The sequence below is a fragment of the Lactuca serriola genome, chromosome 4 (assembly GCF_051521515.1).
Source record: "Lactuca serriola cultivar US96UC23 chromosome 4, Lser_US96UC23_V15, whole genome shotgun sequence".
NCBI classification, from domain to species: Eukaryota; Viridiplantae; Streptophyta; class Magnoliopsida; order Asterales; family Asteraceae; genus Lactuca; species Lactuca serriola.
This window is the reverse complement of record NC_136411.1, coordinates 50501770-50573858: the sequence shown is the minus strand read 5'-3', so window position 1 is coordinate 50573858 and position 72089 is coordinate 50501770. Positions and strand designations below refer to the sequence as shown.

Below are 72089 nucleotides of genomic sequence, written 5' to 3'. Positions count from 1 at the left end.
AATTATGTGAATTTATTTTCTATTAATCTATAAAAAAACGTCAAGTTTAAGTATGATGCCACATCAGCCTAAGAAAGAAAAAGAATAAAAAATCTTTGTGGGTCAGATCTCATGGGCTCCGTCAACTTAACTTTGGCTTTTTTTTTGAGATCTTTATTTCATCGTTCTAACTATTGCGTGCATAAGACGATTCTTTAATGCAAGTTTTACCGACTGGCGTAGGGGTTAAATTAGTACGGTACCAATTCATTTTTAATCTAAACCGTGTACCGTATCAAGTATAATTGGTATAAAAAAATTGCTACCGGTATCGTACCAAGTATACCTGGTACCAATTTATTTGGCTACCAACAAGTTTGGTTGGTACAAATTGGTAATGGTAAATACCAACTTCTTTTAATTTTCTATTGTAAGATTTAAAAATAAGCAAAGACATCGGGATTTAGATGTGTAGTATAGAAATTACTTACGTAGTTCTTTTAGTTTACAAAAGAATTCTACTGAAGTAACGCTAAAGTAACGTTTTAATATTGTACTTTAACGTGATAATAACTATTGACTAATACAACCAAATGACTAATATAATGTTATTAAAACTGTAAACACTAAATACAATTAACAGTTGATATATATATATATATATATATATATATATATATATATATATATATATATATATATATATATATATCAAATGAATTGGTTGGTACGGTATTCCTATGTTATTTCAATTTTTATACCATTATCGTGCCAACATTGATCAATTGGTATGGTATTACCAACCAAACATGTTGACTACCAAATATATTGGCTACCAACTTTCTTGGTTCGGTTGGTAACATGTTGGTTGGTTTTCCATGATATAATTTTGTCAGCGGCGTGCATTTTTCTACTAATGTCTCTTATATGCGCGACACATGTCTTATCCACCTTGATACCATTTCCACATGCTTTTCTTTCCCATATCCCAATACATTCGTCTACCCAGAGGCGAGGCTACGTTATTGTAATGGGTGTCCATGGACACCCCTAATTTTAAATTTCTTTTATAGGTTATATATTAGATTTGAGGAGGACACCTGTTGGAATCACAAAAAGGACACCCTTGGTAAAAAAAATAAACCAAAAAACAAACCGAAAAGTTCTAATACTATACCGCTTTGTTAAGAGGGAGTTAACAAAAATAAAACCCATTTATAGAAATTATAATCAACATTAATCATTCAATCTTATAATATATAGAAAATATGAAGAAGATAGCATATCACAGGAAAAACAAAATGAAACAAATTATCAAAACACAGAAGCCCTAAAAAACAATGTTTATATTTTTTTGTTCACCGGTGCCGCCGTCGTGTTCCACCACTCTCCGCCGGTCCATCCCTATTCTTTTGTTGATGCGACCGTCGTGCTCAACATCTCTCCTCCTCCTCCGTGCTCAACATCATCTATAGCTCTACGCCCATCTCCACCATAATCTGTCCATATCTGATTTTCCGACGAATAGTTGGAAGCTTGTTTCAGTGATGCTCGAGTCTCCGCTACCTTCCATTTCTTTTCTTTTAGAGGTTTTACCCTTTTCTCTCTCTCTCTCTATATGTTTATTATTCGTATAGTGTTTTCTCAATTTTGTATGTGTATGGGAAGAATATATACCAATTCCAGTAACCCATCAATTTACTATAGCTTATAGGTCAAATCCTATATACTAGAAAGTTGTGTAGCAGTAGCTTTTTGTGGTGTAACACAGTCTAGATTTTTTTTTCTAGTTTACCTATATTGCTTTCAACTAGAGAGCTTTGTATTCTTATATTTTTTTACTTTCAACTTTTTTCATTTACAAAATATTATGTGGTTAGGATATTATAATTTATTTAGTTATACTCATATTTTATAATAAGAATCATAAAGTTTAAAATAGTTTTACATATTGAAACATTATCACTAAAAATAAATTGGCAACTATTTTTCTACGGATTATTTTCATATACTTATAAATTTTTCATGAGCAATTGTAAGAAATTTAATAGAATTAAATTCATTATTATACATACATTAGATGATATTATTAACAACCCTACCCGATAACCATAAGATTTTAACTTGTTTAAATTGAACACCCTTGAGTTTAAATCCTAGATTCGCCACTACGTCTACCCTTTCAGTTTGTCTCTCCTTTTTTCTTCGTTCTCTCTCAAAAACCACCACCCCAAAATAACCTTCTTCCTCTCTCGCTTTGTTCTCTGTCACCGACGATACTCCCGTCTTCCGCCAATGCAATCTGCATCGGAGGTTTTCATTTTCTTTATCCCCTTGCGAACTCCCTGACGACCACTGTACCACAACATCCTAAATGCCACCACCACTCACCATGACCAACATTTCTCATGCTCTGCCACATACAATCACCATTTATGATGGTAAGAAAGTAGAGATTATTGCTATAAATATTCATTTAACTCAGATTGACATGCTCTTATATTGTCAAAATGGGTATTTTTATAAATGTCTTTTTTTTACTTTGATGATTACTAATGTTGTCGGATAAGCAGAAGTATTCCAAAAAATTCTTCATTTTGTTAACTAAACATGTGGAAATGCTGATTCTTACGTGGGTGTTTCTGTTTCGCACCTTGTGTTCGATCATTTGCCTATGTTAATTTGAATCTGATAGAAATCTCATATGAATGTGTATTATGTGTATTTGATTGTTTATTATTATTGGAAGATGTATTTAGATTAGGCTTTTTTGGTTTTGAAGAATTCCTCCGCCTCTCTCTTCCCTGAATTCACTCCAGGTCGATTCTTTGTTCTATCATTGTCGTTACTTTGTACCAACTCTTCCCAAGATGGGCTACTTAATCATGAACCGAATATATTGGAAGTTTATGTAAATACATTTTAAATGATATATTTAAAGCCATATATCTTTTATAAATTAAAAGTTGAATGTCTTGTATCTTCCCAAGATGTCTAATGCTTCACTTGGTCAACATCTTAGTTATGTTGTGGTAGGAAAATGGAACCCACTCTATGGCGGAGGTTGATCGGGACTTAGACAACAACTTTCCATTTTTTTTCATCAGTTTTGGGTTAATATCCAAGATGTTTGAAAGTACACTTGGCATATTGCTAGCAGTTGTTGAAATTTTGGCATTGGAACAATGCAAATGAAAAAAAAGTTCTAATTTCTTTCTCCAATGATTATTTTGTTGGTTACAAGGACTTCAATATATGGTCAGATTGAATTTATGAACTACTGTCATGTAGTAGATTTGTTTATATGGAGTCTCTAGAATAATGCATGGGCTTGGTGCCTACAATTGGATGCTTGTTCTTAAAGTTCATGTAAATTTATATCTATATTTTTTGGTTTATATTTAAAGTTAGTATTATCTCACTGTGCTGGTTTCTTATTTTCAAATAAAAATAAGTTATGCCCTTACAAGTTGTTGTTTATGGCAGTTGGAAAGCTTGTCCTGAAGTTGATGGACATGTTTAATTTTTGTTGTTTAATTGTAAGATTTTCGTTAAGAATAAATAAAGCATCATTGAAACTTTTACGCCTTCTCTTGTTTATTTACACACTTATAAAAAAAATTATCGATATTATCCAAATTAACGTTATTACATCAACTTCAACAACTCTTTAAGCATGTGGTACTTCAAAAAATATCAATATACTTCTTTATTTTTTTTAATTTTCCATATTGTTCTAATTATAATCTAATGAAACTTGCAGGGTTGAGATGGGTTACGATTGTAAATGAACAGGGCTCACAAAAGCATGTTTCTTCTTCCTTTGTCAAATTTTGCATTTTAGCCCCTGAACTTTATAAACAAGAAAAAAACTTTGGTCAATGTAGTCAATTTTTGTTAATAGAAACTTATAAAATCTTCATAATTTGATGGGGGGGCTGAAGTGAAACCGAATGGTATATATGATCAAGTGTACAAAAATAAAATTCCAGCATTCAAAACTGATTAATGATATATAAAAGAAAAACTTATCGTTGGTGCAATTCTTCAATGCTGACGAAAATGCCGATGCCGATATCGTATTCCATGTTTATAGTGTCTGCGTATACGAGGATCGTGAAGATGCCGACGAAACTCATTTGATGATGATACAATTTCTAGAAAAATATAAGAGCAAAAATAAGGGATAATCATTATTTGTTGCATATAATTAAGATGCTAATTATGCAACTGCTTTATAAGCCTTTTGATGATTTCTTGGACGGTCTGTTTTTTTCCTTGTTTTGGCTAATTTATTTGCACATAATTATAGTTTTTAATCTTAGAATTGTTGGTAAAGCCAAAATTCTATTTTATATGATTTTGTCAAAGATTATAAATGTACAAATTTGATATTCACTTTTTCCAGGGAGAGAAATGTGTGTAATTCATGCAAATGGTGGGATCCTATAAGTATGGCAGGTGCGGGTGGAAGGGTCACAACCGTCAAGAAGGCACAATGGAAGTAGAGTTATGCCATGGCTGTTGTCAACCTGGTCATCTCAGGGCGAGTTACCCATGCTTAGTGGTTGGGGCAACCCAAGTTTCATCGTAGGTACTTAAGCAAAAAGAGGCATTCGGGGTTTCTCCAGGCGACATTGCGGGTATGTATCTTTTGCTTTCTTTCAGTTTTATCTGCATTTTGTTGATTGGAATCTTGCATCAGTTTGGGTAAGTGTATCTCTGGTTTATTTCTCTACTTATGTTTGAGTTATATCTTCAAGAAATATTATATGCCATTTGCATACCATGAATCGTTAGTGGTTTTGTAAAGGGTTGTTTCTCCTATAGCAGGTTGGGACTATTCTATGTTATCTCGGTGGTAGTCGGAATCAGTTGGGGGCATTGTGTGGAAGGTTTATGGGCATGATTCAGCGGGATAGTTGTATACTATCGCCATGATCTAGTGGTTTTAGCAATTATGCTTGGATTGGTTTTTGGAGGTGCTAAGGGAGGTGGTTTGATGCTGAGATTTTGGTTGGAGCATCCGTCAATTGGACTTCAAGATTTGAGTGAGATATCAGGTTAAGCATCTAGGATCATTAACATTGCAGGGATTCAGGAAGTGTTTAGCTGGTCTTCAGGGGTTGTGCAGTCTTTTGAGTTGGCTAGTGAGGGATCATTAGAAAGAATAAGCGCTGGTTGTCAGCGGATCGATCGTTGGGAAGTAAGAAGGATTGGGAATTGTTCAAATCTCGTGTGTTGTGAGAATTTAGTTGAATCAAAGTGGGGGAGAATCATCTAGGGATAGAGCTGGCAAAAATCGACCCAACCCGCCAACCCAACCCGAACCCAACCCAAAATTAGCGGGTTAGGTTGAGATTTTCAACCCATTTAAGTTAAATGGGTCAACCCGTCTAACCCATTTAGTTAAATAGGTTGGGTTGGGTAAAAGTTATCAACCTGTTTTCAACCCACCAACGCATTTAACTTTAGTATATGCTTAATTTAATATTTATTTGAATATTATCATGTATTAATCGAAGTATTAATTTATAAATTAAAATGTTGTATTATTAGTTGTGTTTTTAAATCGAATGACTCCTCCCGGTAGTTCTCCATAAAAAATTATTTTTACTATAGTGAATTTTATAAATTTTTGTGCAGGTAATGTTAGGTTTTCAATGTTGGAATGAAGCAATCAAGCCTCTTGTTTCCATGTACTAATATTGGTTGTGATCTTGCATGCTATAGTCATTTCATTTTTTTCTATTTATGGTCGTAATGTTCAAGATAATGTTTAAAATATACTTGAAAAAATAGTGGCATGCTTGGAATTATACAGGTAGATAGGTTTGTTGATGTGTATTTTGATGATATGCAAGAGGGTATGGTTTGAAATATAAATGGCAGTAATAGAAAACAACATGGCTACTTCTTGATTTCAAGTTGAAATACATTGGCAAATTGGAAAACAATTCTTCCGCGACACAACTTCCATTTGGTCTTCATATAATGTTATTGAAATTTCTTTGTAGTAACAAAAAAAAAATTGTTTTAGGGATTCTAATATACTAATTCATGTTCATGGAGGAACTGGTTACAGGTAATAGTTAAATCTCATTCTAAACATGGGATATTTGTATTTAGTTCCAATGTAAAATTATTGCAATTTACTTTCAAGAAAATCATCTTCCGACAATGGTCAAGGAAATACCCTAATTACTCTTCGGCTATGATATATGACCAACACTGGGCCTTGCTTAGCACGTGCCTCCGACGTTCCTAGTATATATATACAATATGTATATAGTTTAACGTAATACAACTTTCCAATATGTAAATATATATATCAACGAATTTTAAATTGATATTATAACGGAAAGTGAAGTATTACCCAATATATAATATATTTATTTACAACCAGTCTAAATTTGATAATCGATAATAAAAAGTTTCCAATCGATTATTATAAAAAAACGGGTGTAACATAAAATTATTGGCTTACTACTTGTGTTCACCCTTAAATGTATTTAGATCAAATACATCTTTAACATACATAGTTATTTTATCGCTCTTCGTTAATTTTATAAATAAATTTATACAAATATTATATACTCGTAATATTTGTCCATATAACACTATATAATAAATAAGTATTTATATAATTTGTAACGCATACGAAGAACGTTTATCGTATTTGAGGATTTTAGTTGTTCGATACAAAAAATATTTATTATTATTATTACCCCTTAAAGTCTAACCCTAACTCAGGGGTGTTACATGGATTATTGGATTCGGTTTGGAACTCAATTGTTAATTGTGTGTTATTTGTTTAATAGCGCGGGGATTCTAGCGGATCAACAGTAAGAGATTTGTTATGGGTTCAACTGTCGAGGTGGGTCTCCTCACTATATTATGGGTCGATGGCACCAATGCCGGCCCATTTGGTTTATGTATATTAGGAAGACCAGGGGGTGACCCTTGGTATTTGTATGAAAGACCAAGAGATGGCTCTTGGAAATCTGTATGCAAGGCCCGAGTTTGGACTTTGGAAGTTAATTAGATAAGTAGTTGTAGATTGTATGTTAGTTGTCTTTGTGAAGCTTGCATGGAAGACCAAGAGGTGGCTCTTGTCACTTGTCTGTAAGACCCAAAGTTTTGGACCCCGAATTGGCAAGGAAAGGCCATGATACGGCTCGTAACATAATGACAAGACTATGGTTGGCACATAACACCTCTTATTGTATGCATGATATGTATAGTATGTGGTATTTTGAGGAACTAACCAATCTTTGTGCTTACTGTTTGTGGTTTATTGTTTCAAGTACTTCCGGTTCAAAAGTGAAGTATCCGGCTTGATCGCAACGTATTTTGAGGAACTCACCAATCTAAGATGCTCCTCATGCTGCTCCCTAGTCTTGGATCAGACCAAAATGTCATCAATGAAAACAATAACCGACCGTTCGAGCATCGGCATGCATACTCAGTTCATCAAATCCATGAACGTTGCAGGTGCGTTGGTGAGCCCAAACGGAATCACCACGAACTCGTAATGACCATAACGAGTTCAGAACGCTTTCTTCTCCACATCCTCCTTCTGGACTCTCATCTAGTGGTAACCCGACCTCAATTCAATCTTGGAGAACCAAGATGCACCTTGTAGCTAATCAAAGAGGTCATCAATCCTAGGGCGTGGGTAACGATTCTTTACTGTCAGCTTATTCAACTCTGAATAATCTATGCACATACGATGGGACCCATCATTCTTCTACACAAACAAAATCGGTACTTCCTAGGGTGAATTGCTCGGTCTGATAAACTGCTTGCCCAACAACTCCTGAAGCTGAGAGGATAACTCATGCATCTTTGGTGGTGCAAGGCGATATGGCGCCTGAGCAAAAGTTAAAGTACAATGCTAAAAATGGGATGATTTTAAAAAACTCAATGTAAAATGGAAAGTTTTTGAAAGTAGAATGCTTTAATTGTAAGATATTTCAAAGTAAAATACATAAATAAGAAAAAAAGAAGTTTGATGTTTCAATAATGATGTTACCGAAAGAAAAGTTAAAGATAAATGCTAAAAATGGGATAATTTATGAAAATTAAATGTAAAGGGAAGTTTTTTCAAAGTAAAATACATATATGAGATATGAGAAGTTTTGAGATAAAATCTCTAAAGATCGAAAGATTCAAACAGGTAATAGAAAACAAGAACACAAGAATGGATCAAAATATGCTTAATGATTCAAAGTCACGCCTCAGAAGAACTCGATGAAGAATTGCTATCATAGAGGCATGTAGGGTTACAAGGCTATTTCCAAGATTCCAAAAACACGGTGTATGCATGCACCTTAAATACTATAACCCTAATAATTAAAGACGGGTGGACAAACCCAAGTCCATTTACATAAATGGACTATTTAATAAAACACAATAACACAACACTAATTTCCCAACAATCTCCCCCTTTGCGTCAATTGAGGCGAGAGTCCATCAACGCTAAGTTCGCTTCTGTATATCAAAGACTTTCGGAATAATGTTCAGCAGAACCATGCGAACATGGATATACCATTGAATCATATCCGAGAAGCACTTCTTGTATCCCTTTATATTGCCCTTGTATCTGTTGACAAGGTCCAAAACGTATTCAAGAGACAAAGTGGTGTATAAGTGTTTGTCTTCCAAAAAGAAACAATTTTTTTGAAAGTATGCATCATTTCGTTCCTGCAGTTGAAAGGCCACGCACCATCCGTTCTTATGTATCTTCTCAAGCTTCACCTTGTCAAAACTATTAGGGTTATCATTGGGAAGAATACTCGGTTTCCTTCGCAACACAACATCTATTTTAGCATCCATCTGCCCAACCTCATAAATGTAAGAAATTATCATATGTTTGAGGTGAGCAATGATAGGTTCATACTTCTGACCATCCCTCAACAAATAATAGTAAAGCACGATCCAATCATATGGGTTAAGGCATGACAGATCAGCAAGAGTGAATTCGCAGACCTGACTGGATGAACCTCTCGCAACCTTAAACTTTGCATTTAGGAAGCTATCAGTTTCGATTAGACCAGTGACCTTCATTGCCGTAATCTTGCTCGCACTCTACGTCGCATATTGTTGCTTCATATGCTTGAGGTAGAAGGAGAAGAGTAAGTGATCAACATCACTATCTGTCATATGGGCATTCAACACTTTCACAAAGCTGCGAAACTTAAAAGCTTTTGGAGTAATTGGAAGGTCCAGTTGCGAGTGTTGAGAATTTTGAAGATCAAACGACATAACCAGTTCCAACCAATACTGACTTGGCATATCAACAACTTCATTCAACATTCGCTTCAGCATCCACGCTGGAAACAAGTTGGGGGCTCATATAGAGCCCAAGGCTTGTGGAATCCTAGGAACCTACAGGCAGGAGGATCCTATTGTTAGTTCTTGTCATTTGGGATCGGAGGTGAATAATGCACCATGTCTTCAGAAGGGTCAACCACAAGAATGGATTGTCGCGGAAGTTTCGCAAGCCCTATGCGAGGAGTTACCTGACATCATTGGGCGTGTCACTGATATAGTGGTCACTAGGTTCGAGGAGCGAGCCTAAGTTACTCAGGTGGTTGATGGGGTGGTTGAGGTAACCTAGGAGCAAAAGATTAGTTTAGATGGGCAATTGGGAAAGAGGAAGCGGACTTCCGGTCTGGCTCGGCAATCTGAGTAGTTGGTCGCTACCATTGCTGGTGTCAGAGGCCTGAGGGGTCACGGTGGTTACACAAAGGGTGAAGGGGTGCACAGGGATGAGTGCAACAGGTATAAGTATGGCAGGTGCGGGTGGAAGGGTCACAATCGTCAAGAAGGCACAGTGGAAGTAGAGTTATGTCATGGCTGTCATCAACCTAGTCATATCAGGGCGAGTTACCCATGCTTAGTGGTTGGGGCAACCTAAGTTTCATCGTAGGTACTTCAGCAAAAAGAGGCATTCGGGGTTTCTCCAGGCGACAGTGCGGGTATGTATGTTTTGCTTTCTTTCAGTTTTATCTACATTTTGTTGATTGGAATCTTGCATCAGTTTGGGTAAGTGTATCTATGGTTTATTTCTCTACTTATGTTTGAGTTATATCTTCAAGAAATGTTATATGCCATTTGCATACCATGAATCGTTAGTGGTTTTGTAAAGGGTTGTTTCTCTTATAGCAGGTTGAGACTATTCTATGTTATCTCGATGGTAGTCGGAATCAGTTGGGGGCATTGTCTGGAAGGTTTATGGGCATGATTCAGCGGGATAGTTGTATACTATCGCCATGATCTAGTGGTTTTAGCAATTATGCTTGGATTGGTTTTTGGAGGTGCTAAGGGAGGTGGTGTGTTGCTGAGATTTTGGTTGGAGCATCCGTCAATTGGACTTCAAGATTTGAGTGAGATATCAGGTTAAGCATCTAGGATCATTAGCGTTGCAGGGATTCAGGAAGTGTTTAGCTGGTCTTCAGGGGTTGTGCAGTCTTTTGAGTTGGCTAGTGAGGGATCATTAGAAAGAATAAGCGCTGGTTGTCAGCGGATCGATCGTTGGGAAGTGAGAAGGATTGGGAATTGTTCAAATCTCGTGTGTTGTGAGAATTTAGTTGAATCAAAGTGGGGGAGAATCATCTAGGGATAGAGCTGGCAAAAATCGACCCAACCCGCCAACCCAACCCGAACCCAACCCAAAATTAGCGGGTTAGGTTGAGATTTTCAACCCATTTAAGTTAAATGGGTCAACCCGTCTAACCCATTTAATTAAATAGGTTGGGTTGGGTAAAAGTTATCAACCGTTTTCAACCCACCAACCCATTTAACTTTAGAATATGCTTAATTTAATATTTATTTGAATATTATCATGTATTAATCAAAGTATTAATTTATAAATTAAAATGTTGTATTATTAGTTGTGTTTTTAAAAAAATGTAATCTTAATTCTCATCTTTTTTTCTTATCCCCAAAATACAAGCCACTCTCCAAAATCCCTTTGAAATTAAATATTTTTTATGTTATTTGATCAATTAATTTGTAAATTGTGATTGTGTTTTTGTTGTACTTTGAAATTTTATTTATGTTTGAAACTGATTTATATAGTATAATCTTTAGTTAATGTATTTAATTTTTTGCTTTTAAATAAGTAACCCTAAGTTTAACTCATTTATTTAATAGGTTGGATCGAGAACTACATAAATGGGTCAACCCGGTGGCAACCCATTTATCTATAATGTTGGGTTGGATTGGAGATATCAACCCATTTAAATATACAGGTTGGGTTGGGTTGATATTTTCAACCTATTTAATAAATGGGTTGACCCCGAAGCCAACCCAGGTCGATGCATCGTCCGCTCTATTTAGGGATTCAGGAGCAAAAGTGGTTCTGAATCTAGTATGAGTTTTGCATCCCCGTCAGGGAGGAACGCAACACAAGTCGCTATTTGGATTGAGGATTGTATGAGTTGGAAGTTCGTGAAACTCACCAAACATTGAGGTCGCGTTCTCATGGTGCTAGATAGAAGGCTTTGGGGAACCTAGTTGGGGTTCCAAGTGTGGCTCAAGTCCAGTGTTAGGCGTGTCAAACCCAACAAATGATAGGGGTACAATAGACTCCAAATACACTGCATTAATGCACTAAAAAGTAGTACAAGGCAAGCAGGGTCGAACCATAGAGACACAGGATAAAAGTCTATACCTCTTTGCGCAAGGTACTTTGGTCACACAGGGGGGTTTTGGTTGCGAAAGTCAAATAATGAAAATAACAATCAACTTTGGAACCTGCAGAAGATGAAATAGATTTGTAAACAAGTTGTAAAAGTGCTTCTAGTTATAGTTCTCAATGTTGTCATTTAACATGATTGTGACTTGATGTAATTTGTGATTACTATTCTAAGTTGGTACTGAAAGGTATTAACACTCTCTAATACCTCTTGCTTGCACAATTATCTAACCAAAACACGCTCTTTGACTAGACCTAGCTTTACTAATTCAACTTAAACACACTCTTAGATTGTATTGAAAAACTGCATTAAGTTTTGTACAAGCTTCCCAATAATGTTCATTTCTTCTCATATGCGCGGAAGTGTGAAAACATGTGATATATGTTTTACAATAAGAAAACTTATTGCTTGTTACCAATTATTAACGCAATAGAACGATTAGGTGCCCTAAAAGTTAATTAACTGCACAAAAATTCAATTCATAAAAGTGGCCAATCAAATACAAATCAAATTCAAGGGTTCTAGTTTAAACAAAAACATAATCACTAGAATAGAATCACAAATCAAACATCAAATCATATGCATCAAGTCAAGCAATGAACATGTTTTGAACAAGAACTAGAAACTAGGGTTTCTTAGCCACACATGGATAAGAACAAATCAAACAAGAATAAAGATGGAATTGGAATGTTTAATGCTTACAAAAATGAAATCAAAGGTGTTTGAAATGATTAGGTCTTCTCAAAAGCTCCTAGAATTCTCCCAAAATCGCCCAAGATCGCCCCTAGTTGCTCCAGAAACCGTCCCATGCAAAAAATGACGTCTCCTCCTGTTTTAATTAATGTTCACGTGCATGCCATGAGGCCATGCGTTTTTGGCATGGCCATGCCTTTTTCCCATGTGTTTTTGGCATGGCCATTTGTCTTGACCATGTGTTTTTGGCATGACCCATGCTTTTTGCTAAAACACAAATAAGTCTTCACTGTTGGCTCCATCTTCGGTCAAACTTCACCACGAGTTATGTTGCTCAACTATGAGATGATAAAGGACAAACACGACTTGTGTCGGTGTGACAAGAACCGCATTTCAAATGTAGTTCTTTACTATGATGACAATGCAACAATGACTCAGGTTATGTCTTCATGTTTTCTGCCATGGAATGACCGGTTCATATTCTCTTCACGCTCCAAAGCTCCATGCATCCAAGTTCCATCCTCCATGCTCCAAGCTCCATGCTCCATAATGCCTGCAAATTAAATCAAAAATGGTGAAGTACCAGGCATTCTTAATGAAATATGCAATTGCCCAAATAATTAACCAAATGCAAGAATTATGAAGTAGAATGTAATGAAATGATAGAAATAACATGCAAAATAGGTCCATAAAATGCACCTATCATTCAGCTTGGGCGTTCAGTCGAGTGTGTGCTCCACTCTGGGTGCGTTCGATTTGATAGATTAGGGTAAGGTGGTAGGCTGCAGTTATGATTAGTATAGAAGTGTTGTAAGACTGCAGGGTGATCTGTAGCATTCACTAGTGGTCAATTGGTGAAGAAGTGTTGTAAGACCGTGGGGTGACCCATAGCATTTACTAGTGGTCAGTTGGTGTAGAAGTGTTGTAAGACTGCGGGGTGGCCCGTAGCATTCAGTAGTGGTCAGTTGGTGTGGGAGTGTTGTAAGAGTGTGGGGTGGCCCGTAGCATTCACTAGTCCTTGTTCAGCGGTGAGATTATGGCAAACCTGTGTTTTGCTCGTGGTTTTCTTCGGATGGTTTAGGCCAGGATGAGTCAGTTCGCAAGGTTGTAGGAGGGCCACAATATGTTTGGAATCCGGTTATGCTAGGTCGTGGGAGAACGGGGTATGAGGAAAGAATACAGTTGGTCCTGCAGCGTTTAGTTTAGCATCAGGTTAGTGTCGAGATGGTTTGGATAGTTAGTGCCTGTGAGGCTTTCTTTCGGAAGTCACGAGGGGCGACTGTGTGGGACTCTTTTTGCTCAACAACCGGGATGAAACCCGATATTTCAGATGATTGGCTGACGAATTGGGACCAGGGAGGTCTCGGTGGATTTTGGAAAGAAGCCGGGAGGCAACATGCTGTTTCTGGCAGTTTTAGGGTTTCAGGAAGTATCGGTGTTTCGGGCGGTATTAGTGATTTGGGTCTCGTGTGTGTGTGGAGTAACTGGTGGATTGGGAAATGCTAAGTCACTCACAATGGGATTAAATAATCTCAGAGTAATTGATTTGAACCTGTTGCACAACTCTTGTCTGAGTTTAACCGTTGAAGGTTGAATCTTCTACTCGGAGGATTATCTAAGCCTTCTAGCGAGTATAAGTGTTCTGTAGCTGTTTATGGTCAGTTACTTTGTTTCCCTTTGAAGGGGTAATGTGATCGGGGGTTGGAAGCATTTGTTTGTTATGAAACTCTATAAGGTTAGCACAATGGCGGTTCGACGTGGGAGGTCTGACAGTGAGTCAGACCATTGAGACTTAGTTTTTGGATTTCAGGTGAGATAGGATGGGTTTTATTTAAGAGATTGAGAATTCGTTCTTCATCGGGCTTGAAGAACTATTCTAAGGGAGGTTTCAGTAAATTTGGATAGGTCGTGGTATGTTCAGAATTGGAAGTGTTATGTTTGGTTGGTTATTCGTTAAGAGTTGGTCATGAAGTTGTTTCAACATGAGTGGTATGCCAGGGAGTTAGACCATTATAGATTCTAGTCTCAAAAATGTAGAAGTGTTTGTAGGGGCTGAAGGTTTGGATGTCGTCCTCGGGATAGAAGTTTCTATTTTGGGTTCAGTTCCCTTGGGAAGATTATTTTGTGCGTAAATTTTTTGTTTATAATCTCTGTTACCGCGAGGGTAACGCGTGTCAACAAATAGGTCAGTGTTCTATGGGTCCAAATTTGTCGATAAAGATTCTTTTTAAACATTCAAAAGCAAATCATCCTAAAGTTGTTATTACCGCCCACAAAAACGTTTCAGTATGCCATTTTTTTATTATCTAAGGTTGGAGTCTCGAATTACGGTCTTTGGGTCCCCTAGTTATGACAACTGATTCTACACTTCCGGTAACTATCCGGTCGCTTCAGTATTTTTTTTTTCATTTTGAATTTTTTTTTGTTTTCCCACTTCATCGAGCTATCATATGTAAAGATTGTCCTCATCTCGTTTTTTTTTGGTATGCTTTGAAATGAATGCATGAAAAAAATGAAAATAAGTAAAATAAAATCTTTTTGGATTTTTTTGTATGCTTTGAAATGAATGCATGAAAAAATGAAAATAAGAAAAATAAAATCTTTTTGGATTTTTTTTGATGAAATGCATGTGGAAACTAGAACCTAACGTACAAAGACCCCTCCCCAAGCTTAAGAGTAAGCATCGTCCTCGATGCTCGGAGAGGGTAGGGCAACCTACTAGTTACGGGGGGCCCAACACTGCATGAACAGCATAGCTTGTTTTACCGTTTGTGTCAATTGCTGAACAGAGGTGTTGGTTGCAGACAAACTGCGGGGATGTCGGCAACAGCTTGATCAAGGTGATCAAAACGCCTCATGTATGTGTCATGGTACTGAGTCACCCGCCGGGTGTATAAATAATGTCCCGTCTTTACTGGGGCAACAGACGTGGATCCCCTTGCATTGGGAGCAGTGGAGTGAGCGGGAGGAATAGGGATGTTGTCTTCGTGGTCGACGACTGGTCGCTCAAGAGCTCTCGGGATAGGAACGGGAGCGCGTGGAATGGAATATGCAGAGATATTCTTTGGTAGACACCACCGAGTCTGAGTGATGTCTTGCTGGAGCTGGAGGGAACTGAAATCCCCAGCAGGAACTTGAAAATGTGGCTCACCTTGTACCAACCATGTGATACTAGCATCACCTTCTCTATGGAAGAAAGATGAGGCTACAAGGACATTAGATGTAATGGTATTAGAACCTTGTGTGATTTTCTCGAGATCCGAGCGCTTGCTCTCAAAAAGCTCGTCACAAGCAAGGCGGGTGGCAAGATAGGAGATAATCCCGCCACAAAGGATAGGGTCGGAATCACTGGTAGAGACCTTGAGAAGTTTGGAAGCAAGGAAGGTGCCAAAATGTGGTCTCTTCAAGCCGGTGACCATGCACCAAAGAATTTCTAACTCCATCTTACCGGCTCTGCTAACGTCTTCTTGGGGGAAGACAATGTTAGCAATAATTCGGAGAGCCACCCTTAAGACCGGATGGAAGATATGAGATGATTTGGCGGATCGAGCCTCATACACATCAAGTCCCGTGATTTCCTTCCAAAAAGATTTGGCTTGGGTTTTGAAAAGCTTATTTTTCTCTCGCATGTAGCCTAATTTGGGACCATAAGTATTGAATTTAGAAATACCAACAAACCCACTGAGATCGTCTAGACTCGGTAAGAATTGCAAACGCATGAGACGGAATGAGAGACATTTGACATTGTCACCGAATTCAAAAATTGTAAGAATTCAATGGTTGTGTTTTTATACGATTCCATTGGTGCTAAAGTGAGAAGTTTCTCCCAACCGATGTTGCTAAACAGTCTATGGACACCATCATAAACTCCTAGTTCTTGGAGAGTAGGAATATCTACAAACCGCTGCTGAGAATATCCGCGGTCCTTCAAGTGAAGGAATCGATCACGGTGCTCAAGACAATTGTGAATAATGGTGGTGACACCATATTTGGATTCCAATTGTTCTTTTGGCTTTGGATTTTTGCGTTTTGACATGATGACAAACCGGATTTATGACTGACAGGTGATGACCAAAAACTAGAACACAACTAGACAAGCACGAATGAACAATTATATGAAGCACAAGAATGGATTCACAATAAATTCTAACTAAACAAACTTAAAATCAATGCGAAAAATTTGAGATATGGAAGGAATGTACCGTTCAAACGCTTGAATTTGTGGTGTTTTGCTTGAATTGTTCACTTCATCTTCAACCTCTAGAAAGCTTGAACTCTTCAATGGTGGAATGCCCAATTGGAGCTGAAAGCTACCAATCTTCCTTCCAAAAGCACCTCCCCAAGCTTATTCTTCAAACCCTATGCAAGAATCTTGAAACCAAATACAAGAATCAATTCAAACTTTACAAATCAAAAACTAGGGTTTATGAAGAAAAGTTCAATTTTTACCCATGAATGATGAATTCGACCTAGATGATGAATGAAGTGAAGTTAGGAACCCATAATAACATACCTTTGTGCTTCGTGCCTCAACCTTGGATTAATTGAAGAAAAATTCGAACCCTAGACTAGGGTTTGTGGTATTGGCAACTAAGGGTAGAGAAGGGAGAAGAAAACAAAAAAGGCACGATCGTGAGGGATAGGGAAAGAGATAAATAAAAAACCCATGGTCCTTCTTTTTCCTTTGCGTGAGTTGCGTCAAGCTTCGATCAACACTGGTGCCGTGAGTTTGTGTTTTCGATCGCGACCCAACGAGAAAGAGAAGAGGAGGGTGTGCGATTAGGGGATGTGCGTTTTTTTATGATTAATGGGACTAAGGACCAATATGCACAAACCATGTGTTTTTGAACCATGGCCATGAGTTTTTCTAAGTTGTGTCACAAAACGCACGGTCCAACTAAGGTCGTGCGTTTAGCCCGTGCGATTTTGATTAGGTCCGTGCGTTTTTGCCTGCTTCATTGCGATCCTTGATGACGCGCACGGTCTAAGGCTTAGGCCGTACGTTTTGGACATTACCGGTGCTTTTTCAAGTTTTGCCCGTGCCAAATTTTTTTTTCTTAAAAACCTAGAAGTGGCCGCACGGACAAAAAAATATGACCATGCGTTTTAGCATGAGCCCGTGTGTTTTTGGCCTACTCCGTGTGTTTTCTTTATGTTAACATCAAATTCACGATTTTTTTTTCAAACCCAAATTTTCTTTGACCATTAGATAGGAAAGTTATTTGTACGGAACCCTCAAAACGACTTAAAAACATTTCAAAACGAAAGAGATAAAGTAAAATAGAGAAAATTGGAAAGAAATACTCCCGAGTTGCCTCTCGGTTAGCCGCCCTTGTTTCAGGTCTTTGGCTCGACTTTTCCCTTTAGATTCATTCAATTTAGTCTGGGCGTTCCAAGCAATCAACCTCCATGTCTTTCTCTCGGAAACCTTCATAGAAGACCTTTAACCTGTGACCATTAACTTTGAATACTATTCCAGTTTTGTTACTCTTAATCTCAACTGCACCATGATCAAATATATTAGTAACAGTGAACGTTCCCACACACCGGGACCGTAACTTACTGGAAAACCATTTAAGTTGAGTGTCATAGAGTAATACCTTTTGACCAATCTCAAAGGTCTTACGGGAGAGGTAATTATCATGGAATGCTTTGGTCTTGTCTTTGTAGATGTGTGAACTCTCGAATGCTTCATATCTTATCCCCTCCAACTCTTGGATCTCTAACTTTCGATGAACACCCGCTTCATCAATCTTCATGTTTAGCTTTTTGACAGCCCAGAAATCTTTGTGTTCTAGTTCAATAGGGAGGTGACAACCTTTGCTAAACACAAGTCTATAGGGTGACATCCCACTTGGAGTTTTATATGTAGTTCGGTATGCCCAAAGAGCATCTTCTAATCTCAAACTCCATTCTGTGCGGTTTGTGTTCACTGTCTTCTCATGTATGGACTTGATTTCTCTGTTTGACACTTCAGCTTGTCCATTTGTTTGCGGGTGATAAGCTGTGGACACCCGATGTTGGACTCCATACTTCTTGAGAATTGGTCCAAGAGTTTTGTTGCAGAAGTGTGTGCCTCTATCACTGATCAAGCCTTTTGGAGTTCCAAACATACATAAAATGTTAGCCTTGACAAAATCTACAACAACTTTAGCATCATCAGTTCTTGTTGCTTTTGCCTCTACCCATTTGGAAACATAGTCAACACTCAAAAGGATGTATAAATTCCCAAAGGATGAAGGAAAAGGACCCATAAAATCAATACCCCATATATCGAATATTTCACAAACCAATATGGGGGTCAAGGGCATTTGATTTCGGGAGCTCAAAGAATCTATCATTTGACATCTCTCACAACTTTTACAAAAAGTGTAAGAGTCATGAAAGAGTCGAGGCCAATAAAATCCACAGTCTAAAAAATTTTCCTGGCAGTTCTTTGAGGACCAAAATGCCCTCCGCAAGCATAACTATGATGAAAGTTGAGGATAAATTGTACCTCATGTTCTTCAACACATCTTCTTATTACCTGATTTGCACAATGTTTCCAAAGGTACGGCCCATCCCAAATGTACCTTCTTGCATCTTTCTTGATCTTATCTCTCTGTGACCTCTTGAGATCAGGTGGGAACTTTATCTTTGATCTAAATATCGAACTCTTGTAAAAGTTGCATCCACTGTATTAACCTCGGCTTCAAATCTTTCTTTGTAAGTAAGTGCTTTATGGTTGCATGGTCTGAATATATGATCACTTTAGTTCCAAGTAGGTATTGTCGGAACTTCTCTGGTGCAAACACAATAGCAAGCAACTCTTTTTCTGTTGTGGTGTAGTTTCTTTGTGCACTATCAAGGGTCTTTGATACATAGTAGATGACATGATGTGCTCGATCCACATTTTGATACCGCCCCTACATCCGTGTTGCTCGCATCACACATAATCTCAAATGGGAGCTCCCAATTAGGTGGTAGGATTATTGGAGCAGAGGTGAGTAAATCCTTCAAACGATCAAAGGCATCCTTGCATGGCTGAGTAAACTCAAATTCAACATCTTTTTGGAGTAGTTGACACATCAACACTATAATCTTTGAAAAATATTTGATGAACCGCCGATAGAAACCAGCATGGCCAAGAAACGAACGAACTTCGCGAACATTTGTCGGGTAAGGAAGACTCTTGATAACATCTATCATGGCTTTGTCAACTTCCAAGCCTTTTTGGGACACAATATGACCTAAACTTAATCCTTTGTGCACCATGAAATGACATTTTTCATAGTTAAGCACAAGGTCTGTGTCAATGCACCTTTGCAAAAAAAAAAATTAAATTGCTTAAACATTCATCAAAGGAGTTCCATAGACTGTGAAATCATCCATGAAAACTTCAATGATGTTTTTAACATATTCATAAAAAATGCTCACCATGCATCTCTGAAATGTTGCGGGTGCATTGCATAGACCAAAAGGGATACGCCTATAAGAAAATGTGTCAAAGGGACAAGTGAAGGTGGTTTTCTCTTGGTCTTCCGGGGCTACCGGAATTTGATGAAAACCCGAGAAACCATCCAAGCAACAGTAATGAGATTTACCCGCCAATCTTTCTAACATTTGGTCAATAAATGGCAAGGGTGGATTCAATCTTCTTTGTGCCTCTCGGGTTGGTTTGAAGTCTTCCTCCATGAAATCTTATGCATGCACAAAGAAGGGCTCAACCCTTTTATGTCAGCAATTGTCTACTCAATAGCTTTCTTATACTTTTTCAGCAAAGTCACCAACTCATCTACTTCTGGAATGGACAGCTTGTTGGAGATAATGACAGGCAAAGTCTTCTCTTCTCCGAGGTATGCATACTTCAAATGATCTGGAAGAGTCTTCAATTCTAGCTTAGGTGCCTGCACAACGGAAGGAAGAAGTTTTGTGTTAGAAATGAGTAATTTTACATTGCTATTATCATACCTCATTTTCTTCCTTTCTTCCATGAACTCCACAATTTCCAGCAACTCTTTATCTAACTTGAAATTTTCTACAATCTCTTTGACTAAATTGTTATCAGAATTCAAGCTCAAAACTAACTACAACAAATCATGGTTAGTCAACTCAAAACACTTTTCAGTCAAAGGTTGGATCATATCAACAAAATTTATACAATGAACATCACTTGGGTACCTCATTGCTTCATAGATATTGGAGTTGATGATCTCCCCATCGAATTCCATGGACAATGTACCATTATAGACATCAATTTTTGTTCTTGTTGTTTTTAAGAATGGTCTACCTAAAAGTATGGAACTCGAGGATGGATGGTCATCATCTCCCATATCAAGTACATAAAAATCTACAGGAAAGACAAGCTCATTAACTTGCACTAAAACATCCTCTAATACACCTTTTGGATGTACTATAGAATGATCTGCAAGTTGGATAATCACCCCAGTTTTTGTTAAAGTGCCTATGCCAATAGATTTATAGACAGAATATGGTAAAACATTAATTGAAGCTCCTAAATCTAGCATAACATGGGGGACATAAAGGTTTCCCAATTTGCAAGGAACGGTGAAAACACCCGGATCCTTGCACTTTGGGGGCATTCTTTTCTGCAAAACTGTAGAAACATTTTCACTTACTTTCACTGTCTCGTTACCTCGCAGCTTCTTTTTAGATGTGAGAAGTTCCTTAAGGAACTTAGCATATCTAGGTACCTGTTTGATGGCATCCAAAAGAGGGATGTTGACTTCAACTTTCCGGAACATTGCCATGATTTCACTATTTTCTCTCTCTTTTTTGTTGTTGCTCAATCTTGATGGAAAAGGTGGTGGGGTGATATTTGCTTATTTCTCTTCCTGCTTCTTTTTCTCCAATATTTTTTCTTTCTTTTCATCCTTCTTTGGTGGTTCTTCTATCACCAACTCCTCTTCTTCTTCTTCTTCTTCGGGCCATCATATTTCTTTCTACTCCTCAAGCTAATTGTAAAATCATTGTGCTTTGGGTTCTTTTCAGTTTGAGGAGGTAGCTTTCCTTGATTCTCCATTTTGCTCAATGATTGAGCAAGTTGTGCCATTTGGTGCTCAATATTCTTGATGCTTGCCTTGGTTTCTTGCTAAAAACTTTGAGCGTTAGTGGCAAGGCTTTTGACTATGTCTTCTAAGGACATTCTTGAGGACCCGTCTTGTTGAGGAGGAGGTTGTGGTTGCCTCGGTTAGTAATTTTGTTATGGGAATGGAGGTCTTGCTTGGTAATTGGGTGGTGGTATTTGTTGATAGCCTATGTTTTGATTGTTGTTCCACCCTTGATTGCCTCGGGGCTGATCATAAGTTCTTTGATTGTGCCCAGAATAGCCTCCCGTAGCATTTGCTTCTTCATATTCTTCTTCTTGCAATCAAGGACACATATCAGTCGGGTGTCCCACTTGAGTGCAAATGCCACAAGGACGGGGTGTGGATTACACACCTTTGTCCTTAGCAAGCATCATTACCACCTTATTCAACTCGGATAGTTGAGCTTCAATTTGAGGAGTGTGCACCTCTTTTACACCTCGGGGTGCATTCGTGTACCAATTTTCATCTTGACTAGTATGCTTTGAATCCTCTGCCATGTTTTTTATAAGATCCCGAATCTCAGTTGGGGTCTTGTCAGACAAGGATCCTCCACTTGAATCATTAAGAAGTCTTCTTTCCCAAGGAGTCATGCCTTCAATGAAGTATTAGAGGATTTGATACTCACTAATACCATGCTTTGGGCAACAGGCACAAAGCTTTTTGAACCTCTCCCAATATGTATGAAAGGCTTCTCTCTTGTGTTGTTTGATCCCAATTATCTCCCTTCTTAAGGCTGATGATTTCATTTATGGGAAGTATTTGTCTAAGAAGAGGCGTTCAAGATATACCCGTGTGTTGACTATCCCCGGTGGAAGGTCATAAAGCCAATCTTTTGCTAAGTCTTGCACTACAAAGGGGAATGCCCTAAGCTTGATTTGGTCCTCCGTGACATTGTGTGGTTTCATGCCAACACATACAACATGAAACTCTTTGAGGAACTTGTGGGGATCTTCGTTTTCTAAGCCTCCAAAGGTTGGGAGGAGGTGAATAAGACCGGATTTCAATTCAAGGTTTGTGGCTGCTGAATAGGTGATGCAAAGAGGTTGTTGAGTAACCTATTGCCTCGCCTATTGGCAAAGGGTTTGTTTGGGTGGTGGGTTTGGAGGTGGATTCCCTCCATGGTTATCTCCCATGGTATGAGTAATAGTTGAGGTTTTTGTGGGTGTAGTGTTTGGGATGTTATGAGTAGGTGAAGAGAGTGAGGTGGTATTTATGGGTGAGGATGGTTGAGATGATGATGAGGGGTTTTCTGTTTCAGTTTCTGACACACTTGAGAGGGGTATATCCTCCCAAATGTTGATGACCGGAGGGGTAGATGATGAAGAAGTTCCGAAAACTGGTTGCCTCTTACGAAGCTTTGCTTGCTTCCATAGCTTCTTTGCACTCTTCTCAATCTCCGAGTCAATTGGAAGTGGTGTACCTGTACGAAAAGATATAGGCATAAACAATTAGTAACACCTTATCCCCGGCAACAACACCAATTTGTTAGGTGTGTTAAACCCAACAAATGATAGGGGTACAATAGACTCCAAATACACTTCTTTAATGCACTAAAAATTAGTACAAGGCAAGCAGGGTCGAACCACAAAGACTTGGGATAATAGTTTATACCTCTTTGCGCAAGGTACATTGGTCACAAAGGGGGGGTTTTGTTTGCGAAAGCCAAATAATGAAAATAACAATCAACTTTGGAACGTGCAGAAGATGAAATAGATTTGTAAACAAGTTGTAAAATTGCTTCTAGTTCTAGTTCTCAATGTTGTCATTTAACATGATTGTGACTTGATTTAATTTGTGATTACTATTCTAAGTTGGTACTGAAAGGTATTAACACGCTCTAATACCTCTCGCTTGCACAATTATCTAACCAAAACACGCTCTTTGACTAGACCTAGCTTTACTAATTCAACCTAAACACGCTCTTAGATTGTATTGAAAAACCGCATTAAGTTTTGTATAAGCTTCCCAACAATGTTCATTTCTTCTCATATGCGCAAAAGTGTGAAAACATGTGATATATGTTTTACAATAAGAAAACTTATTGCTTGTTACCAATTATTAACGCAATAGAACGATTAGGTGCCCTAAAAGTTAATTAACTACACAAAAATTCAATTCATGAAAGTGGCCAATCAAATACAAATCAAATTCAAGGGTTCTAGTTTAAACAAAAACATAATCACTAGAATAGAATCACAAATCAAACATCAAATCATATGCTTCAAGTCAAGCAATCAACATGTTTTGAACAAGAACTAGAAACTAGGGTTTCTTAGCCACACATGGCTAAGAACAAATCAAACAAGAATAAAGATGGAATTGGAATGTTTAATGCTTACAAAAATGAAATCAAAGGTGTTTGCAATGATTAGGTCTTCTCAAAAGCTCCCAGATTCTCCCAAAATCGCCCAAGATCGCCCCTAGTTGCTCAAGAAACCGTCCCATGCAAAAAATGACATCTCCTCCTGTTTTAATTAATGTTCACGTGCATGCCATGAGGCCATGCGTTTTTGGCATGGCCATGCATTTTTCCCATGTGTTTTTGGCATGGCCATTTGTCTTGACCATGTGTTTTTGGCATAACCCATGCTTTTTGCTAAAACACAAATAAGTCTTCACTGTTGGCTCCATCTTCGGTCAAACTTCACCACGAGTTATGTTGCTCAACTATGAGATGATAAAGGACAAACACGACCTGTTTCGGTGTGACAAGTACCGCATTTCAAATGTAGTTCTTTACTATGATGACAATGCAACAATGACTCGGGTTATGTCTTCATGTTTTCTGCCATGGAATGACCGGTTCATATTCTCTTCATGATCCAAAGCTCCATGCCTCCAAGTTCCATCCTCCATGCTCCAAGCTCCATGCTCCATAATGCCTGCAAAATAAATCAAAAATGGTGAAGTACCAGACATTATTAATGAAATATGCAATTGCCCAAATAATTAACTAAATGCAAGAATTATGAAGTAGAATGTTATGTAATGACAAAAATAACATGCAAAATAGGTGCATAAAATGCACCTATCATTCAACTTGGGCGTTCGGTTGAGTGTGTGCTCCACTCTGGGTGCGTTCGATTTGATAGATTAGGGTAAGGTAGTGGGCTGCAATTTTGATTAGTGTAGAAGTGTTGTAAGATTGCGGGGTGATCTGTTGCATTCACTAGTGGTCAATTGGTGAAGAAGTGTTGTATGACTGTGGGGTGACCCATAGCATTTACTAGTGGTCAGTTGGTGTAGAAGTGTTGTAAGACTGCGGGGTGGCCCGTAGCATTCAGTAGTGGTTAGTTGGTGTGGGAGTGTTGTAAGAGTGTGGGGTGGCTCGTAGCATTCACCGGTCCTTGTTCAGCGGTGAGATTATCGCAAACCTGTGTTTTGCTCGTGGTTTTCTTCAGATGGTTTAGGCCAGGGTGAGTCAGTTCGCAAGGTTGTAGGAGGGCCACAATATGTTTGGAATCCGGTTATGGTAGGTCGTGGGAGACCGGGGTATGAGGAAAGAATACAGTTGGTCCTGCAGCATTTAGTTTAGCATCGGGTTAGTGTCGAGATAGTTTGGATAGTTAGTGCCTGTGAGGCTTTCTTTCGGAAGTCACGAGGGGCGACTGTGTGGGACTCTTTTTGCTCAGCAATCGGGATGAAACCCGATATTTCAGATGATTGGCTGACGAATTGGGACTAGGGAGGTCTCGGTGGATTTTGGAAAGAAGTCGGGAGGCAACATGCTGTTTCGGGTAGTTTCAGTGTTTCAGGCAGTATCGGTGTTTCGGGCGGTATTAGTGATTTGGGTCTCGTGTGTGTGTGGAATAACTGGTGGATTGGGAAATGCTAAGTCACTCGTAGTGGGATTAAATAATCTTAGAGTAATTGATTTGACCCTATTGCACAGCTCTTGTCTGAGTTTAACCGTTGCAGGAATGAATCTTCTACTCGAAGGCTTATCTGAACCTTCTATCGTATAAGTGTTATGTAGCTATTTATGGTCAGTGACTTTGTTTCCCTTTGAAGCGGTAATGTGATCGGGGGTTGGAAGCATTTGTTTGGTATGAAACTCTATAAGGCTGGCATGATGGCGGTTCGGCGTGGGAGGTCCGGCAGTGAGTCAGACCATTGAGACTTAGTGTAACAGCCGGAGTTTGGGTATGTAATTTTATTATTTTGAATTATTATTTTTCGGGGGAACTCGACGAGTTGGTGCCTTAAATCGTCGATTAGAGTCTTATCTGTTGACGCGGTTTTGCGACCGGACTCGACGAGTCGGTGCTAATTAGGAAAACCCTAATCCCCGGGTTTGGGAGCCTATTTAAAGACCTTTATGGCCTTCATTTGCGGCCACCATGTTCCAGAGAAACCCTAGAGAGAGTGAGGAAGGCTTGAGTGCAAAGGAGGGCTTATAATCTTCATTTTTAGGGTGATTTTACTAAAGGAAGAAGAGAGGATCTATCTAGAACGCGAAGGGAGCTTGGATTGGAGCTAATCTTCTTGAGATATTGTCTTTGGAGGTATAATTCTTTCCATTTCACGTTCATATGGTGGATTTCATAGTTTTAGGGTTTTTCCCTCATAATTTTATGAGATCAAGTGAGTATGAGGTCCCCTTGGTATGAATAACATCAGATCTGGACCATGAGAGGTCCCTAGAGCCATTATCTTCCAGCTTTTTGCAAGAAAATAAGAATTTGGAGACTAGGTTGCCATTTCTAGTGTTATTTCTCCATTTGAGGCTTTTTATGGGTTGCATGCACGTAAAGGTTACACCTTTACGTGACTTTTGAGTGTTTAAGGGTTAGATCTATGATTTGGTTAAGCAGATCTGACCTCAGGAGGTTGTTTAAGCGAGTCCATGGAGGAAACTCGCCGAGTCCATATATAGACTCGACGAGTCGGACCGGGTTGCCCCAGGGTCTGACTTCAGTGGTGACCTGGTGAGTTGGGGGGTTTGACTCAGTGAGTCGAGTGAGGCTTAGAAAGGGAAGAGTCTGTGGGGACGATGGGACTCGCCGATTCCTCGTATGCACTCGACGAGTCTAGTCAAAATGGACAGTTGAATTTTAGGGTTTGTCAACAAGTGGGCCTTTGGGCCTGTAGAGAGGTAGAATGGTTTTTTACCCTTCTAGGGATTTTTATGATAGAATATCCAATTTGGTGGAGAGACATTTATTTAGTGTAATTTATTATTGTGACTAGGCGGTGGCTAGGCTAGTATTTCTGAGTTCGAGATTTTACCAAGATTTTTGAGGTGAGTCTTCTCACTATACTTTACTTAGAGTGGTAATTAGAGTTATATGACAGAGTATCTTGTATGCTATTTATGTGATTGTGATGCACTACATAATTTCTATGTGATTTATGCTATGTATGTTCCAGAGTTTATAGAGTTAGAACCGGAAGGTTCACAGAGTTAGGACCAGAGGGTCCACAGAGTTATAGCCTCCAGTGGCTAATATGTGTTATATGTGGTATTTTGGGGAACTCACTAAGCATTTATGCTTACAGTGTTTTGTGTATGTGTTTCAGGTACCAGTGATGATCGCGAGAAGACGTCAGCATGATCTGTACATACTCGTGGAGTTTTGTTTATGTGATTCTAGGACATGTGTTTACTATGATGGTAGTGGATACATTATGTTTGATATTAATTTATGAATGAAAGTGTGTTTTAAAAATGAAAATTTTGTTTTGAAGAATCCGGTGTTACACTTAGTTTTTGGATTTCAGGTGAGATAGGATTGGTTTTATTTGAGAGATTGAAAATTCGTTCTTCATCGGGCTTGAAGAACTATTCTAAGGGAGGTTTTAGTAAATTTGGATAGGTCGTGGTATGTTCAAATTGGAAGTGTTATGTTTGGCCGGTTATTCGTTGAGAGTTGGGCATGGAGTTGTTTCAGCATGAGCGGTATGCCAGGGAGTTAGACCATTATATATTCTAGTCTCAGAAAGGTAAAAGTGTTTGCAGGGGCTGAAGGTTTGGATGTCGTCCTCGGGGTAGAAGTTTTGGTTTTGGTTTCCGTTCCCTTGGGAAGATTATTTTGTGCGTAAAATTTTTGTTTATAATCGTCAGGTTTGTCGTTTTGGTATGAGTGTTAATAAGGAGCGATTTCGAGGACGAAATCTAATTTAAGTGGGGTACGGTTGTAACACCCAGAATCTAGAAGGTTAATTATGGAATTATGCCAATGTCAAGTTGAATTCGGCGAGTTGAAGATGAAGAATCGTGAGGATTTAATGAGTCTACTAGACGAGTTGAGGAGCCTTAACTCGGAGAGTAGAGGTTGTTTTGGTCGCGAGGTTAATGAGATAACTCAGTGATTTGGAGGAGCCAACTCGACGAGTTGGGCGCTGTTTACGAAACCCTAATTTTGGGGTTTTGCACCCTATTTAAACACCTTAAGTTCCAGGTGTTGGCCTCATTTCCAACCTCCATAGCCCCTAATCCTAATCTCGAAACCCTATAGCCTCCTTGAGTGTTGTGAGCTCATTGTGGGTGTGTTTAAGGCTCATTGAAGGAGCTTTCAGATCTTGGTTCTCTGTTCCATTTTCAGCACATGTTGGGTATAAAGCTCTAACCTTGCTTAGTATTGGATTAGATCTCTTCTTGGGTTTATTTGTATGCTTTTAGCCATGGATGCGTGGTTGTTGAGGAAGTAGAAGTCCGAAGTGTTTATCCTTTCCAGATCTATGATCTTCATGAGCACTTAGATTTTTGGGCTGCTACAGATTCACATGTAATTTACATATGAATATCATGTAATTCACATATAAATCACAAGTGAATCACATATGAATTACATGTGATTCACATGTAATCACATGTAATTCACATATGAATTACATGCGATTCACATGTAACTAACATATGAACCTCATGTAATTGACATATAGATCACATATGAATTACATGCGATTCACTTGTAAATCACATGTAATTTACATATAAATCTCATGTAACTCACATATAAATCACAAGTGAATCACATATGAATTACATATGATTCACATGTAAATCACATGTAATTCACATAAGAATATCATTAATTTACATATAAATAACAAGTAAATCACATATGAATTACATGTGATTCACATGTAAATCACATATGAATTACCTATATATGCACACATGAATAGGGGAGAAAGTTAACGGAGGAAACCATAGATTTTTGCCTAACTTAAGTAATAATTTCTTGTTTTCGATTGATAACCTGTTTTACAATTATCAGTACATATAATTTTCTTTTATTTAAACATTATCTTTTGCTATGTCAATTCCATTCCATCCTATAATCATTGGAATTTGAACATTGGACTGAAAAAACTTGATTTGTTTAAGCTTTTGAGGCATGATTCAAACTTCGTTTCCAATTCCGATATTTTTTATTATTAGATATTTAGAATACACTATGTTATGTTGGTTTTGTTTATTATTTTAAAGAATTTAATTTGATGTTGTATTGTAGGAGGCATAGTAGCATTGGGAAAGTTTGATGCCCTGCACATATGCCATCACGAGCTTGCTATCCAAGTAGCAAAAGCAGGCATTCCATTCCTTATGTCATTTACTAGAATGGCTGAAGTTCTTGTTTGGGAACCTAGGTATATGATTTTACGCTTTTTTACACGAGAGCAAGTCCCCCTCCCATCTTTTTGTGAGTGTTCTTGCATTAATCAAAAAAAAAATATTTTTCTTGTCGATTTGGAAAAATTTGTGGAAATTATTGAAGAGGTGAAAAGTGATAAATTGAAGAACATATGAAATTCGTGACACGGAGAAATGATAACACTATGAATCTTTGTAACATTTTTTGTTTTTTATATTTTATTTTTATCGAATAAAATACTTATATTAATAGTGTTTATCGATTCGTAAATAAAAATAAGATTTTTTATGATTTACTTATGAGTATTATAATATAAGAAATATGTATATATGCAATTGAAAAAATATTGATATATGTACCTAAAACGTTGATTGTTTTGGTTAAAAATTTTATTTTTAAAAAAAAAATCATATTTTCTAAAAAAAACTTTGAAAAACCTGCATATTTTTTAAATTTGGAACATTTTTTTTTTTATTTTCGAAAATTTGATTTATTATTTTAACTTTTAGATATATTTATTAATATTTCCAATAACACAAAAAAAGAAACATTAAATGATATTGCTAAGATGACGACCATGCCCTTAATGAGTTAATTTTGATCTAACACTCCATCTTTAGTTCTCGGGTTCTTACGAAAACTATGAGTTCTCAACGGATCTCACCCATATATATATATATATATATATATATATATATATATATATATATATATATATATATATATATATATATATATATATACAAAAAAATAGAGATCTTGAGATTAAATCTTAGTCGCATATTTCTAATTTGTCGTTCTAGCACTTCGGCGTACTGGCGAGATGAGAGAGTTATAATCACAAATTATTATTCAGCGCTACCCACTTTTTCCCTCGCGAGCTTCCCACCGCCACAACAGCCAATGTCACCACCACCACAACCACATTTGCGACCAATCGACCTCACCATTGCCACCTTAGTCACCTATATCGCCAACACCACTACAACCACCTCTGTTAATGACATTAATTCTCAACATTATATATTTCTTAAAACGTTAAGTACATAATTTTAATCTTTGGATATATGAACATTCGGCTAGTATATTTTTATTTAGGGAAAAATTTTTCTTTATTCTTACAAACTTTAAATATTACTTCTGTGTCTTTAGAAAATTTCAAATTACATATATATCATTTTCTAATTATAAAATTCACATTTATATCCAAAATTAAAATTTAATTTGAATTATATCAATTTAAGTTTAAAATACTTATCTAAAATTCAAAATTCGATGTGAATTTACCAGAATACCCCTCTTAAGTTAAATACTAAATTAAAGATTAGGTATGATATATACTTCCTTCTTCCTTATCGTTTTTGTTGCGAGTCCTTTAATATCACTTTCCTTAGTCATTATAACCTACAAAACAAAGGAATGAACATGTTGATGGTTTTTCAATTTCTTTTTGTGTTCTATTGTGGCAAGGTCTCCAATTTCGTAAATGGCTTATGATGTAATATCTTGGATATTTCATGCGTACACAAATTAATTTATGCACTATCGGCGCCCAAGTTGGTTTAGTTTATGTTTGTACGTTGGAATACACATTGTTTAATCTTTGGTTGCTCATGGAATACTTCGTCAACGAGGCTGAGCGCCTGTTTTTTTTTTTTTTGGAAAAATTAGTTTATTTAATAAAAAATTAAGGCCATTTATAGAAGGTCATGACACCTGTGCTTATTGATCTGTGAGTATTGTGCATGAGGGTTTCTGTTACTAAGAAAAAACCAATTGATTTCAAAAACAGTTTGGGTGCGACGAGGAAAATGAAGGGAAGCGAATCAGTGTTTGTGTGGGCTAATTATCAATTTGTGAAGGGTATTTTGATAAATTCTTATAGGATTTTAAATTTTAGATATTTTTTTTAAAGTAAATTGATATAATCCAAATTAAATTGTGAGTTTGGATATAAATGTAATATTATAATCTAAAACGGATATATACATAATTTCAAAATTTATAAAGATATAAATGAAATTCTCCTTTTATGCGATATTGGACTTTCAAAGTCTTAACTTTTTATTTAACATAGAATAATCATTTTCCTTGCACCATAATGATTTAAAGATTCTTAACTTTTCAACTTTCGAACTAATATGTAATTATATTATTAAGTTACATATGTTATTAAATATAACACAGGATCATATTAATGGTATACTTTTGGAATTGTAAATATAATTTATTTAATTTGTAAATTTAAATATTTTAAATAGAAAACTAAAATAAGATATAAAAGAAATTAAAAAAATATACCCGATATAAAAATATTTAAAAAAGTTTAAATGTGAAACCTAAATAAACATGTCAAATTAAATAAAAAGATCCAAAAAATATTTGTTTAAAATAATTAATTTTATTTTTCAAATAAGTGACAATGAGCGTTGTGTTTCATGGCATGATTCAGTGACGGACAAATGTTATATTAGTTCATCAAACTTTTCGTGTTTGTTTTAAAAGGTCCCCAAACTTTTTTTTGCACATTAAAGAAAATATACTTTTTTTACCGTTTAATTACATCCCTTTACCGAATGTAAAAGGTTTATCCTCTGTTTTTGTGACATGGACATCACCGTGGAATATTACTGTTGAAATCTTGGTCCCCAAGAATTGCCAAGTCATTGCTAATGGTCCCCTTATAAACCGTCTTCCCCACCACTTTGTTGCCCTAATCCGTAACATACACATCATTGATTTAGCTTTTTTTCCTACGTATAAATCAAGAAGATAGCCTCAGAACAAAGCTTCTCCTATGGTGGTTTCAGAACTTCGGAACTAGACTTACCAACTAATTACGAACTTCATGCCATGGAAACCCAATTGCAGATTGAGGAAATGCGAGATGAGATACGTCAACAGCTTGGCGAGTTTAGGGAGGAGATACGCAACTTGAAAAGGAACGTGACAATGATGGGTGTTGTTGGAGTTGCAGTGATGTCGTTGATTAGGGTTCGTGATTACGTCGAATGCAGTGGATGGGGATTTTGGTGGGTGTAGTTTAGTTCGTAGGTAGCACGATGGCGATTAGTCTCTTTTGGGTTATCAGGGTTGTCGAACGTTGTGTCTTTTTGTCTAATTTCGTCATCTGTTAGTATATATGTATGTATTAGGTTATGTGTTGTTGGTTGTTTTGAACAATGGTGCCCATTGAGGCTGTAATGGTGTTTAGAACCCAATTTTTGGGGGGTTTTTTGTTAAGACAATAACCTCGGTTGTAATGGATGAGTGAAATGAAATCTAGTTCCTATTTTAACCTTTGTTTTGCTTTGCATATGATGTTATGGTCTGTAATGAAATGTACCAAATGTGAAGGTCGTATGTTCCAGGACTTCAATTTCCCCTTATGTGGAAGTACATTGTTATAATTTCCCCTTATGTGGAAGTACATTGTTCAATTTCCCCTTATGTGGAAGTACATTGTTATATGGAATTGCATTGGAAGTACAATTATAAAAAAAAAGATTCATGTTATGTTTTAAACTAAAGAAACTAATATTCATGTTACAAACAGAAAACCAACATCCATACATTCATTAATATCATAACTTGGTGTTTTAAAGACACGTTAATATTCACGTTACAAACAGAAAACAAACATCCATACATCCATAACTAACATACTCCAAAAACATCTTTAATCCAAGTCCATTGGTTTGGTTGATGTATCACCTTCACGGTTTTTTCCTGCAACCTTTTTTGCCAACTTTTTCTTTAGTATCCTCTCTGACTTTTTCTTAATTTCAGTGTATCTACTTTTTTACCATTCTTCTTAGTCATACCACTTGTTGACTCACATTCACCTTCACCCTTTCCCTTCCCATTTTGCCCTTAACCTTCCTTTTCTTTAATGCACTTGATTCACCTTCACCTTCAACCTTCCTCTTTTTCACCTGACTTTTTTAGGGCTTTGACACTGCATCACAGGTTGACTTATTGTGGCATGATTTCTTACAAACACCACATTACATCTTTTTGCCTGCCTTGGATACTCTGTGTGATCCAGTAACCTTAGTACTGTCCCTCTTTCTCTTAATAGTAGGTCTTTCTGGCATCTTCCTTTTCAATGGTGGCAAAGGTGGTATGTACTCTGTTGGAGGCTACATTGCACTCCCATTCATGCTTCCAATTGTGTACTTGTATGTGTTCATATATATGCAAGCACGATATACAGGATCAATAAATACCTCTACATCTCTATTTACATAACTAATGGCTGTCACTGAGTGTACACAACCATACCCATTCATTTGCCAAATCCTACAAGAACATGTTTTCTTTTCCAAATCAACTCCATAAGACTCTCCTAAGTTTCTTGTTTCAAATGTATTCAGGCCACTATGTTTGGACATACATCAAGATGTACCCATCCACTTCCTTTCTGCCTCAAACTACACATCCTCTGCATCACATATATTCTAATATCCTCCAACATTGTAATAATTGGCTTCTTCCTAACCTCCAATATAACATTGTTAAAGCTTTTAGACAACCCATTCTCAACTGCATCACACCCCCTTCCAAATTGAAAAAATGCTCTTGACCATGATTTTGGATTCCTTCCAATCAGATGCACATAAGCAGCAGGGCTAATCAGTTGAATCTCTTTCATTGCAGAATTGAAAAGAGGTTCTGTTGAGGCCTTGCAAGCCTTCCAAAATAGTTTCTCAAACTGAGCCCTAGGGAATTTCTTCTTGAAATTGGAAAGAACATGTCTGGCACATTGTCTATGTTCAATCTTTGGAAATAAATCTTTCACATCATCAATTATCCCCTGCATTTATATCATCATAATATTCAGAATTATATCACATTTGAAAGAAATTAGATATGACATTATAAAGTAGAAACATACCTTATGTTGATCTGACATCAATGTCCTACCAAAACCACCTTCAAGATGCAGATCTTCTTACAAGTTTTCCAAGAACCATTTCCAGTTGTCTTTATTTTCAACACAAACTACAGCCCAAGCTATTGGGTATATATGATTGTTACCATCCTTAACAACAACACATAATAACTAACCAGTACACATTTCTTTTAGAAAACACCCATCTAAGTTTATTATCCCTCTACAGCCACTTCTCCAACCCTTCTTTAGTGCATGAAAACATATATATATATATATATATATATATATATATATATATATATATATATATATATCCTGCTAAAGTAAGTTTTCCCATCAGGCATAGAGTTCACAGACAACTTGACTGTTGACCCTAGATTAGACCTTTTTATCTCTTCACCATAGGACCACAACTTTGCATAATTTTCCACTATGGTACCTTCAACAAGAGACATTGCATGTTGCTTAGCTCTCCTACATTGTCCCGTACTAACCTCTATGCCAAATTTATTCTTTACTTCCTCTTTTAACATCCTCACATTGAATTTCTGATTTTCAAGCACTTCCTGGGTGAAATGACTACCAATCCATCTGTAATTAACAATTGACCCTAATTTAAAATTTCTTGCACAATTGTGGTCAATGATAAAGGACTTGATTTGGAAAGACTGCTCCTCACTCATCCATGATGCCCAAAGCCTAAATATGCATTGACCATTACTACACTTAACCAATAACTTTTTACTGTCGTTTTTTTTTTTCAAAGTACAATTGATATCCATTTGTTACAGCATAATTACAAATCATAAATTTTAATTGTTTAGGGTTGGTGAACCTCATACCTAGAATTGGCAACTACTCCACATTGATAAGCAATGACTATAAATTCTTGATATTGACGTTCATTCGAAATCAAGGATAAACCTTCTGGGATTTGTAAATCGGGTTGACAATAATAAACTTTCTCACACTTCTCTTGTGTGAATCGTTCAAGAAAACCCACAAACTCATTAAATGACATACCAGCAAAATCGACGTTCTCGAACACATGATGAACACCATCAGAATAGCAAAAAGGTTTGTTGATGAACACACCTTGGAAATGAACTTTGATTGACAGGAATATAGCCATCGATCTTCAGTTACTATGGTGGGACGACGATGGTTCTCTTTAATGACGAGGGGTTTCTTCAATGAGGGGGAGAGGATTGTATATCGCACGATGTTTACTTTATAACAAATTAATATAAGTACAACAAATGTGGTCATTTCATTAAATGACCTGTCACCGACATTTTCCCTCGTGACATGTATATTACCTATCAACCCGGTAGAAGGTAACATAAGGATATTTTAAAACATAGAAATGAAAATATACTTCTTTAATGTGCAAAAAAAAAAGTTTGGGGACCTTTTAAAACAAACACGAAAAGTTTGATGGGCTAATATGACATTTGCCCTTCAGTGACCATGTATTCAACGGGAGGAATATGCATGATGGTGTTAAGGGCGATGAAATGACCCGGTCGTGTATGAAAACGATTTGTTTTTAACTATATAACTTAAAAATGTACAAAATGTCTAAAAACAAAAAATAACCGGAAAACATTACATTTAAATCCAATATGAAATGACTCGGTCGCTCTCGACAAGGTTGAGAGGCGGTTTCACCTTAACCTATGTCTACCTAATCTATATTAAAAATAATATTGTTTTTTTTTTTGAAAATTTTCAATTATTTTGCATTTTAAAATGTTTTTTTTATCTACAAAATGAGTGGTTAAGATTGCATCTCTTTGTTTCACAAAATATAATGACCTTACATGAATCTAACCCTATATATATATATATATATATATATATATATATATATATATATATATATATATATATATATATATATATTGTATGTTCTTAAAATTTCTCATCATAATCGACTGTTGCAAACCTCATAAAACAATAAAGCCAATGATGAATAACAATAATGCGATGTTGAGAAATAAAGTGAGAAATTAGAAGATATAAAATCTAAATAACATAAATGGAAGAAGTAGAAACTATGGTTTCAAATAGAAGATTGCAAGATACAAAAACACCACACAAGAAATTAAATTGCAAACTTCAAAAGGAACTCGAGTTTTTTTGAGAAATTTTTTACTTTGGAGAATTGAAGACCAATAGAAATTACAAAATAAATTTCCAAGAGTATTCCACACATAAATCAGAGTAATTTAGTTTATTGATGTGTTATAATCTTTGAAGAAATATTACAACAATAAACAATGATTAATTCATATCTTAGTCCAAAACATTTTAATCATGTTTGCCTACAGGAAGGAAGAATGTCAGACAAACACGCAACAAGATGAGACTGAATAAAAAAATATCGAGTAAATAGATACCAACCATTAATAGTTTATGAAGATAAACAAAAAAATGAACAGCTATGGTGGGTTTAATGGTAAACCATGTATTAAAAAATGATAGCGCATTTCACTCTCACTTTCCTTTCTGTTACAGATTGGAAAGTAAGAGTACATTTCTAAAAATAGGTTATTTTTTTAAAATGCAAAGAGCTAATAATAATAAAACAGAAAGTAGAATGCAATGATTGGAGCTTTTTCAAAGTAAAATGCAAAGATGAGAAAAAAAAAGTTTATATGTTTCAATGTTGTTAAAAAAAGACAAGTGGAAGTAAGATGCTAAAAATGACATTATGACTAAATCTAGCTTTTAGTGTATATATGAAGTATTTAACATGAAAGTAGAAGAATCATACTTATCTTGTCTAATTATTCTAATTATGACACTTAAGGCTTACATAATCCTCGACTTACAAATAATCTTAAGAATATGATACATCCATACCCTTCAAATCCTCAATCATTGACATCATGCTAAGACCACTTTATGATTTATTCATATACTTACATATTAAATTCCTTCTTTTCGTTAATCTATATATCATCATATGTCCATAATTCATCATATTCCTATATCGTTACCAGATAAAGTCTTAAATTAACATCTATTATCCATACTTAACCTCATCATACTAATCATATCCTCAAAGCACATATATACATATATGATGCTTAAATATTAAAATAATACTTATTAGTACAAAGATCCAATCTCATTGTCATTAATCTATCTGATATGTGATTATTACGATAAAACATAAGCATGGGATCCTTAAAACATTGGTCATTTCACATGTAATACATATTTCATCTTTTCCTTAATCCATATATCACCATATATCCATGATTAATCATATTCCTAGATCATTACTAAATAAAGTCTAAACCTAACACCTATTATCCATACTTCAACTCATTATACTAATCATATCCATAAAGCACATATACTTATATGATGCTTAATTATACAAACAATACTTATTGGTACAAACATCCAATCTTGTCGTCATTAATCTTTCCTGTGTTATTATTATGATATTATGATAGAACATAATCATCAGATTCATAAAACATTAGGCATCTCATATATAATACATACTTCATCTTCCTACAACAAAGTTAACCTAAATGTTTACTCATAATAAAATCTCTCTCTCTCTCTCTCTCTATATATATATATATATATATATATATATATATCTTTTCTCATCCGCTCCTTATTAGCAATCCCCTTTATCAGTTCATGTTTCTTTCAAAGTAAAATGTATATATGAGAAAAAGGAAGTTTGATGTATCAATGTTGTGAGTTTAAACAGAAATAAAAAGGCAAGTACAATGCAATAAAAAAAAGCAAAAAAAGTGAAAGAACAATGTTAATATAGGGATGAATTTTGAAATGTAAAGTTCTCATAATAAGAAAACTAAAAATACAATGCTCTATATGGAAGTCTTTTCAAAATAAAATGCATAGATGAGAAAAAAGAAGCTTTAATGTTTCAATACTGTAACGGAAAGAAAAGAGAAAGTACAAGCCTAAAAATGGGATGATTTTTGAAAATTCATTGTGCTAATAGAAAGAAAGCGAAAAGTAGAACGATATAAGTGTAGAATTTTTCAAAGTACAATGCATAGATTAGAAAGAGAAGTTTGATGTTTCAATTATGTTACTAAAAGGAAAGTAAAAGTGGAATGCTAAAATTGGTATATTTTTTTATAATGCAATGTGCTAGTATTACAAAAAAAAAAAGTAGAATGTTATATTTGCAAGATTTTTCAAAGTAAAATGCATAGATGAGAAAAAAAAAGTTCGACGTTTCAATGTTGTAAAAAAGAGAAATTTGAAAGCAAAATGCTACAAACTGCATGATTTTTTTAAAAAGCAATGTGTTAATATTTAGAAAATTAAAAGTAGAATGCTAAAAATGGATGATCTTTCAAAGTAAAATACATAGATGATAAAAAAAAAAGTTTGATGTTTAAATGTTGTTTTAGAAAGGAAAGTGAAAGCCCAGTGCTAAAAATGAGATGATTTTTTTTAAAATGCAATGTGTTGATATTTAAAAAATTGAAAGTAGAATATAATAAATGGATGTATTTTCAAAGTAAAATGCATAGACGAGCGAAAAAAAGTTTGATGTTTAAATGTTGTAAAAGAAAGAAAAATGAAGGCACAATGCTAAAAATGGGATGATGATTTAAAAAAAATGCAATGTTAAGTGCTAAGACCACTTTATGATTTATTAATATGCTTAACATTCTAAAGTCCTTTTTCTCCTCAGTCCATATATAACCATATGTCCATAATTCATCATATTCCTAGATCATTACCAAAATAAGTCTAAAACTAACACCTATTATCCATACTTAACCTCATCTTACGAATCATATCCTCAAAGCACATAAACATATTATGATGCTTAAATATTCAAATTGAGTTAAAAAGATCCAATCTTGTTGTCATATATCTATTTGCTATGGTAATACCATGACATAACATAATCATGAAATCCTTAAAACATTGGTCATTTCACATGTAATACATATTTCATCTTTTTTTTTCATCATTCTAATCCTAATGTATTCCTACAATAAAGTCATACTTCATGTAAACAAATCTTTTGTCATTTGTTCATTCTTAGCATCCCCTTGATTGGTTATTGTTTCTTTCAAAACAATATACATAGTTGTAAAAAAAAGCTTGATGTTTCAAGGTTGTAACAGAAAGAAAAGTGAAAGTACAATGTTCAATATGCGACGATTTTTGAAAATATCCTCGAAGCACATATACATATGAAGCTTAAAAAATTAAATGGTACTTATTAGTACAAAGATTCAATCTTGGTGTCATTAATTTGCTATGTTTATTATGATAAATCATAATCATGGGACCCTTAAAATGGTGATCGTTTAACATGTAATAAACATTTCATCTTTCTTGTCACCCGTTCATTTTTAGCATCCCCTTCATTGGTTCATGTTTGTTTCATAGCAATGTTGTAAAAGAAAGAAAAATTAGTACAAACCTAAAAATGGGAAGATTTTTGAAAATACAATGTGTTAATAATAAGAAAACTTAAAGTAGAACACTATAACTGGATATTTTTCAAAGTACAATTCATGGATGAGAAAAAATAAAAGTTTGATATTTCAAAGTTGTAAAAAAAAAAAAAAAGGTTAGTACTATGCTAAAAATGGGATGGTTTTTAAAAATCTAATTTTTTAACATAAATGAAAGTGAAAACACAATGCTAAAAAAAGGAATAATTTTTAAAACTGCAAAGTGTTAGTATTTAGAAAACTGAAAATAGAATGCTATAAATGCAAGATTTTTCAAAGTAAACTAAAAAGACGATAAAAAAAAGTTTGATGTTTTAGCGTTGTAACAGAAATGAAAGTAAAAGCACGATGCTAAAATGTGACGGTTTTAAAATGCAATGTGTTAATATTTAAATACTGAAAGTAGAATGCTATAAATGGATAATTTTTTAAAGTAAACTGCATAGACAAAAAAAAAGTTTGATGGTCAAGTGTTGTAAGAGAATGTAACGTGATTGTACAATGCTAAAAGTTGAATGATTTTGGAAAATTCAATGTGTTAATCATAAAAAAACCGAAGAATGCAATCATGTGATGATTTTTCAAATTAAACTACAGAGATAATAAAAAAAAGTTTCATGTTTCAATGTTGTAACAGAACTTAAAGTGAGTCCAATTCTAAACAAGGAGATGATTTCTAAAAAATGTCATTGGCTAATAATATGAAAATTGATAATAGAATGCTATAATTGAAAGATTTTTCAAAGTAAAATGGATAGATAAGAAAAAAAAAAGTTTGATCTTTCAATGTTACAACAAAATTAAAGTGATAACAGAATGCTAAAAACGGTATCATTTTTTAAAATGCAATGTGCTAATATTAAGAAAACAAAAAAATAAAATGCTATAATTGGAAGATTTTTCTAAGTAAAATGCATAGATGAGAAAAAAGATACTTTAAATGATGTTACTAAAAAGACAAGTGAAACTAAAATGCTAAAAATGGGATGAATTTTTGAAATTCAATATGCTAAAAATAAGAAAACCAAAATTTAACAATGTCCTTATATGTATTATGTATTATCATTAACACCTGAAGCGATCATTATATATAATGACGGCGGCAGCGATGGTGGTGGTGCTAGTGACAGGTTAGTGGTGATGGTAGGTCGGTGATTGTCGTGGTGGTGTTGGGTGGGTGGGGGTGCGAGTGTGTGCTTATGTGTGTATGTGTGTGTTTGTGGGGGTAGGTGTATGTTTGTGTGTGTCTGTGAGGGTGGGGGTGGGGGTGTGTTTGTGTGTGTGGGTGGGTATGTATGTGTGGGTGGGTGTGTGTGTGGGGGGGGTGTGGGGGGGGGGGGTTAAGGTAGGGGTAAGTAGAGGTGGAGTAGGTGTGTGTTTATATTTTAAAAAAAATTTGGAATTAGAAAAATGTGGAAAACAATGATTATTAGTTTTCCAAAAATTTCCAACTTCTTTGTAATTTTAGAAAACGGAAAATTTTCATTTTCCGTGAAAATTTAGAAAAATAGACGAACTAAACGCGTTTTCAAAATTCTCATTTTTCTTGGAAAATTTTTCCGGAAAACGGCCCATTTTTCCGCAACTAAACGCACCCTGAGTTTTTTCAAAGTAAAATGCATACATGAGAAAAAGGGAAGTATGATGTTTCAATGATGTTACATAAAGAAAAAGTTAAAGTCCAATGCTAATAATGGGAAATTTTTTAAAAATAAATGTAAAATGGAAGTTTTTGAAAATAAATTTCTTTGATTAGAAGTTTTTTAAAAGTAAATTGCATAGATGAGAAATGAGAAGTTTGATGTTTCAATGATGTTATATACAAAAAAGTTAAAGTGCAATACTAATATTGTTAAATCTATGACGATTTTTGAAAATTTTGTGCAAAACGGAAGTTTTTGAAAACAATACTAATAATGATTGAAAGTTTTATCAAAGTAATTGCATAGATAAGAAAAAAATAAAGTTTGATGTTACAGAAAGAAAAAGGTAAAATATAATGCTAAAAATAGGATGATTTTTAAAAATTCATTGTAAGAATAGATGTTTTTGAAAGTAGAATGCTTTAATTGGAAGTATTTTCAAAGTAAAATGCATAGATAAGAAAAAAAAAAGATGTTTGATGTTTCAAAGATGTTACAAAAAGTACAATGCTAAAAGTGGGATGATATTTGAAAATTCAATGTAAAATGGACGATTTTGAAAGTAGAAAGCTTAATTGGAATTTTTTAAAATGCATTAATGAGAAAAAGAGAGGTTTGATGCTTCAATGATGTTTACAAAAAGAAAAGTTAAAGTATGGTGTTAAAAATTGGATGATTTTTGAAAATTCAATCTTAAATGGAAGTTTTTTCAAAGTAAAATGCATAGATGAGAAAAAAATAAGTTTAATGTTTCAATGATGTTACAGAAAGTACAATGCTAAAAATGGAATTATTTTTAAAAATACATCGTAAAATGAAAGTTTTTGAAAGTAGAATGCTTGAATTGGAAGTTTTTTCAGAGCAAAATGCATAGATGAGAAAAAAAGAAGTTTGATGTTTCAATGATGTTACATAAAGAAAAAGTTAAAGTACAATGCTAAAAACGGGATGATTTTTGAAAATCAAATGTAAATTGGATGTTTTTGAAAAAAAAAATGCTTTGATTGGAAGTTTTTTTCAAATTAAAATGCATAGATGAGAAATTAGAAGTTTGATGTTTCAAAGATGTTACAAAAAGAAAAAGTTGAACTGCAATGCTAAAATTGGGATGATTAATGAAAATTGAATGTGAAATGAAAGTTTTTGAAAGTAAAATGCATATATAAAGAAAAAGTTGAAGCGGAATGCTAAAAATGAGATGATTTTTGAAAATCAAATGTAAAATAAAGAAAGAGTTAAAGTACAATGATAAAAATGAGATGATTTATGAAAACAGAATGTAAAATGGAAGTTCTTTTAAATTAAAATTCTTAGATGAAAAAAAGAAGTTTAAAGTTTCAATGAACATACAGAAATAGTTAAAGTGCAATGGTAAAAATGGGATGATTTTTGAAAGTACAACACTTTACATATAAGTATTTTTCAAAGCAAAATGCATATATGAGAAAACACTAACATACAACGCTAAAAATATCATTGATTTTTAAAATGCAATATGCTAATAATAACATAAAGAAAAATTTACAATGCAATGCAAAAAAAAGATGATTTTTGAAAATTGAATATAAGTTGGAAGTTTTTTGAAAGTAGAATGCTTTAATTGTAAGTTTTTTTAAAAAGTAAAATGCATAGATGAGAAAAAGAAGTTTGATGTTTCAATGAGGTTACATAAAGAAAAAGTTAAATTGCAATGCTAAAAATAGGATGATTTTTTAAAATTGAATGTAAGAAGGAATTTTTTGAATGTACATTGCTTTAATTGTAAGTTTTTTTCAAAGTAAAATGTTTACATGAGAAAAAAGTTAAAATACAATCCTAAAAATGGGACAATTTTTTTGAAAATCGAATGTAAAATGGAAAATTTTTAAAATAATATGCTTTGATTGAAAGTTTTTTCAAAGTAAAATGCATAGATGAGAAATGAGACGTTTGATGTTTCAATGATATTACACAAAGAGAAAGTTAAAGTCAATGTTAAAAATGAGATGATTTTTGAAAATTGAATGTAAAAGTGGAAGTTTTTACAAGTAGAATATGCTTTAATTCGAAGTTTTTTTAAAGTAAAATATGTAGCTGAGAAAAAAAGAAGTTTGATGTTTCAATAATGTTATATAGAGAAAAGGGTGAAGTACAATGGTAAAAATAGGATATTTTTGAATGTAGAATGCTATAATTAGAAGCTTATTCAAAGTAAAATGCATAGATGAGAAAAAGAGAGGTTTGATGATTTAATGATGTTACATACAAAAAAAGTTAAAGTACAATGCTAAAAATGTGATGATTTTAAAAAACGCAATGTAAATGGAAAGTTTTTGAAAGTATAATATTATAATTGGAAGTTTTTTCAAGGTAAATTACATAAATAAAGAAAAATTTAAAGTGCAATGGTAAAAATGGGATGATTTTGGAAAATTGAATGTGAAATGGTTGTTACAATGCTTTAATTGTAAGTTTTTTCAATATAAAATGCATAGATGAGAAAAGTTACAGTAAAATGCTAATATTGGGATATTTTTGAAAAATCGAATTTGAATGTAAACTGGAAATTTTTGAAAATAAAATGCTTTAATTGAAAGTTTTTTCAAAGTAAAATGCATAGATGAGAAATGAAACGTTTGATCTTTCAATGATGTCACATAAAGAACAAGTTAAAGTGCAATGCTAAAAATCAGATGTTTTTGAAAATTGAATGTAAGATGGAAGTTTCTGAAAGTAGAATGCTTTAAATGTAAGTTTTTTCAAAGTAAAATGAATAGATAAGAATAAGAGAAGTTTGATGTTTTAAAGATGTTAAATAAAGAAAAAGTTAAAGTACAATGATAAAAATGAGATGATTTTTGAACACTGAATGTAAAGTGGAAGCTTTTTGATAGTAGAATGCTTTAATTGGAAGTTTTTCAAAGCAAAATGCATAGATGAGAAAAATTGAATGTAAAATGGAAGTTTTTTAAAGTAGAATGTTTTAATTGGAATTTTTTTAAAAGTAAAAAGCATAGATGAGAAAAAAAAGTTTCATGTTTCAATGATGTTATATAAAGAAAAAGGTAAAGTACAACACTAAAAATAGGATATTTTTGAAAGTAGAATGCTAGAATTGGAAGTTTTTTTTTAAAGTAAAATGCACAGATGAGAAAAACAGAGGTTTGATGATTTAATGATTTTACATAAAGAAAAAGTTAAAGTAAATGATAAAAATGTGATGATTTTAAAAAACTCAATGTAAAATGGAAGTTTGTGAAAGTAGAATGCTTTAATTGTAAGATGATTCAAAGTAAAACACATAGATGAGAAAAAATAGAAGTTTGATGTTTTAATTATGTTACACAAAGAAAAGTTAAAGTACAATGCTAAAAATATGATGGTTTTTGAAAATTGAATGTAAAATGGAAGTATATCAAAGTAGAATGCTTAAAAAGCAAGTTTTTTCAAAGTAAAATGCATAGTTGAGAAAAAAATGTTTGATGTTTCAATTATGTTAAAGAAAGTACAATGCTAAAAATGGGATGATTTTTGAAAATTCAACGTAAAATGGACGATTTCGAAAGTAGAATGCGTTAATTGGAAAAAAATCTCAATGTAAAATGCATAAATGATAAAAATAGATGTTTGATGTGTCGATGATGTTACAAAAAGGATAGTTAAAATATAGTCCTAAAAATGAGATGATTTTTAAAAATTGAATGTAAAATGGAAGTATTTTAATGTAGATTGCTTTAATTGGAAGTTTTTTCAATGTTAAATGCATCAATGAGAAAAAAGATGTTTGATGTTTCAATGAAGTTATAGAAAGAAAAATGTAAAGTATAATTTGTAATGATTTTTAAAAATTCAATGTAAAATGGAAGTTTTAGAGGTATAATGCCTTAATTTTAAGTTTATTAAAAGTGAAATGCATAGATGAGAAAAAAAAAGATGTTTGATGTTTCAAAGATGTTACAGAAAGAAAAATGTAAAGTACAATTCTAAAAATGGGATGATTTTTGAAAATTGAATGTAAAATGGAGGTTTTTGAAAGTAGAATGTTTTAACTGTAAGTTTTTTTCAAAGTAAAAGGCATAGTTAAGAAACATATATGTTTGATGTTTCAAAGATGTTACAAAAAGAAAAAAAGAAAAGTACAATTCTAAAAATGGGATATTTGTGATATTTGAATGTAAAATGGAAGTATTTGAATGTAATATGCTTTAATAAGTTTTTTCCATGTAAAATGCATAAACGAGAAAAAGAGAATTTTGATGATTCAATGATGTTATAGAAAGAAAAACGTAAAGTAAAACGCAAAATTTGTGATGATTTTTAAAAATTCAATTCAAAATGGAAGTTTTTGAGAGTCGAATGTTTTAATTGTAAGTTTATTCAAAGTAAAATGCATAGATGAGAAAAAAATATATGTTTGATGTTTCAAAGATGAAACAGAAAGGAAAGTTAAACTATAGTCCTAAAAATGGGACGATTTTTGAAAACTAAATGTAAAATGGAAATAGTTAAATTTAGAATGAGTTAATTGTAAGTTTTTTCAAAGTAAAAATGCGTAGATAAGAAAAAAAGATGTTTGATGTTTCAAAATGATTCCGAAAGAAAAATGTAAAGTACGATTCTAAAAATGGCATATTTTTGAAAATTGAATGCAAAATAGAAGTTTTTTATTGTAGAATACTTTAATTGGAACGTTCTTCAATGTAAAATGCATAAATGAGAAAAAGAGATGTTTGATCTTTCAATGATGTTATAGAAAGAAAAAGGTAAAGTATAATGCTAAAGTTGTGATGATTTTTAAAAATTCAAATTGAAATGAAAATTTTTGAGAGTATAATGCTTTACTTGTAAGTTTTTCAAAGTAAAACGCATATACGAGGAAAAAAGATGTTTGATGTTTCAAAGATGTTACAAAAAGAAAATTGTAATGTACATTTCTAAAAATGGGTTGGTTTTTGAATATTGAATGTAAAATTGAAGCTTTTGAATGTAGAATGCTTTATTTGAAAGTTTTTTCAATGTAAAATGCATAAATGAGAAAAAGAGATGTTTGATGTCACAATGATGTTATAGAAAGAAAATGTTAAAGTATAAAGCTAAATTTGTGATGATTTTTATAAATTCAATGTAAAATGGAAGTTTTTGATAGTGTAATGCTTTAATTGTAAGTTTTGTCAAAGTAAAATGCATAGATGAGAGATAAAAGATATTTGATGTTTTAAAATGTTACAAAAAGAAAAATGTAATTTACAATTCTAAAAATGGGATGATTTTTGAAAATTGAATGTAAAATGAAAGTTTTTGAATGTAGAATGCTTTAATTGGAAGTTTTTTCAATGTAAAATGCATAAATGAGAAAAAGAGATGTTTGATGTTTCAATGACGTTATAGAGAGAAAAAGATAAAGTATAATGCTAAATTTGTGATGATTTTAAAAAATTCAATATAAAATGGAAATTTTTGAGAGTATAATGCTTTAACTGTAAGTATTTTCAAAGTAAAATGCATAGATGAGAGTGCAATGCTAACAATAGGATGATTTTTGAAAATACAATGTGTTAACAGTAATAAGAAACTGAAAGTAGAATGTTATAAAATGGGATGATTTTTAAAAATTTAATGTAGACATCATGTTTTTCAAAGTAAAATGCATAGATAAGAAAAAAAGAAGTTTGATATTTCAATGATGTTACAGAAAGAAAAGTTAAAGTACAATGCAAAAAATGGGTTGATTTTTAAAAATTCAATGTAAATGGGTGTTTTTGATAGTAGAATGCTTTAATGGGAGGTTCTTTCAAAGTAAAATGCATAGATGAGAAAAAGAAAAGTTTGATGTTTCAATGATTTTACAGAAAGAAAAAGTTAAAGTATAATGCTAAAAACATGATAAGTTAAAGTAAAAGAGATGTTTGATGTTTTAATGACATTAAATAAAGAAAAGTTAAAGTAAAGTGCAACAAATGGGATGAGTTTTTAAAATTGAATGCAAAATGAAAGTTATTGAAACTAGAATGCTTTAATCGGAAGTTTTTTCAAAGTAAAATGCATAGTGAGAAATGAGAAGTTTGATGTTTCAACGAAGTTATATAAAGAAAATCGAAAGTATAATGTTAAAATCAGATCATTTTTAAAGAATCAATGTGTAAAATTGAAGATATTCAACAAAAAAGGTTTTAATTGGAAGTTTTTTAAAAATAAAATGCAAAGATGAGAAAAAGAGAGGTTTCACGTTTAATTGATGTTACAGAAAGAAAATCGAAAGTACATTGTTAAAAATCAGATGATTTTTGAAAATTCAATGTAAAATGGAAGATTTTGAAAAAAAAATGATTTAAATGGAAGTTTTTTATAAAAAAATGCATAGGTGAGAAAAACAAAGGTTTGATGTTTCAATGGTGTTACAAAAAGATAAGTGAACGTACAATGCTAAATATATAATGATTTTTGAAAATTTTATTAAAAATAGAAGTAATTGAAAGTAGAATGTTTTATTTCAAGTTTTTTCAAAGTAAAATGCATATATAAAAAAAGTAAGTTTGATATATCAATGATGTTACAAAAAGGGAAAGGTAAAGTGCATATAGAAAAAAATAAGTTTGATATATCAATGATGTTACAAAAAGAGAAAGGTAAAGTGCATAAGTTTGAACTTAGAATGCTTTAACTAGAAGTTTTTTCAAAGTAAAATGCATAAATGAGAAAAAGAGAAAATTGATGCTTCAATGATGTTACAGAAAGAAAAAGGTAAAGTACATTGCTAAAAATAGGATATTTTTGAAAGTAGAATGCTTTATTTGGAAGTTTTTTCAAAGTAAAATACATAGATGAGATATGAGAAGTTTGATGTTTCAATGATGTTATAGAAAGAAAAGCAAAAGTAAAATGGTAAAAATAGGATGATTTTTGAAAATCAAAAGTAAAATGGAAGTTTTTTAAAATAGTATACTTTAATTGATAGTTTTTTCAAAGTAAAACGCATAGATGAGAAAAAAAAGTGTCATATTTAAATAAAGCTAATGAACGAAAAATGTAAAGTATAATGTTAAAAATGGGATGATTTTATAAAATTCAATGTATATGGGACAATTTTGAAAATAGAATGCTTTAAATGGAAGTTTTTTAAAAGTAAAATGCGTAGATGAGAAAAAGAAAAGCTTAATGTTTCAATGATGTTACATAGAAAAAAAAGTTGGAGTAAAATACTAAAAACGGAATGATGTTTTAAAATCGAATGTTAAATGGAAGTTTCTGAAAATAAAATGCTTTGATTGAAAGTTTTTTCAAAGTAAAATGCATAGATGAGAAAACAAAATCTTGATGTTTCAATAATGTTACAGAAAGAAAAGTTAAACTACAATGCTAAAAGGAGAGGGGGGGATTTTTAAATTTCAATGAAAAATGGATGTTTTTTTAAAGTCAAATACTTTATATGGGAGTTTTTTCAAAGTAAAATTCATAGGTAGGAAAAAAAGAATTTTGATACTTCAATAATGCTATAGAAACAAAATTGTGAAAATACAATGCTAAAAATGGGATTTTTTTGAGAAATCAATGTAAAATGGAAGTTTGAAAATAGAATTTTTTAATTGGAATTTTTTTTTAAAAGTGAAATGCATAGATAAGAATAGCGAAGTTTCAATGATGTTATACAAAGAAAAGTGAAAGTATAATGTTAAAAATAGGATGATTTTGAAAAATCAATGTAAAATGGAAGTTCTAGAAATTAGAAAGCTTTAATTGAAATGTTTTTAAGTAAATTGCATAGATGAGAAAAATAGAAGTTTGATGTTTCAGTGAAGTTACAAGACGAAAAAGTTAAAGTACAATGCTAAAAATGGGACGATTTTTGAATTCAATGTAAAATGCATGTTTTTAGAGTAGGATTCTTTAATTGGAAGTTCTTTTCAAAGTAAGATGCATAGATTAATAAAAACTGTGATGTTTCAATGATGTTATAGAAAGAAAAGTTAAAGTACAAAAAATGGGATGATATTTTGAAAATTCAACATAAAAAGGATGTTTATGAATGTAGAATGCTTTAATTAGAAGATTTTCAGAGTAAAATGCATCGATGAGAAAAAGAGAAGTTTGATGCTTCAATGATGTTACACATAGAAAAAGGTAAAGTACAATGTTAAAAATGTGATGATTTTTTAAAATTCAATGTAAAATAGAAATTTCTGAAAGTAAAATGCATAGATAAGAAAACAGAAGTTTGATGTTTTAATGATGTTACAAAAAGAAAAGTTTAAATACAATGCTAAAAATGAGATGATTTTGAAAATAGAATGCTATAATTGGATTTTTTTTTTCAAAATAAAATGCATAAATGAGAAAAGTGAAGTTGCAATGATGTTATACAAAGAAAAAGTGAAAGTGCAATGCTGAAAATGGAATGATTTTTGAAAAATCAATGTAAAATGGAAGTTTTGGACAACATAATGCTTTAATTGGAAATTTTTTCAAAAGTAAAATGCATAGATGAGAAAAGTGAAGTTTGATGTTTCAGTGATGTTATAGAAAGAAAAGTGAAAGTAGAATGTTAAAAACGGAATGATTTTTGAAATTTCAATGTAAAATGGATGATTTTTTGAAAGTAGAATAGGTGTTTCAAAGTAAAATGCATAGATGAGAAAAGTGAAGTTTGATGTTTCATTGATATTAGATAAAGAAACGTTAAAGTAGATTGCTAAAAATAGGATGATTTATGAGAATTTAATGCAAAATGGATGTTTTTGAATGTAAAATGATTTAATGGGAAGTTTTTTCAAAGTAAAATTAAAGCACCATGCTAATTGTAAAAGAATAAGAGCAGCAGAAGATGAACATGAACACTGAACTTATGACACACAACAAAATATAGAGTGGTTTAGTGGTAAAACATACCTGGAGTATGAAATGAAAACAATTTGCTATTTCTGGATCCCCACTATGAAAGTGAAAATATACGCATGTTTAGTATCACAGAACTGGTAACAGAAAATTGAAATTGAAAAAGAATAACAGCAGCAGGAGATGACATACCTTGGACTGAATATGAATATTATTTGGTAAAAGAAAATTTCTTCTCTATCTTTCCCATAGCATGTGATGACAGCTCCTACAAACACATACCACAAAACATAATCAATGTAATGGGTAAACTTTTCTAAATTAAAATGTTGTAATAAATAAGAGTTCTGGAAGCATAACTTTAATAAAGGAAAAACTGAAAACACAATGCAATAGTGCAATCTTTTTTCTTGAATATAAAACTAACAAGTCTTATCAAAATTGGTTTCTATATATTCAGATAAATATTGATGTAATTGGTTTCAAGAAATTAACCTTTGGAGATGTTGGTTTCCAGATGAGGTTGGGGTTTGAAGGGGCCCACCATGGTTTCAGTTGGCAACATCCTGTAAAAAGAGTAAAACATTAGTTTGTGTTCATGAAAATTAAAAAGGCACAAACAACCTACAATTATAGTATTCCATAACAGAATCCCTAATCTAATAAAAAAAAGGTCAAACCCAATAAAAGTGTAAGTTTAATGCAACAAAGGAACTTCCTACCTCTAGTAATTCGGTTAATAGATTAAAACCAAAAGGATTCAAAAATACCTCAAGATTCTGAAATTGAGAAACAAATGGTGGAATTAAACTGGCAAAGAGAAACCATCTGTCCACTTCCGCTGTGAAAAGTGGAAAACCAGTCATTAAATGGCATGGACACCTGGTTTTACAAGAATGAAATTAATAATGATTAGATTGATAATTTAAGGAGTTAAAAATGATGTAATAAGATGAGAATACTTATTCATTGAGTTTTGGTTCCACTGAAAAAATGCTCTATTCCCAGTTTAACCAACCGGTAAGTTTTGGTGAGGTGGCATGGCATGTATTTGACACGTCATCAAATACATACCAACTAGACACCATGTCACCAAAAAGTTACCAGTTAAACCAGTCAACAAGTGACTCAGGTGGCTTTTAGCAATTGGATAAAATCTGAATGACATTGTGAAGAGCAGACAATACTACTCTTGCATCACTCATCTTCAGTGTTTCAACAAGAGAGATAAAAGATTATGTTGTTGCCCCTGTGTATCATATCATATAATAGTTAAAACCATAGCTGTGATTATAAATGGAAAAACTTGTACAGTTAAATAAATATATTCACAACTTTTGTTTTTGGAAGTCTAATATTAGCACTTATCAGATGATTATAAGCAAATAAATAGCTACCTTTTGGACATTCATAAAACACCCAAAACAGAAGCTTCTCAATTGATGCACATCCCACTTCAAGGTTGTCATCAATAACACGTTGCATGGCATGTTTAAGGGATTCACTTGCATTATTCAAACCATGGTATTGAGAGTTTCTTATCTGAAAAACGAAAATAATACACAATCAATCACACATGAACAAAACAGAAAATGTTTAACAATGAACTTTGCTAATAATATAAGACAGATTTCAAGCTAGTATGGATATAGTTCTCATTATAATTTTGGAGGATTCAAAAAAAAAAAAAGAACTAACTGAAGGAGAATGACATCTTCAAAACAAGTGCCATTGTTGTTTGAAACACTCTTCTGGACAATATATATATATATATATATATATATATATATATATATATATATATATATATATATCTTTAATACCCTTGCCTTATCCATTACCATTGGAAGCACCCTGCAAAAGTAAAGGATCAATAAGTTTTTCAGCAAACAGTTTTTAATTATCTAGTTGGCAGTTGCAATGAAAACAGAAAAAATAAAACCATATTCATATCTTCAACCAAAGGAACAGCAGGGAAATGGAGTAACTGCCTTCATGACCAAATCAAGATTCTTGAACAATATCTAAAAAGCATCAGTAAATCAGATAGTGAATACTCTCAAAAACATATATAGACAACAAACCTGGTATATAATATGTGGTAGTTCACCTTGATTTACAGTTTTTTGTTGAGATGAAGCAGGGAAATGAAGTGGAGCAGCATGCAGCATGTTATCCACCAAAATAAAACGCATCAGCAAAACAGATAGTGAAATACTCTCAAAACAAAAACATCTATACACAACAAACCTGGTATATAATATATAATATATGTGGTAATTCACCTTGATTTACAGTATTTTGTTAAGAGATAAGGCAACAGAAATCAGGGTTTCCTTCAATTTTCCTAACCCTGTCCTTCAAAAGAGATGAGATGTTCCAAATCCCAATAGCTTGAGAGTATAATCTGTGACTACGCTACCTTCTTAACCTTCAGTAGCAGCAGCCTGAATGAAAAACAATAAAGATTTTAAATTTCTATCATGAAAGATTCAAAAAAAAAATATTCAATATTTTGCTACCTTCATGAAGACATCAATATCCAGATCAGGTTTTATGTTTGCATCTCCCTCTCTTCTCGACAAATCAGCCAATGTCTCTATAATTTTTTTTTTGTACAATTTATGTTACACAAAACTTTATAATCTTCAAAAATAACAATGAAATAGAAAATTAGAATAAGGAAATAATCTGAAACTAACCATAACGTGAACCAACTCCTTGGCATCTTGCTGAAAAAGAATAACAGCAGCAGTAAATATAACCAAAATTTCTTCTCTGTCTTCCTGATCTAATAAAAAAAAACAGGTCAAACCCAATAAAACTGCAAGTTTAATGAAACATAACAACTTCACACCTCAAGTAGATGTTAAATTAAAACAAACAGGGTTCAAAAATACCTCACGATTGTGAAATTGAGGAACAGATAGACTGGAAAAAACAAACCCTCTGTCCACTATGGCCATCGCCTGTGAGAAGCGTCGATTTGGGTGAAAGCAGAGATATCGAAGAAAAAAGTGGATGAAAATCAATCGTTATGTCTCTGCTTTGCTTCAAGATTCTGGACGTTTGGTTTGCTGAGATCAAACGAAAGAATATTTCAAGTGTTTGCTTCAGAGGGGTTGGGGCGTATAAGTTGATATTTGGGGTGAGAGGATCCGGTTTCAAGAAAATTTCTTCTTTGTCTTTCCCTTAAAAATAAAACATGTGATGACAGCTCCTACAAACACATACCACAAAACATAATCAATGTAATGGGTAAACTTTTTTAAACTAAATTAAAACGTTGCAATAAATAAGAGTTCTGGAAGCATAACTTTAACAAGGGAAAAACTGAAAACACAATGCAATAGTGCAATCTTTTTTCTTGAATATAAAACTAACAGGTCTTATCAAAATTGCTTTCTATATATTTGGATAAATATTGATGTAATTGGTTTCAAGAAATTAACCTTTGGAGATGTTGGTTTCCAGATGAGGTTGGGGTTTGAAGGGGCCCACCATGGTTTCAGGTGGCAACATCCTGTAAAAAGAGTAAAACATTAGTTTGTGTTCATGAAAATTAAAAAGGCAGAAACACCCAACAATTATAGTATTCCATAACAGAATCCCTAATCTAATAAAAAAAAAAAAATAGGTCACAAGCCCAATAAAAGTGTAAGTTTAATGAAACGTAGGCACTTCACAGCTCTAGTAAAATTCAGTTAAATTAAAACCAAAAGGATTCAAAAATACCTCAAGTAAATGTGAAATTGGGAAACAAATGGTGGAATCAAACTGGCAAAAAGAAACCCTCTGTCCAATTCCACTGTGAAAAGTGGAAAACCAGTCATTAAATATAAATAGCATAGACACCTGGTTTTACAAGAATGAAATTAATATAAATTAAGGAGTTAAAAATGATGTAGTAAGATGAGAATAATTAATTATTATTTAACAAGTTCAGAACAGAACAGGATGCTGTGTCACCTGTTCCATCAAAGAATCATAGAGTTTTGGTGACATTCTATTCCAAGTTTAACCAACCAACCGGTAAGTTTTGGTGAGGTTACATGGCATGGCATGTATTTGACACGTCATCAAAGGTAAATATAATAAAGATCATAGAATTGTCAAATGCATAGACACCATGTCACCAAAAACTTACCAGTTAAAACAGTCAACAAGCGACTCAGGTGGATTCAACAATAATACTCTTGCATCACTCATCTTCAGTGCTTCAACAAGAGAGATAAAAGATTATGTTGTTGCCCCTGTGCATCATATCATATCATATAACAGTTAAAACCATAGCTGTGATTATAAATGGAAAAAACTTGTACAGTTAAATAAATATATTCACAACTTTTGTTTTTAGAAGTATAATATTAGCACTTATCAAACGATTATAAGCAAATAAATAGCTACCTTTTGGACATTCATAAAACACCCAAAACAGAAGCTTCTCAATGAAGGCATGTTCAAGGGATCCACTTGCATTATTCAAACCATGGTATTGAGAGTTTCTTAATTATCTGAAAAATGAAAACAATACACAATCAATCACACATGAACAAAACATAAAATGTTTAACAATGAACCTTGCTAGTAATATAAGACAGATTTCAAGCTAGTATGGATATCGTTCTCATCAGAATTTGGAGGATTCAAAAAAAAAGAACTAGCTGAATGAGAATGACACCTTCAAAACAAGTGTCATTGTTGTTTGAAACACTCTTCTGGACAATATATATATATATATATATATATATATATATATATATATATATATATATATATATATATATTGAAGTGAAAAGAAGAATACCAATAACCACAGTGATTTTGAGAATAAACATAAATCAATGGAGTTACATACCTTGGAGGTAACTGGAATTATCCCAATCATTAAACCCTTTCATAAGCCTACACAGGTTAATAAGTAAACTTATCATATATGGCACCTAGTCAAGAAGATGAAAAGAAACAAAATTACAGATTTTTCAACAATAAACGCTCTTCACAACTTGTCTGTATGAGCCTGTTGCATTCCCAAATAACAAATTAAAACCAACAGGGTTCAAAAATACCTCAACATTGTGAAATTGGGAAACAAATAGTCGAATCAGACTAGCAAAAAGAAACCCTACGTCCACTATGATCATCGCCTGTGAGAGGCGTCGATTTGGGTGAAAGCAGACATGTCGAAGAAAAAAGGGGATGAAAATCATTCGTCTGCTTTGCTTCAAGATTCTGGACGTTTGATTAGCTGAGATCAAACCAAAGAATATTTCAAGTCTTCTCTTCAGAGGGGTTGGAGCGTATAAGTTGATATTTGGGGTGAGAGGCTTCGGTTTCAAGAAACAGAGGCGGTAGAGGAGAAGTTAAGTGAAGCGTTGGATCAAAAAGGGAAAAGAAGAGGGAAGCAGCAGGCTAGGTGGCGTGACATGTATAGTTATTGATCATCGGATGGAAATTATGAGAAAGGGTAATGTGGGTTTATAGAATGGATTAACTGAAGAAATAATGGAGAGCATGAGAAAGAGAACGTTTGCCCTCCGACATCATCGTCTTCTTCCCGCTGTCACCAATTTCTTGAAATCAATTTATTTTTACGCTTGGAGCACCAGAGGAAAATGGTTAAGATCCTCTTAATGTCAACAAAACGAGTGTTCTGAGGAACAAAATTGAAAAAGTGGATACGAAGAGGAAGAATAAGAAAGAACGATGAAGAGTTCAGGCAGGACTGGCACTCACTTTGTAGTCAAACGAACAGTTCGTGCCCCAACCGAAACGCTTGAAGATCATGAAATTATTTAGAATCTTACGCATTAATTAATTGCCTATTATTAACCAGCCATATTAACGTTGGATTGTTTTTTATTTACCAATAATTATTTATTTTTTTATTTTAATGAAACATTTTATTATTTTGTTTGACTATTTTAAATTAATAATTATTTTATATTTTATTTTTTAATAATAAAATCAACTTTTTTGATTTTATACCATCCTAGCTTAAAATTATGATGCGTCACCGGTGAAATAAGTATTTTTAGTATCATCACTGTGATGTGTATTATTTGTGTAAATACATTAGCATAATCAATAGATACAAATATGAATATGTGTTTTATAAAAACATAAATATCTTAATAGTAATAAAAGATATTTAACTCATCAAACATTAGAAAATATTATTGTAAACTCTTTTTTTTTTAATTAAGCAAGTTATTTTTCAAAATATTATACACTAAAAATGAAGTTTAGTGGAAGTCTATTTATAGTAAACACCGAACATTATCCCTTGCATAACCCTCGACTCGTAATACAATCAGAATGGGATATCCACTTACCCATGATAAATTTTCGTATTGCTTCACCTTCGTAAATGTCTCTATCAATCAAAACGGTTCTCCCCCACTTAGATTCAACTACAACATGCCAACCTCCTAACTTCTCTGCCCTACCACTGTCATCCTGAGCTTACTCAAACCAGATCAACACCTTGCTATTCCTGAATAAAGATTGTTGCCTCTAAAGCACCTTCCCTTGATACAATTCCAAATCCTTGAACAATCTCAACTGACAACAAAGAACAAATAACCCATAGTCATAATAGGCAGATAACTAATCCATCAACTCTTTTACCGAGAGATCACTACACCTAAAGCATTGTTAATTGATATAACTCGAACACCTTCCATAACCTCAACAACTGAATCGATCCATACGAAAATGTACCACCTATACACAGAAGTTAATAGCTCCTAACACTTCTTACCCTACTAACGATAACAATTGATCCAAAGAAATCCTTGCCGAGAGGCTCTCGAACTGACGCCTACAACCAACTCAACCAACTATTCTTTAAGATGACTCCTGGTATGCAAAATGGCATGTGACAGTTCCTCTAATAATCATACCCAAGTAACATAAAGGAACTACGATCCCTAGGTGAAGACTCTAACTAAACATATTGTCTCTCTCACACACACAACCACATGATCATAAGCGTAAATAATGAATGCATAAAGAAAGCGAATATAATGTGTACCTGCAACAACATCTAATGGAACTCAGGCCTCATCGACATGCAACTGAAATGTCGAACTCCTCGCTACTAGAGCCTCCGTCTTTCCCTGGCAGCCGTCAGTGATCCTCGAAGTTGTTGGGGATGGTCGACGCATGTACGTAGCTCCGATGTGTCCGAGATGATCCACCCATACGCCCAATGTACTCGGTGTACGCCCAACATACGAGGACATTACGCCCAACATAACCCCGATGTCCAGCCACTATAAATAGAAACCAAGGGCTTACGGATTTTATTCGGAAAATCTATTCTCTCTCACTCTCTACTACTTCTCTAGCTAGTTTTAACCCCCCGAGGTCCCGGTATCATTCCATAGCACCCAAAGCAATCCCGGAGCGCCGAAGTTTCCAAGAAAAACAGTTTGTCGAGTCGAAACTCTGCCCCTGTGGAGCCCGGTTTTGAGAAAACGCCCCGGTTTTATCGGAAACGATTGCTTTACGAGACGAGGTGCTGCCCAATTATCGTCTTAACAAGTGAATGTATAGTCACTTTCTTCTTTCACATAGATATGAAGTATTTTCTATAAAATACATGCTATGTGTAATTATATGGGTTGTTTATTTGAGATGGGTGTTGAATAGATATTTTATACAAGTTTTAAACTGTATATGTATTTTTATCTACAAATATGTTGGGTAAAACATGGGTGGATAAAATAGTCAATGTGTGTTAAAATGATGAGAGGCCTCGATATTGTTATTGTTTCAGTCATCTAGTGGAGTATAAATGACGACTACGAACCTTTCTAGACAGTCTAGTGGAACGCTAGCAGGCTCGCAACCTGTAGGTGTTTGTGAACTTAGTGTTCAATGGTATACTCCATCCCCCACATGGTTGCCTTATTTGACATAAATTGTTGAGGAATCCTGTAACATCCCAAAATTCAAGACTAAAAATTTTCTTTTAATAAAACATTACTTAAAGCAAAATCATCAATCCAATTATAATCAGAGTATTAATTTCCAAAACACATGTTCATTATCAGAGTAAAACATTCACAGGCTGTCTAATCTATGGTGTGTGCCATGCGATCACCCCGAGCTCTTCCCTCCGCTACCGGAAGTAGCTGAAACCAAAACTGAAAACCGTAAGCACGAAGCTTAGTAAGTTCCCCACCCTACCACATACCATGCATAACCACATACTGCACATACTGGGCCATGCCCGCCATCCTGGGCCTCGCCTGCTACAACGGCCCTGCCGCTCCAGGCCCCGCCTGGCTTTGAGCCCCACTCGGATACAGATCTGTTTCACTTAGGCCTCGCCCACTAACATATAATAGCACATAAACATATCACATCACATCACATGAGCTAAACACATACTAATGGATCTTGTCCTAATGCCTCGCCTATCTCTGGGCCCCGCCCTTGTCCTACTACTGATGAGTCATGGAACCCCGTCCATACTCCTGCTGATAGTGAGGTGCGGGCCCAGCCCACCCTCACTCCTTCCCTAACTTGGGCCTCGCCCCTGATCTGCTGCTACTGAGATGTGGAACACCATCCACACTCTGCTATTGGTGAGATACGGGACCTCGCCCACACTCACCTCCCTACCAGGCACATACAAGTATCACACAGATAACAAGTATAAACTATCACATAAACCATTCCTTGGACACCCGCCCTCTATCATTGGACCTCGTCTCGAATATCATACTAGCATACTGTGCCTAGGGCTAACCCCCCCGGGTCTTCTACTCATAACTACATGGGCCGACATTGTGGCCATAGACCCATTCATATAAAGGGAAACTCACCTGCACTGGCTGAACTGGCTGATGAACCCACTAGCTGCTGCCCGACAACTCTCTGAACTCCTGCTCCACTCGCTCCCCAAGCTACCAATATCAAAGCAACAATGAGTCTAACTGACCCCCGAAAGACAACCAAGTCAGCTCTGGTTAAAGTCAAAGTCATGGTCAAAGTCAACCTTCCAGGTCAACCCTACTCGCCGAGTCACCCTATTGACTCGCCGAGTTTATATGTTCAGTGTCCTTCTATTCGCGACTCGACTCGCCGAGTCAGTCCATGACTCGCCGAGTCTACCAATTTCCGAGTCCTGACCTGTCCAACTCACCGAGTCTCCATTAGACTCACTGATTCAAGTCTCAAATCGAAGGGTTTGGGGTTTCGTGACCTGACTCGCCGAGTCCAAGAACAGACTCGCCGAGTCCAAGACAACCTTCAACAGACTCGCCGAGTTGTTCATCCAACTCGTCGAGTTCCTGCCCAACTTCATCTGACTCGACGAGCTGTTCATCCCACTCGTGAAGTTCCTCCAAATCTTCATGCTACTCGCCGAGTCCACTCAAAGGACTCTCCGAGTCCATTCAGATCTCCATATATGCAGAGGACTTTTGAGTCATGCATGGAATCCAAACTGTAGATCTACCCTTCCCAAGCCTATTCCTCACGTAAAGTAAAAAACTTTACGTGTAGAGAAGGAGATCTAGGCAAAATACACCATGCACTAGGGTTTAAGGCAAAGAGGCTCCATAATCAACTCAAGGGCATATATTTTATGCTTCTCAAGACCATAATATGCTTAGATCCGAAGTAGCAACTTCAGATCTGGCTTCTAACTCAAAAGGGGTAGCTAATCATGGCTAAAAGCCCCCAAAACTCACAACCATACTAGATCTAAAGGAGGGAAATGAATTAATACCTTCAATAACTCAGAAAGTTTCCCCAATCTTCAGATCTAAAGCCAATCCTTGAAGCTTCAATGATTCCCCTTCTTCTTCTTCCTTCAAATCACTCAAGGATGGCTTGGAAGCTTGAATGGGCAACAATGGGGCTTAGGATTCGATGTTCTGGGTGAAAGAGGCAGTAAAGGAACCCTAGGAGAGAGAATGAGATGTTTAAATAGGCTCCAAGTCCCGAATTTAGGGTTTTCCTCGCACAGACCAGACTCGCCGAGTCCCCTTGGCCAACTCGCCGAGTCGGTCACTTACTCCTCGACCCGGATCCCGCTCGGACTCGCCGAGTTCCTCCTTGGACTCGCCGAGTCTCCCCTTAAAGTTAGGGTTTTCTTTCCTTTCTTGGCCTTCAAAACTATGGTGTTACAACTCCCCTAAAGCAGTGTTGTCGCCCCGATGAAAATCCTTAGGCTAGGTCCCTTATGAAAGGTGTTTATGGACGTAAAGTGATGATAATGGGAACGGGTAATCAGGGTTATTGTTGTTTCATGAAATTAATAAATTTATTGTTGGTTGATGAAAATTAATAAATTTATTATTTATGGGTTAAAAACCCTATATGCTCACCAGGCTCCTAAGCCTGACCCATTCAGCTTTTCATATTACAGGTAGTGAACCCCGAGCATAATTGGAAGACAACGATAGACTTTTTTATTATAGGCCAGTAGTTGTAAATAATTGTTGTAAGGCTTATAATGTACTATTTATGCTTTTGATTTGTATCGGAACATGACATCCCGAGGCTTTGTTATATAATGAAAATATATTTCTTTAAGAAATGTTTTGATAAATTTTTATTATATTTTGTTTTAGGAAAAAATTCCGCAACATCTTTTGGAAAATTACTCTGATTTTTTTTAAAAGAATAAACTAAATCGGTATTTTCTGGCCGAGAAAAATGGGGATGTCACAGTTGGTATCAGAGCATTAGTTTAAGTGAACTAGGAATTTGTAGGATTTCTAGACTTAAACTTAGAATGCTAAGTGATGATCGTGAGATGTGTGTCTACCATATTTTAGACACGAGCACTAGTATATTTTAGGAAATATGCCTAAAATGTTTTTATGTGCTAAATACTATATGTTTATCATATATGCCATTATTTGTTCGGATCTATGGTCTGTTGCCGACCGGATCTGGAAACCTTATGTGTTTAGGATTTTAAGTGTACGACTACGATATTAGAACTAGCATATAAACGTTTCGGAGTAATAAGGAGAATTTAAATGTCTATTGCGATTAAAGATCTAAATTCACCTAACTTAGTTTATAGATCAAGATGGCAAAAACCAGAAGTGGAGCTGGAAATGCAAACAAAAACCAGCAACCTCAACCCCAAGTGGTGGAACAAGTGTCAATAGCAGAAGCTACACTAGAACCTATCACAATGGCTGGAGTAAGAGCCATGATTCAAACAATTATGGTTGATCAAAGGGAGGAAATGAGATACTTGTTGCTGAACAATAGGAGTGAACCTTCTATGCCAGTTGAACAACCTGAATTAAATGACGATCAGTTGGAGTAGGGAAATTATAGTAGATCTGTTGGTCAAGATGAACCGGTTGTGGTTAGGAGGAATAACCCAGAGAGGGAAATCCACAGAGATGGGCGTATGTATAAAGATTTCTTGGGTGCCAAACCGCCAAGTATTTCTGGAAGCCCAAAGCCTATTAAGATCATGGACTGGATATCCGAAATGGAGATGGTATTTGAAAGCTGCAATTGTAGTGACAAGCAGAAAACTGTTTTTACGGTCAGACAACTGAAGACCGGAGTCTTAAGCTGGTGGAAGTTATTGGCAGACACGATGCCACATGGAGAAACCATGAAAATGTCTTCGAAAATGTTCTTGGAGCAGTTAAAGATGTAGTACTGCTCAGAGATAGATCTGATAGATCTAAACAATGAATTTCAGAACTTGAAGAAAGGGAAAATGAGCATAAACGACTATGCTATTGCATTTACCGAAAAAGGTGAAGTTATTTCCATACTTAGTGCCAACTAAACTCTCAAAAATTGAGAGGTTCGCAAATGGATTGTCATCCGACTTTGGCGCAACGGTCAAGATGGCAGCTACTCTGAAGACAGCATTCCGAGCAGCTAAAAATGTGGAAACCCAGTTAAAAGAAAGGAATCAGGAGAGGGCAGAAGTTGGCGAAAAGAGAAAGTTTGAAGGAACTTCAGGTTCCAACAAGAAAAGTAAGTTCTCGAAGTCTGGTTCGAGAAAATTCGGAGGAGGAGCCGAAACAAAATGGTGTGATAAATGTAAGAAGAACCATGTTGGGAAATGTGATGAGGAGGTCACTTGTTTTAAATGTGGAAAGCCAGGGCACTACGCCAGCAAGTGCACAACCAACAAAAGGGTGTGCTATGGATTCCATGAAGAAGGGCACATTTTAAAGGATTACCTGAAGAAGATAGAGGCAGCGAAGCCTAATCTCCCGCCAAAGACAAAAGCTAGAGCTTTCCAAATGTCATTGGAAGCCGCAAAGGATGCAACAGACGTTGCTTCAGGTACCTTTCTTGTGAATGGATTGCCTGCCAATTTATTGTTTGATTCTAGAGTGAATTGCTCCTTTATATCACATAAATTTGGTGAAAGACTAGCATTGCCTATAGAAAAGCTAGATGATGCCCTAATTGTAGAAGTTGCTAGTGGCAAATTCATACCTGTTAGCGATTGTATTAGGAATATCGTCATCGACCTGAATGGAAACGAATTCCAAGAAAAGTTGTTACCCATCGAATTAAATGGTTTCGACATTGTTCTGGGGATGGATTGGCTTAGCGTCAACAATGCTTTAATACTGTGTAAGAAAAAGATAGTAAGGGTAAACCCACCTGGAAAGGAATCGTTTATGGTATACAGAGATAAGCGCAGAGTAAATACTGGAATCATTTCCCTAATGAAAGCCATAAAGTGTTTATCTAAAGGATACACCTCATACTTGGCATTCATGATCGATGCTAAGAAGGAGAAAAAGGATATGCAAAGTACACCAGTGGTGTGTGACTATTCGGAAGTTTTTCCTGAGAATCTTCCTGGATTGCCCCCTGGTAGACAAGTGGAGTTTAGAATAGACTTGTTACCAGGAACAACACCAATAACAAAAGCCCCATATCAATTAGCATCAACAGAGATGAAGGAGCTTATGAAGCAACTTCAGGAGTTGTTGGACAATGGTTTTATTAGACCTAGTTCATCACCCTAGGGTGCTCCGGTGTTATTTGTGAAAAAAAAAGATATGAGCATGAGAATGTGTATAGATTACAGGGAGTTAAACAAGGCAACAATAAAGAACAATTACCCGTTGCCAAGAATTGATGTCATGTTTGATCAGTTGCAAGGTTCGAGCTATTTCTCGAAGATTGATCTTAGGTCAGGATATCATCAGCTAAAGGTAAGAGAGCAGGATATTTAGAAAACTGCGTTCAAAACAAGATATGGACACTACGAGTTTTTGGTTATGTCATTTGGACTAACCAATGCTCCAGCAGCCTTCATGGATTTAATGAACAGGGTTTGTAAACCATTCCTAGATAAATCTGTGATAGTGTTCATAGATGACATTCTTATTTACTCGAAAAGTCAGGAGGAGCATGGCAGACTCTTGCGGGAAGTATTATAAGTATTAAAGAAGGAGAAGTTGTATGCGAAGTTCTCCAAATGTGATTTTTGGATTCAAGAAGTCCAATTTTTTGGTCATCTGATTAACCAAGAAGGGATTATGGTTGACCCAACTAAGATTGAAGCTATAATAAAGTGGGAACAACCAAAGAGTCCTACGGAGATGCAACTGAAATGTCGAACTCCTCACTACTAGAGCCTCCGTCTTTCCCTGGCAGCCGTCAGTGATCCTCGAAGTTGTTGGGGATGGTCGATGCATGTACGTAGCTCCGATGCGTCCGAGATGATCCACCCATACGCCCAACGTACTCGGTGTACGCCCAACATACTAGACTGTGACAACCCGATATTTCGAGACAATATGATGGATCACAAGTCAAATTTACGTCAAAAATTAACTTTCCTAAAATCTTAATTGGGTTAAATAAAGTATTAGGAATCGTATCAAGGTTTTCGTACATATAAAGAACCCTATAATCCAAGTTATAACGAAGAAGTTATGACCAACCGAAGATTCTCGGCAAAACCGGCAACACTGATAGACGTAAAACGCAAAGTTTCAATACAGTAATGTTTAGCCTTAGGTATCTAAATGAAAGTTTTAGATATCATTAAACCGTAAACGTACATGAAAAGAACATCCAAATCTGACTTCGTATGAGGAAGTTATGATTTTTCTAAGTTACGGATGTAGCAGTAGACAGCTAAAAACTCGAAATAGAGATCGAGAGACTTTTAGCCGACACAAACTAAATGAGAATCGAAGGTCTCAACAATAGAAGCGCAACGGTAAAAATTCTAACGGAAACGGACGTCGGATGAAGAAGTTGTAGATCGTTGAACCATGTATGAATTCTAATATGAACTTCAGGACGGAGACTGCCCAAGACTACGAGTGATCGTGCTGCCATGCGAATAAACTTAGAAGCCAAACACATGCCCTTCCTGTCGATTGGGACAAGAGAGACAGATAGAACAAAAGTACCTATCTTTTTTTTCCTTAATTCATGAGTAATCATACTTTCTTTTAGATCTTCACAACATCTAATCAACCACAAGGTTCTGACATCATAATCAGTATGAATTGGTTTTGTTCTTATGCAAGATGAAAGGTCACTGCCTATACCTCAAGACAGCTTAAGACACAGGAAGTTAACTATACAACACATGATCTTGAGTCAGGAGCAGCGGTAATTGCTTCAAAGATCTGGAGACACTAGTTGTAGGGTACAAGATGTACTATTCTCATAATCCATAAAAACATTCAACATACGTTCGACCAAGAAGAGTTATCATGCCAGTGAAGTCAAACGAAAGAAGCAAAGTCAAATCCCGATAGTGAAAGGTTCACTGGAATGCCAAGCGAGCAACCAAGTTCACTTAAGAACACTAGAAGCGAATAAAACTTCTAACCGTAGCATGATTATCAATTTTGTTTAAACTCTAATTTCGGGACGAAATTCCCTCTAACGGGGGAATGATGTGACAACCCGATATTTCGAGACAATATGATGGATCACAAGTCAAATTTATGTCAAAAATTAACTTTCCTAAAATCTTAATTGGGTTAAATAAAGTATTAGGAATCGTATCAAGGTTTTCGTACATATAAAGAACCCTAGAATCCGAGTTATAACGAAGAAGTTATGACCAACCGAATATTCTCGGCAAAACCGGCAACACTGATAGACGTAAAACGCAAAGTTTCAATACAGTAATGTTTAGCCTTAGGTATCTAAATGAAAGTTTTAGATATCATTAAACCGTAAACGTACATGAAAAGAACATCCAAATCTGACTTCGTATGAGGAAGTTATGATTTTTCTAAGTTACGGATGTAGCAGTAGACAACTAAAATCTCGAAATAGAGATCGAGAGACTTTTAGCCGACACAAACTAAATGAGAATCGAAGGTCTCAACAATAGAAGCGCAATGGTAAAAAGTCTAACGGAAACGGACGTCGGATGAAGAAGTTATGAAACTTTAACGGACTTTTCCTGTCCCGACCTATTAAAATATAATATTAAAAATAAATTCAAGATTTGCCGACGGAGTCTAAACGAAAGTTGTAGATCGTAGTCTCACCTTCGCGTGGATATAAAGAACGTCGAAAACGGAGTTCGTATGAGAAAAATATGAATTCTTGAAGTTTACTAAATAATTAAAATATAAATTAAAATCAAAATCCGGTATTATCCAAAGGAGGAGTCATCAGACCAATCCAGGTTACGCCCAGCGTACTCGGATGCTCGGCCTCAATTCGTCCACGTCGCTCCGATGCTTCGACCGAGGATGTGCTCATGCATGACGTTGCGTACGCCCAGCGTACGCGAGGTTTCCAGCCCCTATAAAAGGGATGCGAGGGTGTTGGCCTTTTTTTGCTCAATTCTTCCCTTTCTCGCGCTGAAGCTCTGCGTTTCAACCCTCGGAGTCATCCCAAAGGCCCGGTTTTCATATCCAAGTTGGGAAGGAAGTTTTACGCTCCCGAGACTCCCGAGATTCCCGAGAAATCCGCTTGCTTGAGTAGAAGTTCTGCTCGGTTTTCGTCTCGCTTTCTTCAATCTATCAAGTGAGTTCATACCCCTATAATCCACACTTTTAAATGTTTTATAAATGTTTTTATATGCTTTTAAGGGGGGGAATACAAGTAAAACACACGATAATTTTCCATCAGTTAATTCAGTTCCGATGCTCTTAGGTAGCAAGGGTGTATAAACCTACTTGGACACTCATCAATTACATTCTAGTAAACTATTATAGGAATAGTTTAGGGTATACAAAACATTATCCCTATTACAAGAAATTACACCAGAGTCAGTTCATTCATGAGTCTAGACTACATGCTATATGAAGGGATACTCTTACAGAGATTCCGCTTACATGAATACGTTTACAGAGATTCCGCTTACATGAATACGTTTACATAGATACGCTTACATGAATACGTTTACATAGATACGCTTAGATGAGTACGTTTACGTAGATAATATATGATGAGTTACTATTACATATTATATGTGTAGATAATGTTATATAGTTCTCCTTCTTATCTTTACCTTGTGATACAATCACATCATCGACGAGATAGATTGGACTTTATATCCTAGTACCAAAGGATACTTTGTGGGACTAACCATTCCTATCACCACTGTTAGCTACAGAGGTAAATGAACATCTACGGATGTTTTCGGTTGATACCGTTACAGGTATACTTAAGGGACTAACTATTCCTACACCCGACTGTTAGCAACAGAGGTAAATGCACATCTACGGATGTCTACGGTTGATCCGTTTACGGCAAGTTTCCACGCCGTGTGTATCTTAGTACCAAAGGATACAACATAAGTTATTATATTATTACCTTTATAGTTTTATAATAATAGTTAAACAGGGAAAAACCGTCACATTTTCAAGTGATGCGTACTTTCAAAACAGTCAGGTCTTGGTTAAAGATTACTTTCAAAACATTTAGGTCTTGGTAGAAGACTACTTTTATACTAGTAGAAAATGATGGGATTTTCTAGGAGTTTTCAAAACAAATACAAACAATTACATTGAACGATTTCAAATGTTATCATCAAACTTATACGAACAATAACATTAAATACTTATGAACTCACCAGCTTAAATGTTGATCTACTCTTTCAAAATAACTTGTATTCTCAAGTCACCAGTAGACATGTACGATGACCAGGTTTTGCGAAGACGGAGCAGTCAAGACTTGTCTTTTATTTTGATTAATTGTTGTAATGTCTTATTACTATGAAAGAACACACATGTATTAAACTATTACTATTAATGCAATGGACGATGTTGTTGCTTGTTTACTACTTCACATTGTTGTGATACATACATGACGTCCTCCGCTCCAGAACGTTTTCGCCGTTCTCGGTTTTGGGGTGTGACATAGATCGCCTCGCAGTACGCCCAACATACGAGGACATTACGCCCAACATAACCCCGATGTCCAGCCACTATAAATAGAAACGAAGGGCTTACGGATTTTATTTGGAAAATCTATTCTCTCTCACTCTCTACTACTTCTCTAGCTAGTTTTAACCCCCCGAGGTCCCGGTATCATTCCCTAGCACCCAAAGCAATCCCGGAGCGCCGAAGTTTCCAAGAAAAACAGTTTGTCAAGTCGAAACTCTGCCCCTATGGAGCCCGATTTTTGAGAAAACGCCCCGGTTTTATCGGAAATGATTGCTTTACGAGACGAGGTGCTGCCCAATTATCGTCTTAACAAGTGAATGTATAGTCACTTTCTTCTTTCACATAGATATGAAGTATTTTCTATAAAATACATGCTATGTGTAATTATATGGGTTGTTTATTTGAGATGGGTGTTGAATAGATATTTTATACAAGTTTTAAACTGTATATATGTATTTTTATCTACAAATATGTTGGGTAAAACATGGGTGGATAAAATAGTCAATGTGTGTTAAAATGATGAGAGGCCTTGATATTGTTATTGTTTCAGTCATCTAGTGGAGTATAGATGACGACTACGGACTTTTTAGACAATCTAGTGGAACGCTAGCAGGCTCGCAACCTGTAGGTGTTTGTGAACTTAGTGTTCAATGGTATACTCCATCCCCCACATGGTTGCTTTATTTGACATAAATTGTTGAGGAATCCCCTAAAGCAGTGTTGTCACCCCGATGAAAATCCTTAGGCTAGGTCCCTTATGAAAGGTGTTTATGGACGTAAAGTGAGGATAACGGAAACGGGTAATCAGGGTTATTGTTGTTTTATGAAATTAATAAATTTATTGTTGGTTGATGAAAATTAATAAATTTATTATTTGTGGGTTGAAAACCCTATATGCTCACCAGGCTCCTAAGCCTGACCCACTCAGCTTTTCATATTACAGGTAATGGACCCCGAGCATAATTGGAAGACAACGAGACATCCCGAGGTTTTGTTATATAATGAAAATATATTTCTTTAAGAAATGTTTTGATAAATTTTTATTATATTTTGTTTTGGGAACAAATTCCGCAACATCTTTTGGAAAATTACTCTGATTTTATTTTAAAAGCATAAACTAAATCGGTATTTTATGGCCGAGAAAAATGGCACTTAAACCCGCCCATGAATGTAAAATCTCGACTTGTGGGCCTCCTCCATTAATACTTGTCGAGCCCCACTAGCAAGGCACCTAAACCCGCCCATGAAGAGTCAAAAGCCCTCGGCTGTCGATATCAAAATCTGAAATCTGACCGATCACTGGCTCACTTTTCTGATTTTCTTCCTTTATGGCCTCCGACCACGCTTCTTTGATAATCTCCAAAACTGGTGTTATCACAATCATCCTCATACACATATCTTGAATCGGGGCACTAACCGTCCTCCGGATCAAGGCGTCGACCACCACATTGGCCTTGCTTGGATGATACAGAATCTCACAGTCGTAATCTTTCACTACATCCAACCACCTCCTCTATCTCACGTTCAGGTTAGGCTGATCCATAATATATCTCAGGCTCTTATGGTATGTGTAGATGGTACACCGAACACTATAAAGATAGTGGCGCCAAATCTTGAGAGCGAAAACCACCGCCCCTAACTCCAAATCATGAGTGGGATGCCTTGCTTCGAGGCTTCAGCTGCCTCGAAGCGTATGAAATCATATGCTCCCTCTACATCAACACAACACCCAACCTTGTAATGGATGCATCACAGTAGACCACGAAATCCTCAACTCCCTCAGGGAGGGTAAGTACCGGTGCCTCACACAATCTCTGGCGAAGAGTATCGAATGATGCCTACTACTCAGGCCCCCAACTAAACACAACATGCTTCCTCGTCAACTTAGTGAAAGGAACATCAACCTTGTAGAAGTCTTGAATGAATCTCCAATAATATCCTGCCAAAACGAGGAAGCTCCAAGTTTTAGATGGAGATTTCGGCACTTCCCACCACATCACCGCCTCTATCTTGGATGGGTCGACCAATATACTATTCTGGTTTATGAGGTGTCCCAAAAACTGAACCCTGTGCAACCAAAAGTCGCACTTAGAGAACTGGGCATAGAGCCTCTCTATCCTCAAAACTCCAAGAATCTTGTGAAAATGCTCCTCGTGCTGCTCTCTGATCTTCGAATAGACCATAATGTCATTCATGAAGACGATCACTGATTGATCCAACATGGGCTTGCACACCCGGTTCATGAGATCCATAAACGCTGTCGGTGCGTTGGTGAGCCCAAAAGGCATCCCCACAAACTCGTATTGCCCATAACGAGTTTGGAAGGTCATCTTCTGAATATCCTCCCCTCGTATCATCATCTGATGATAGCCATACCTCATATCGATCTTGGAAAACGAAGATGCCCCCTGCTACTGATCGAATAGATCATCAATCCTCGACAATGGTAATGGTTCTTCACTGTCAACTAGTTCAACTCCCAGTAATCAATGCACATCCAGTGCGAACCAACTTTTTTCTTGACAAATAGGATCGGTGCTCCCCATGGAGAACTACTCGGTCGGATAAACCATTTCCTCAACAGCTCCTGAAGCTGAGAGGATAGCTTGTGCATCTCAGGAGGTGCAAGACGGTACGTTGTCTTGGAAATCGGCGCCGCACCCGGGATCAAATCGATATGAAACTCCACTTGCCTCGCAGGATGCACACCCGGTAACTCCTCAGGAAAAAAAATCAGGAAATTCGCGTACAATAGGAACATCAGAAATGGAAATTGATCCTTTCTCTTCAATCCGAGTATCCACTACATATGCCAGATAACCCATACACCCATGCTGCAAACTCTGCATTACCCTGGTGGCAGAACAGAAGGCGGATCCCGACCTAGAACCTTTACCATAAATGGTTAACACTCCCCTATTTGGGTATCGAATCGTCACCATCTAACGCTTCATAGTCAATCAGTGCCCCCAAACCGACTATACCAATCCATACCCATGATCACACAGACATCTCCCATAACAATAGGGATAAGATCTATCGGATAACCAACACCAAAAATCTCTAACACAGAACCCCGGTAGATATCAGTAGCGGAGACCGGATGCTCATCAGGTATAGAGACCCTCAAGGGCCTGCTCAAGTCCTCTCGTGCAATACTAAATCTGCAAAAAAAAGGATGACGAAACAAAAGACCGACTCGCACCCGTGTCAAACAACACAAGCGCATGTATAAAATTCACAAGAAAAGTACCTACACGATCGATAACATAAGCAACATAAATAAATCAATATAAAATAAAGAACACATACTAGCCACATGTATGGAGCTACTCTGGCCTCCTCTGATGTCAACTGAAATACTCTCCCTCTAGCCCTTGGTGTCTTGGCCTTCCCCTGTTGACCATCAGTAATACGCAGGGTCACAGGGCCTGGAGCCTAAACCGCCCAAGATGCAAGATGAGGACACTCGGCCCTCAAATGACTCGTATGGTTGCAATTGAAGCAAACCTGAAATCCCTTGGGGAAATCCCTATCTAATTTCCTCTCCTTAACACATGTAACAAGTCGTCCTTGACTGACATGGTCCCTCATGCCCTTGTCACACTTACCGTAAGTGCAGTCCTTCTGGCCTCCAACTCTCAAGTCAGCGGTCTCAGGCTGCTTAGTCGCCGACTGCGACTGTATTGGCCTGATATCTCTCACTTGGGTCCCTTTCTCCTCTCTAGCCTAGGTCTCCAACTCAATCTCTTTCCTCCCGACATTGGTCTTAGCTCAGCCAATGTCCGATATGAAGTGTTCGCCAGGAAATCATGAATATCCCTCCCCATAATACTTAGATACTGACTCACACGGGCCTACTCAGTAGACACGTTCTCATGACAAAACAAGGCCCTCTTATAAAACATCTTAATGACCTCAATCAGCGTCGATGTCTTCTGCTTGAGAGACAGGAACTCCTGGTCCAACCTCTCTCTCTCTGAATATCTCAGTAAATCTCTCCCAGGTCATCGTAGAATGCTCTGCAAGGGTGTAATCAGTTGTCACAAACTTCCACCAATCCTTCACTCCTAAGTGCAACAAGTTCAGCGCGAAACGAACCCTCGGATTCTCCAAACAGGAGCAAGTGTAAAAACAACCCTCAACATCATAAATCCATCTCATTGCAACAATCAAATCCTAGGTCCCATCAAACTTGGGTGGCTTCATGTTGTTGAACTCCCGCTACCATAAAAAATCACTCTTCTGCGGTCTCATAGCAACAAAAGCTACGGTGTCTTTTGCAGCCGTAGCAGCCTCTGTGACGACGACATAACTCTCATCAAAAGTCTCAATCAGCATGTTCTTAATAGTCCCAAACATCTCTGGAATAACCCCTCTTATTGTTGTGGCCACCTCGGCGACAACAATCCTACCGATCTCATCATCACTGGCACTCGGCCTCTTTAGGACAAGAAGCTCATAAAAACTCATCCATTGAGATCAAAAAGGAAACACATCAAGGTATGAACTTTATACCTTCAAAAGATGCACCGGGTGAAGTAATTTTTGGATCCACAAGCTTTCATGCAACACAAATTTCTTCACTAGTCTTTTTCTTCAACAAAAGGCCACTAAAATCACCACCAAGCTTCAAAATCTTCACTCACAATGGATACACTCGAGATTAGGGTTTGGAAGGAGTGGAGGTTGATTAGGGAAGGCCCAAGGGTGAGTTAATGCATTTAAATAGGGTTGAAACCCAAAAATTTAGTGTTTAGAGGTTGGGCTAGTACGTCTGACGTACCATATGTACGCCTAGCGTACTAGCTTGGCTTCCGCGATCCAGGCTCCTCATGAGTACGTGGTGCGT

The 72089-nt window shown here is 35.3% G+C and overlaps 2 protein-coding genes and 2 long non-coding RNA genes across 5 annotated transcripts; 1 reads left to right on the top strand and 3 right to left on the bottom strand.

Annotated features, from left to right (window-relative positions):
- The first annotated feature begins 1280 nt into the window (after positions 1-1280).
- LOC145100114 (uncharacterized) lies at positions 1281-5518 on the top strand. Of its 2 annotated transcripts, none has more exons than XR_013704831.1 (3): positions 1281-1568; positions 4388-4622; positions 4813-5518. It is a non-coding gene; the product is annotated as an uncharacterized LOC145100114 (long non-coding RNA). The 2 variants fall into 2 exon arrangements; XR_013704830.1 differs by lacking the exon at positions 1281-1568 and adding an exon at positions 2152-2420.
- A 14586-nt stretch (positions 5519-20104) lies between these two features.
- LOC145098351 (uncharacterized) lies at positions 20105-21127 on the bottom strand. The gene is made up of 2 exons (XM_079035988.1): positions 20525-21127; positions 20105-20443 (listed from the first exon to the last, which is right to left on the bottom strand). Exons 1-2 carry the CDS (start codon positions 21125-21127, stop codon positions 20105-20107), a joined length of 942 nt encoding a protein of 313 aa, XP_078892114.1.
- Positions 21128-32642: 11515 nt separating this feature from the next.
- Positions 32643-34193, bottom strand: LOC145100113 (uncharacterized). The gene is made up of 2 exons (XM_079037506.1): positions 33965-34193; positions 32643-33883 (listed from the first exon to the last, which is right to left on the bottom strand). Exons 1-2 carry the CDS (start codon positions 33980-33982, stop codon positions 33440-33442), a joined length of 462 nt encoding a protein of 153 aa, XP_078893632.1. The 5' UTR covers positions 33983-34193; the 3' UTR covers positions 32643-33439.
- Positions 34194-52180: 17987 nt separating this feature from the next.
- On the bottom strand, positions 52181-53979 carry LOC145101551 (uncharacterized). The gene is made up of 7 exons (XR_013705706.1): positions 53865-53979; positions 53631-53750; positions 53348-53418; positions 52796-53115; positions 52598-52686; positions 52418-52494; positions 52181-52342 (listed from the first exon to the last, which is right to left on the bottom strand). It is a non-coding gene; the product is annotated as an uncharacterized LOC145101551 (long non-coding RNA).
- Between the last annotated feature and the right edge of the window lie 18110 nt (positions 53980-72089).

What these genes read in the sequence shown, in the direction of transcription:
- LOC145098351 (XM_079035988.1), bottom strand. Translation starts at nt 21,127, where the DNA reads ATGGCAATGTTCCGGAAAGTTGAAGTCAACATCCCTCTTTTGGATGCC. An exon ending in CAATGAGGTACCCAAGTGAT is followed by an intron (nt 20,444 to 20,524) that starts GTTCATTGTATA and finishes GATTTGTTGTAG; the next exon opens with TTAGTTTTGAGCTTGAATTC.